This window comes from Numida meleagris, chromosome Z, assembly GCF_002078875.1.
Source record: "Numida meleagris isolate 19003 breed g44 Domestic line chromosome Z, NumMel1.0, whole genome shotgun sequence".
NCBI classification, from domain to species: Eukaryota; Metazoa; Chordata; class Aves; order Galliformes; family Numididae; genus Numida; species Numida meleagris.
The window spans coordinates 10,193,718-10,251,063 of record NC_034438.1 but is presented as its reverse complement, the minus strand read 5'-3'; the positions used below and the strand labels follow the sequence as shown (position 1 = coordinate 10,251,063).

General features: G+C 41.2%; 1 protein-coding gene across 2 annotated transcripts; it reads left to right on the top strand.

The window, feature by feature from the left end:
* On the top strand, nt 4,398–52,370 carry NPR3 (natriuretic peptide receptor 3). 2 transcript variants are annotated; one of them, XM_021380467.1, is made up of 8 exons: nt 4,398–5,336; nt 10,718–10,840; nt 15,719–15,885; nt 32,639–32,774; nt 37,088–37,182; nt 40,045–40,180; nt 41,935–42,022; nt 44,875–52,370. In XM_021380467.1, exons 1-8 carry the CDS (start codon nt 4,622–4,624, stop codon nt 44,984–44,986), a joined length of 1,572 nt encoding a protein of 523 aa, XP_021236142.1. In that variant the 5' UTR covers nt 4,398–4,621; the 3' UTR covers nt 44,987–52,370. The 2 variants fall into 2 exon arrangements, with proteins under 2 accessions (XP_021236142.1, XP_021236143.1); XM_021380468.1 differs by having other exon boundaries at nt 4,399–5,336; nt 41,938–42,022.

The following is a 57,346-nucleotide window of genomic DNA, read 5'->3' as shown; positions in this document are numbered from 1 at the left end:
ATGATTTTGTCTATTCCTCACTGAACTTGCAGTGCTTCTTCCTGCAGTCAACAGGCAATTATGTTCCTGAGACACTTGACAAGTGTCTTCAGGAACTGAAAAATGCTGTATACAACTTGTGACAACTTTAGCACTGCCATATAAATGAAATGTGATTTCTCTGTATTTTAAAATTCACATGAATCTTTCTCAGCAAGGCCTATATTTCATACACATTATACTTAGATACATTACTACAAAGGTGGACAGTTTATGGTTCTTATAGACTAGGGAAAGGGAACATGGAATATAATCGAATATAGTTCATGGAATTGAATATAATTCATGGAATACAATTCAGATATGCTGTCCTGGTGGCCTGCTATTGTAAAATAATTATTCTCACAGCTTCACAAGTGATCTATTCCCTACCTTCAGCTTTCTTTTACATAGAGTTTGTCAGGGCTGGTATATCCCTGCCATAGATTGATGGATTAACCTGAATAAGGAAGGAGAGAAGAAATGAGGTGTCTGAAAGTGTATCATACATGGGCCAACAACTCTAATTTAAGATCATTAGAGTTGTTTCTGCATGGAAGGGCAATGGTTCAGGGAATCTCTGAAGCCTTTGCTAAAATTACATGGGGCACAAAAATAAGACTGTTATAAGACACTTTCTGACTGTGATTTATACCATGTTAGTCTCAAGATACTAATTTTGGCCATGCAGAAATTGCTCTAGCTGCCACCAGTTTGTCAATAATCTAATGTTGATAAATCGGGGCATGTCTCTAACATACATAAAAGAAACATACACACATCTGTCATAGTTCTTCTTATCTCAGGCTGGAGCCTATTAAGACATTTCTAAGAGGAGGATTCTTCTGTAAGCCATGGCAACTCTCCTGAGCTTTGCTTTGAATGTTCTATCTCTTCAGAGATTTCCTGATTTGTTGTCTCTCACTGTATTATCTCACATTCAATATTAACTTGCAGATTTGAAGAAAAACAGCAAGTACTGATTGGGTTATATCAAGATATATATATATATTTGGCTGGGTTTAGCCCCATAATTTGTATGCTTTAGATGTGCCTGATTTCAAAATACTCCCTGTGAATGTGAGCAAAATTTATGTCCAGTTGTGGGGTGGGTTAAATGTTTTCACTCTAGAATCTGCTTTTGTGCAACTGAGCAGCACAAACCTCACATGGCTGAATTCCAGAGCATCTTTCAGTACCAGTGGGAAAGGAAAGGTACGTATAGCACTGTGTGAACACAGCAGATCCTCAAGCCTGGATTTCAGCACTGGTAGGGAAGACCAGAGGTGTGGTGGAGGTTATCACACTAGATCTTTCGTACATCACTGTTTGCCTTCCCAAATTCTGCTTTCCGCAGTCCTAAGACAACCTTCACCTGCCCACTTAACCTTACTTCGCGCTATGCAGTGGAAGCTCTTAAGATAGCAACAGTAACTAGTTCTGCAAAGTGTTGTTACTATACGCAAGCCTATGTTTTCTATGTGCAATGGTGTCATTTTGTAGTTCTTGCATACATATCTACCCAGACAGTTGTTTCAATTAAAAATTTCTGCTCATCTTGATTTGTCATGCTGCAACATTTTTACCTAAAGCTGGTGTGCATTTTTATGTAACCATACAAAAGTGAGACCACAAAATGCAAGAAGAGACACCCAGATTCTAAACATAGCAATAAGAAATCCATTATGGGTGTTCCAGATTCCTTGAAATAATGAGGCTAGGTTTCTAGGGAAAAAAAAAAACAAACAAACAAAAAAAAAAAAAACAAAGAATTTGAAAGTCTGAATGGCATGATATGCTTGCAGTACGGATTACTCTAAAATATTTCATCCTTTCAGCCTCTAGGGGGGACTATGTTTTCAGCGAACCTGTCCATGAAGAATTTTCTTAATCTTTAGCAGGCAGTTCAGACTGTTGCTAATGCTAGCTGGAGCAAGTCAAGTGATTCCTGATTTGTGTATGAGTTATTTCTGTGGGGAAAATAGCCTATGTCTGTAATGACCTTAGTCCTAAAGGACCGGTCTAAAGTCTCTGCTCTTGCAGCAGTCCTCGGGCATTCTGCCTGCTACTGATTCACAACTGCAGGATTTGTTCCTATTAAAAAAGCATTTATGTAGCTGAAAAAATGTTGGTGGAGAAAAGCTGGATTTATAGCTATGGAAAATACTGGAAGTGAACAAATGATGAGGTGGATTAAGTGACATTTTGAATTGGGATTAACAAGTAAATTCTCATTCATAACTGTCTGGCTCAGAAAAATAAATAAATCACCAGGATTCTTCCTTATAAATTGCTTAAGGTGACGGGAAACAGCTGAAACGTTTGTGACACTTCAGGCCTGCAGAAACATTGTGACTAAGGCCGAATGCAATTGCTCATACAAGGACCACATACTGTGGGCCACATCTTTTCCAAAAGCATCAAAACCAATTTACACTACCACTGCTAAATAGCACTGGCTCCGTGCCTTTCTTCCCCCGCCCCCGAGGCTGGCTGTGCTTCTCCCTGTCTTATTCATTCCCAGCAGTGCTTTACCTCACAAGGAGTAGCCGGAGTGAAGGGTGGCAGCCATGTGATTTATGGGCTTACTATCTCTTCCATCATGTTTACACAGCTTACACTCAAAGACGACAGCTAGGAGTTGTATGGAGCTCACACGTAAAATGAGAAAGATATTCTGCTGGGGGAAGGGGAATCAAAAGAGATCCTTCCAGATTTCGGTGCTGTAAACACATCTGTAGGTTCAGCATAAAGCAGTGACTACAAAGGTCAGCATTTCAAAATGTGTCTTAAGAAAATGTTTTTGCAAGCTTTGTGGTGTGGATGGCTGGCATGTTGTATACTGTAACATTCAGCTTAATCTCCAGTATGTTATATAGAGTCATTTACAACAAAAAATGCCTGACATAACTTACAGTACAGGAACACACAAAACGAGCTTCACCAGGGTGGATGTTTATGTAAATTTCAAGAACACTCTGATGTCCAATTCAGTAATCAAATAAAACTACACTAGAGGCACATTTCTCAGAAAAGCTACTCATCTTTGCATTTGTGAGATTTTTTATTTCACAAGTACTGTTAGATAAATGCTCCTAAAAAAGAAAAAAAAAAGATTTTTTGATAATTATTTCTGCATGCTGTGTTACCCTGTCTTTTTGTTACACTTCCCAGCTGTAGTTGCACAAGCACTTACACCTTTATTTTATTTCTAATTGAGGAACCTTCAAGGTGGTGGTCACCCCACTTTCCCATTCATGGACTGCACAGTGAAGGTAGCAACAACTGTAAGTTTACACACTGCCCTGAAAATGATCTCTGTGATGAACTAAATGAATCCTTCCTGTAAAGCGAAGAGCAGTTCACTCACCTTTCTAATGCAAACCTGGCACTCTCTGAGTAACCATAAAACATCAGACCGCACAGCCCTGCTCTGGGTTTGAGGATGCATACATAGAAAAATCCACAGAAAGACATCCTTCAGGATTTTGCTATTGAAAAGCATCGCATCCAAAAGCCTCCCTCACAAAACATTCGGCATGTTTCACACTGACACTGTTCCTTATTCCAAAACAGTAGTGTCCATTTCAAATGGACTGTAACAAAGCATTAAGTGTAGCAGCTTTATGAGCAGCAAAGAGAGGTGCACAGGGGTGCATTTAACATGCTCTAATCAGGTGGTTCCGTTAAGAGAATTTTAAAAGTAGGTTTTCTTTTTTTTCCCCCCAAGAAAATAATCTAAGCGCAACACTTGTCTTCTCTTCATTGGGGAAATCTCAACTCCTTGCGGCATGAAATCGTGCATCAGAGCCACCGTGGGTGGGAAGGGACAGAAAACCATGCCTGGGCACTCCAGCGGTACAGGGGTCTCAGAAAGACTCCAGTGGATTACAGCGTTGGCACCCTGTGGGGCTTTGATGACACGGGCATCTTTCAGGGCGAGGAGGTGCGAGCCCTGCGCAGCTCACCCCGCTTTGGGGTGCTGCCTGCACCCCCAGCGCCCGCGCTGCACTCCTCCCATCTCCGCACATCCCCCAGCACCGAACCGTGCCCCACTCCCAACCCACGGGGGGCTCAAACCCTCGCACAACCGAAAAGAATTAAAGCGCAGCGGGATCCTTTATTTCCCAGCCCCGGCTGCCGGAGCAGACACCTTTGCCATTCCCCTGGTGCTCGGCGCTCAGCCCCACGCTGCAGCTCCCCGCGGCCCGGCCCGTGGGCGAGGTGTGGGGCGCGGGGGGGCCGCCGGAGGGCGGGGGCGGGCGGGAGCGGCGGAGCCGGCTCCTCCCTGCGCACAAACCCGGCGGCGCGGCGCCGGGCGTGCGGAGAAGCCGCCGCCGCTCCCGCGTTACTTAAGCGGGGAGGGAGCGTGCCGCCAGCCCCGCGGGGGGGGCGGGAGGGGGGACCGAGGGAGAAAGGCAAACCCAAAGCATTCCGAGCTAAGCCGAGATGCGCCGTCCGTAACCCGCAGGCTAGGGCAGGTTGTTCGTTTGGCCAAACACCTGAGCAATAAAGCACGACCGAACAATTGAGAGCGGGAGGGCGGGCAGAGGGGGCAGCGCGAACTTTGCCGGAGTTGGGGTCTGCTGGGGGGGCGGGCGCGATGCCGCCCTGGCTGCTCGGCAGCCTCTGCTGCGTGCTGGCGGCGCGGGCGGCGCTGGGCGGCGGCCCCGCGGGCGCGGAGGCGGCGGCGGTGGAGGAGGAGGAGAAGCTGATCCGGGTGCTGGTGCTGTTGCCGCAGGACGACGCCTACCTCTTCTCGCTGGGGCGGGTGCGGCCGGCCATCGAGTACGCGGTGCGGAGCCTGCGGGAGAGCGGCTCCGGCCTGCCGCCCGGCTACGCCTTCCAGCTCACCTACGAGGACTCGGCGTGCGGCAACCGCGCCCTCTTCAGCCTGGTGGACATGGTGGCCCTGCAGCGCCAACGGCCCGACCTGCTGCTGGGGCCCGTCTGCGAGTACGCGGCGGCGCCGGTGGCGCGGCTGGCTGCGCACTGGGACGTGCCCATGCTGTCGGCGGGGGCGCTGGCCGCCGGCTTCGGGGCCAAGGGCGGCGAGTACTCTCACCTCACGCGCGTGGCCCCCGCCTACGCCAAGATGGGCGAGATGCTGCTGGCCCTTTTCCGTCACCACCAGTGGAGCCGCGCCACGCTGCTCTACAGCGACAGCAACCCCGAGCGCAGCTGCTACTTCGCCATGGAAGGCGTCCATATGGTCTTCCAGGATGAGGCCTTCCACATGGCTGTGCACAGCTTCGACGAGACCAGCCGCCACCTCGACATCGACGATGTCGTTCGCGCCCTGCAGGCTGGCGAGAGGGGTGAGTGGCAGCCGTGCGGGGCGGGATGTGGTTTAGTGGGCATGCTGGTGATGGGTTGGCGGTTGGACTGGGTGATCTAAGAGGTCTTTTCCAACCGTAGTGATTCTGTGACGGAGCCATGGGGCTGCCCAACGCCTCGCTCACGTGTTTGGTGGGGAGCAGGGCTGGAGGTGAGATGCTTGGAGCAGAAACTCGGGTAGGGATGTCCTCTGGGATTGGTGAGCCACGCACCAATGGGAAAAGGACCGCGTCAGCATCCCTGGGCCAGGTGTGCAGCAGCTCCCATCAGACTGGGACTGCCCTGAGCAGAGCTTTGCCTGAGGAAGTTCCTTAGGGCTTCAGCTCCTGCATCAGGGAGCGTGGACTGCCCTTGGGACTGCACTGAGATGGTGGTATGGCACAGGAAGAAAGTGGCTTTCTGCTGGTGGTCTGCGCTTGTCCACAGCTGAAATTGCCCCCATCTGCTCATGGATGCAGAGCAGTGAATCTGTTGCTTGTTCTTTGAGATTTTTTTTAACCATCTCTGTGCAAGTTGAAAGGCTGAGCAAAGGTAGCTTTTTCTTCACCCCGCTGTGTCCTGCCATGGGGGTCCTTTTCCCTCTCCCTCTGCTAGAAGCCCTGTGGAGAAGCTCATAAATAAAAAATTCATTTGGCATTAGTGGTCATTTTGAGGCACGTGTGAATGCTCAACCTGTGAGTGTGTGCAGTTATATTGCCACCAGCTGTTACCAAAACGTGTGCAGATAAATGGCTTGTAAAGCATGCTGGAAAGTCACCCGTGAGCTGGCTGAGCTGCCTTGGCATCATGAAGTAGTGAAAAGCTTGAAGTACTTCAGGATGTACAAGTTTGTAGTTAAGTGTATTTTAAGGTGAGACCTTATCGAGCACTGTGTGGATACAAGGGCTCATCCGAATGGGATCTTCAGTTAGAGGCTTTTACTAGACATATATATCCACAGTAAGCTATTGCTAAAATAAAAGAGGCGTCTTCCAGGACTGCTGGATCAAGCTAAAGAAAGTCCTCAGCTGTTTTTCCAGTAGAAGCATAGATATAAAAAAATACTTTGTGCTATATTTACATCTCCATTTGCATAATGTTAAAACAGTATCAAAACTGAGCAGATAAGGATGGTGCTGTGACTGGCTCAGCTCGTGTTACCACGCTGCATGCTGCAGGGCTTTGACTTAGCAGCCTGGTGTTAGTGGAGTGGTTACCCTGCTGTGAAGTCTTCAGTGCACTTGGGATGCTGTATAGGAGGTAGCTGAGATCTAGGGGTACATGGAGCTTTAACTCTTCTTTGTAGAAATGCTGGAGCAGGTGCTTGAAATTGATTTGTCCTAGGAAATGCCATTCAGGGAAATACACTGAATGGAGGGAAAGAAACGTGTGAGTGCTAGAGGTAACAGCTATGTGTGGAAAGGTGCCTTTTTTCTTTTAATCAGCCTAACTTGGGCGTATGTTTGGCTTTCCTAGCATAACAGTGTGACTATGACAGGAGAAAACAAGTGTTTGCCCTTAGCCAGAGGGAGCTCAGGATGCCTGAATGTGCTGTGGGGGTGTGACTGATGGCTAAGGGCAAACCCACTGTTTGAACCATCTTTACAGTCAAGGAAGAGTGGCTTAATTTCAGCTCAGACTTCAGTACTTTGTTGAACTGAGACTTCTGATGTAGCCTTATTCTGTAATTTGCAAAAGACTGAATCAGTGCAGCCCTCTGTGCTCCTTCTCTACACCTTTGTGCTGTGTTGGGGGAGAGGGGTCCCTCCATATCGCCTCATAATTTGTTTTCTAGTCTGTGCTGCTACCGAGGGATGCAGCAACTGAGGCCTTTCTGCCTCTGCTTGTGCACTCCTGTCTTCAAGGACTGACAGCACAGCTTGCCTTGCACGTTCCTTTGGGTCTGAGGGGTGGTCCTGCTGCTTACCGCATTTTCCAGGCTGTCTTGACACTTCAAAAGTTGTATATCTTGTGAAAGATACACTGTGTGCCTTGGCTTACTGGGTTAGGTCTTCATTTCTTCTTGGAACTCCTAAGAGGTCACTCTGCAGTGTAGCAGGACTGGTGGATGGTGTGACACTGTCCAAAGCATGTCATTTTTGTTTAGGTTTTAAGGGCTCCACTATCACACCAATTGTGATGCCATCCTGTGCTCTTACCCAGCATTCTCTCCCATCTTGGAGGTCACTGCTGGTGGTGATTGTAACTTGAATGATGGGGCTTTTCTGAGCAGTTGTTAAGCCAGTACAGATATGTGCTCCCAGACCCTCCCAGGGTTGAGAAAGAAGCTGTCCCCAGCTGGCCCATGGAGACCCAGGCCCTTCTCCTTACTGCTAGGGCAGGTCCCATGTGTTAGGTTGCAGCTGTCTGGTTGCTGGTATTGGATTCTTGTGAGCCCAGAGGCACACTTGGCCACCAACTTGTCTTGGTCAGCCCATGCTCCAGAGCCACTTCAAAAGATTTGGAGATGTATTTTTTCATCGTGATTTTCTTGCAATTATAAAAGTTAACTACTTGTCTTTATTGAATTAACAGTTAAAACTGTCTTGTAGGCTCAGTTCACTGAGCTGGTATTGTAGGCTCAGGTTAGCCACAATAGTCAAGAACACAATACTGTGCTTAGACATGTTCTAGATAAGCCCATAGTCTGAGGTAAGTGCTTGGCAAAGAGAGCACTCCTTTAACTGGAATTAAACTAAGTATTTGCAGGATTAGCCAATAAATACAGAATATTAGTATTAGAATTACTATCTTCTGTGTGTATTGTCCTGGAGGGAGAGCACTGTATCTGTGTGCACGTGCATATTTGTGTATGTACAATAGTAAGGTACAGAAGCCGATTAAATAAGCTTAATTTACATTTTTGGAAGATTGTGAGACTTGCCCATAGCTTATTTGCCTCAAAATCTTGAAATATGTTATCTTTGTTCTCCTGCTGGGTTAAAAATTACATCCAAATTGTTAATATCACTTCTTTTACATTCTTTTAGGGTTTACAAAGTATGACTTCACATAGTTTAAAGTAGTCCTTTTTCCCTCCTGCTTTTTTTTTTTTATTATTCCACCTGCTCAAAATCTTTCAGTGGTGATATGGAAATCTCTTTGTTTCCATCTACAAGTTACAGTTCTACGATAGATGTGAATTACATGGGCAAAGGCAGGGGAGAGTTGGGAGAGCAGCAAGGAAACATTACAAAAGGAAATCTCTCACCTATCCTGAAATTAGGAACAGCGAGACAAATTTGTTCCTGATGTGCGTCTGGAAAACATTTGGTCCAAATTTCACTGCAAGAAATTCTTTCTTCTTTTACTTCATGCTAATATAGCTCACAATAGTCATGAAATATGCCTTGCTCTGCTGCTCTGGAAATTGTTACGTTACTCGGCTGTGATCAGTAGGACAGAACTGTGCATGGTGTTGCTCTCCTGAAGTGTGGGAATATACCAAACGTGATTCACCCCAGTGGCGCTTCTGAAACTTTATGCCTGTGGTGGTATCCAACCAGAAAAGTGGAGAGAGAAGATTCACTGTCTGAGTAAAAAGACCAAATAGGCCAAGTCTTAACTTCTTACAATAGCAAACTCTTATAACCAGAAAAGCTGAGCATGATTCTGATTCAGATTTGTCATGGGAGTGAAAATATTTACGTTCATTATTGCAGTTTTTGAGCCCTGCCATGCCTGACAGCAGTCTTGGAAACATGCGTGTAGTCATCCTAACATCTTTCAATCTTAATATAGGATGTAGCCACAATGCACGCAATGACAAAACACTTTGCAGCACTCTCTTGTCAGTAACTTCATACTGGTAGTCCTGTAAATGCATGCAAAAGCTTATGTTGTAATGTGCTTAGTGCAAAAGATGTTTTTCTCCCAGTTGCTGACTTCCTGCTTTCTACCTGCAGGGGGATGGAGTGGCAAGGAGCATTGTTTCTCCTGACCAAGTGACTTCTCAGTCATCACTGTTTCTCTAAAGAGAAAAGTACATTAGAGATACAGAATCATAGAATCCTTAGAGTTGGAAGGGACCTTTAACGGTCATCTAGTCCTACTCCCCTGCTATGAAAAGGGTCATGCACAGCTAGATCAGGTTGCCCAAGGCCTTATCCAGCCTCACCTTGAAAGTCTTCAGGGATGGGGCATCCACCACATCTCTTGGCCATCCAGTGCCTCACCACCCTCACTCTAAAAGAGTTTTTCCTTATATCCAATAGATGACATCAGTGGCTTAAACATTAATGTGTGGAGGGACCTAGGACAGACCAGCCCACTGGAGTGGAGGTTGTTGGACAGTGCTGGGCTGGATGGACATCAGATCTCTGCTTCTACTTCCCGAGCCCCTGCTGCGAAATCTTTCAGGGTGGGACACTGTGGATTTGGCTTGTACGCTCTGGTTCTAGGCAGAGTTGCGTGAAGGTCTTTTTTTACTGCTGAAGATCGATGGCAGCTGTTTGAGTATTCAATAACTCCACGTGCTGTCTCTGTTCCTGGCCCCTGCCAGGCAGAAAGAGAGCTGGGGTGCAGGTCTGAGGGTCGATGGTGATGGGTGTTATCCCAGAGGTTTGTCACAGCTCTCATCCCACTGGGTTGTCACAGTGGTACAGTTCTTGCATGGAGCACACTTGTTGGTGCTTGTAGGCACCAAAGGCCCTGTTTAGCTTTTAGTCCATCATAAATGAGGCTTTGTGGCATTTAATCTCATATCCACATTTAGTCTTCAGAGCCTAAAAATCGCACTCGTTTAACAGGAACGTTAAGTGTCCCATCAAAGGTGGTTGACTAGGATTATCACGTAGTTGTTGAAGATTAAGTTGTGTCTTGGGCAGATTTGTGCCACAGTCCCTGGTAGCTGTCAAAAGATGGAGTGAAACAGCTGCAGAGATGTTGCCTCTCTACCGTTATCGTATAGCAACAAATTCTAGACTAGATACCTAAATTTTAGATAGCATGAGTGTAGGCACACCAAACAACTGAATAGAATTGAAATGATAATGTCATTGTGTCTTACTTAATCTTCAGATTGTCTTATGCGCACTTTGAATTAATAACTAAGGCTCATGGTTGCAATCAACTCTACAGATATATACAGTTCAAGAAATTTGAAGCCAGAACTTATGCTTCAGGATTAAGAAAATTAGATCATGTATGGCTCTACTTAATTATTTTCAGAGGAGATGCGAGTAAAAAGTCACTCTGTGTTTGATGGCTGTCCTCTGTCAGCAGTTGGGGTAATTTACTTTGTTTGCTCTTTGTGTTGTCATGTTTGTTGCAACACTGGGAGGACAGCTCAGGTCACTGTCTCTGGCAGCATTCATGCTAAAGAATCTGTTCCATAAAGTTCTTGAACTCTTTCTTATCTGTGTTTTCTGTTTCCTTTCACCAGTTGTAATCATGTGTGCCAGCGGTGACACAATCAGGAACATCATGTTAGCTGCTCATCGACAAGGAATGACCAATGGGGACTATGCTTTCTTCAATATTGAACTCTTCAACAGCTCATCATATGGTAATGTTTTTCCTGCCCAAGTATATTGCAAAGTCTTTTGTAAGCCTGGTAATATTTTTAGATTTGTTAGTCTCAAAATGCGCGGTACACCACCATTTCTCCTTGTCTTTGCAGTTACCTTCTACTTCTACTTCTACCTTCTACCTTCTACTGTGAGGCTATGGCATCACAGGAATTGCAACTGAATGGATTATAGGATACTAAAGAATGGTTTTAAACTAAAAGAAAGTAGATTTAGATAAGACATGGGGAAGAAATTCTTTACCCAGAGGATCATAAGGCCCTGGCACAGGCTGTCCAGAGAAGCTGTAAATGCCCCATCCCTGGAGATATTCAAGGCTGGGTTGGATGAGGCTTTGGGTAGCCTGGTGTCCTTTCCCTCAAGAGGGATTCAGAACTAGATGGTCATTACCATCCTTTCAAAACCCAAGCCTTTCTGTAATTCTATGAAATATGCTACAGGCATTATTTATTTGGTTATTTTTAGGGGAGACAACACCAAAAAGACACATTAGCAGCCAAATGTTGGCAACCCACACTGCAGTGTGCATTTTCAGCACTAAGTTGCTTGTGCCATCCCCAAGATGATTGCCAGATCTCAGAGCAGGGGCTCTTCTGGCTCCCTGGCGTGCCCCAGTCCATGTGGCCAGCTGAAAGGAGGCATGAGTGCTGACAATGGGAATGTGCAGCTGCAGGTCCAGGGTCTCCAGAAGTCACTTCTGAGCTAGATCTATACATTCTGTTTATTTTTGATCACAAACTGTATGTGCAAAACTGTCCAGCACTGTTGCGTTGAACAGAAAGCACTGGCAAGGAAAAGCACAGACTGTCCAAAAGTGCTAGGTTTGGGTTGATCACAGCAACTTACTTCATTCCAAATAAATACAATAAGATGTGTCAAGTTAAATTAACTGAAAAATTAAACGCATTTGCATTCTGAAATACATCCCTGTTCAGTTACATCTGTTATTATGGCAGAGCATGATAGAGACTAAACCCATTCTCAGCTGTCTCAGTTAAATGGAAGGTAATACTGGAAGAATGTGTCTGCTGACAGTTTTAAACAATGTCATATGGCTGAAGCTGAGGGACGTTTCTGTCTGGGAACTAGATTTTGTTGAAGTCTCGATGTGACTTTTGAACGGAGTAGCTGCTTCTGCTGGTGCAGAGAGAATACTTTTCCCCCTGCAGCCTGCCTTAGCTAATCCAGTACAATAATGAATTCATTTTGAAGTGAAAACCAGGTGGGAGTTGTGAAAGAAGGGAAACTTGTTTTCTTTCAATCCTTGAAAAGCTGATAAACAGGAAGAGAAAACAAACAAATTCACAAAAAGATGATATATTTTGTTTAATGAATAAGTCAATTGCAAGTTAAATTCTTTCACGTAAACTTCATTATCCGTCTATCACCTCTGAGATTATTTTAAAATAAACAGTGCTGCTTGTTGAAAAGCTCTATAATGAACACTTGTAACTGCTTAAATTCAGAGTTGTAGATATTTAAAGAAGCAAAGATAACACTACATGTGTCTTCTAAGTTAGCTAAAGAAGTGCCAAGTTTTGCCAGCTAATAAGGAAATTACTCCAATAACTAAAAGATAAAATTGCAGAGCAAGATCAAAGCCAGTGATTCAAGTCAAGGTGGTCTGCTGGCTGATTGAAATTCAGTGACTTCATCCCTTGTGTCATAAGTGAACCATTTGTCACTGCAGCTTCAGTCAGGGCCAGTCTAAAAAAGTGAAGGTTTACTCCTATCAACAGTCACAAAACTCTAAGTTTCAGGCCTTCTTTATACTGTGGGAGCTTTGCAGACTTGATTTCACCTGTGCCTAGAAACTACTGAACATATAATCTCTATGGCTGCTGCTAGTGAGTCTTACTGCTCTGCTACTGCTGAATTTCATCTCAGAGAGTAAAATTTCATTAGAAGTGATTCATCTGGCCCCAAATACAAGTCCGCATGTGAGCTGGGCTCCCTTTGGAGTCACAGGAGAAAGTCAGGCACCCCGAATGGTGATTCACCTCATCCTTAAGTGTCTGAAACGGCCTTGATGAATTGCGCCCTAAAACTGGTGATTTCCTTACCTTGGCTGAAGTGAGCAGAGTGACTGTCTGGGTTGTAGAGGTCCTTGTGGAGCAGGAGTTGCTCATGTAAGAGCAGCAGCTGCAGGAGGTGGGCTGCTGCATTCTGTAATGTGTTTTTCATTTCAGGATGGTGTTTACTAGGAGGCAATGTTGCAAAAGCCCCCAGATCAGGGATGTGCCCATTTGTCTCGGAGGTCTCAGCATCATCCTCCTTTGCATACAGTTAGTTCAGTCTACCTGTAGCTTTTCCAAGGGATAGATTATAAATATCTACCTCATGTCCGTGTTGTCAGAAATTTCCTGATGCTTCTACAGAATAATTCTTTTAATCAATTTTTCTGTTTCTTTGTGAATGTTTCCAAAGAGGAGCAAAATAACTGTTGGAAACTGACTTGAGGTGGTCATCTCACACAGGAAGGGAAATGTAGAGACATTTTCTGTGAATTCCTTGTTCCCAGTGCCAGGAGGTGCTGGAATTTTAAGAGGCACATGATTTAAGAGTGGATGTGAGAGACGATTGGCACTTTCCCTTTAAGCTCAGATGACCATATTGCAGTTTGTTGTTGCCCTCTGTTCTGAATATTTTTAATTTTTCCTAAGCACAGACGTATTTAATGCCAAGACAGCAATAATTGCAGATAAGTACTGTGGCAAGACTACATCCCACAAAACAATCCATGAAGGAATTTAAATATGGAAATTATTTTAGGAACTCTGTTATGCAAGTGTAGCTTCTTGTTCCCAGTGTCAGTATTTTTAAAAATAAATATGTATAATGTCCAAGGCAGAAATTTATTCACATTCCACCAGCACTATCATTTTTTTAATGTGATCCCACTCCTTTTAGTAGTCTGCCTTTGTAAGCACAAAGCCATAGCAAACCCCGCCATGTTACAGTCTCTATCATACTTTTTAAATGCTGCACCTCTGAAATGCAGGTACACAACTGGGGCAGAGGTTTTTCAGCTTTAAGGCTCCAGCAAGGTTTGTACCCCTTTTTGTATCCTCCCATTTCTTTCTTTTTTGAAAGTAGTAAAAAGGACTGGGTACAGGCAAGGAAGGAAGCAGTGCTGCCTCTCAGGGCAAGATCGTGCTGCAGGATGTTAGTTTCTGTCCAGTGTTTCCACCCAGTCTGACAAATGGAGTCCTGATATACATAATTTTGACCCTAAACCAAGGCAAGTTTCTCAAGTTTCTTCAGAGGAGAAGGAAAGAGCTGTAAAAAATAGCTGGTAAAAAAAAAAAATTACAGTTTGTTACCAGTCCTTAATGAGAGTATTTTTCAGGGCACAGCTGGGCTTGGGCCCCCTGCCCTGTGCTGTGTAATGGGAGCTGCCTTTGATCCAAAATCACCATGAGTAAAGAGTTTTACTCCTGAGAGGTGCAGGTCCTTCACTGCTTCCTCCATGCACTCTGAGGAGGGAAAGCAATTTTTTCATTGCCTTTATTGCCTGTTGTTTTTTTGTTTGTTTGTTTTTGTTTAATAAAACAAAATACTGGCAGCAGTACCTGGGATACTGGGGGAAGAACACAAGCTCAGTATTCACCTGCTTTAGGAGGACCTGATAGGTCTTGTAGATGAATTTGCTTTCCCACGGACACTCCTTTTAGGCAGTAGTGCCATATAAACATCACCAAGGGCTTGACACCTGCACTCAGTTGTTGCTATGCCATTAGCATCTTCTTTTTTTTTTAATTTATTTATTTTTAAGCACAAGGCTCCCCAAGCATTTACTTCTCTTGGTTCAAACAGCATCATGGTCCTCTAACCAAGCAGAGGAGCCACATCCACTCTCATCTCAAGGTCACGTGTGCTTCCAGGTCACCTTTGGGAGCTTAGTGTTAGTCTTCATCATTACTTATTTAGCCATTACAGGGAGTTTCTCACTGTTGTTCCAAAAATAAAAAGATTGTCTAGCTTTTAATTTTTTGTAAGTATTTAAAGGCACACTGCTTAGGGCTATCACTTTTATCTCTTTTATTGATTTTTTTTTTATGCAAAATAGCCCAGAATCTGATCCAGGGCAACCTTTTCACTGATCTCATGAAGCTTTAGATCAGGGTTTCAGAACCTTTTAGCATCAGCACTCATTAGACAGAAGGATTTTTCTGCTATGTAGCAGCTAGTCAACTGTCCTGCTTTTAAAATTCTGATTACTTTACTAGTATTCCGAGTTAAATTATTTCCCTTCTGTGACACAAAACATGTAAATGCAGCATGGACACAGAATCCCAATTATTTGTAAGTATTTCTTTTCCATTAAGAAAAATGCTGCACTGGCAGCCACTGCACACGTGGTTTTCTCCTTGACCGCAGTGGGAGAGCTGTCAGAGAAGTAGATACAGCATCTGCCTCCCATTCAGGGTGTTGATCATACTATTGACTTTACTGGTGCCTTTCTGACTGCACAGGACTGAATAGCGTTGCCAGTGAGGTGACATGAAATAAAAACTTTGTGGTCAAATCCGCCCTCACTTGTTGTAACTTAAATCTCTGTGTTCAAAATCTGGCTTGTTCTTTGCTCTGAGATGTCTTCTCATCATATTTAGACTTCAGCCCACCCTTTAAAAATAAGCAAGCACAGCATGGGAGTAAAGCTGTCTTTCCATTTGCACATTTACTTCCCATCAGCCATTCCTCACTGCGTGATTTCCAGCTCTTGGGGGAGGTTCAGTTTTCCCTTGTACTCTGCCATCTGCCTAAAGTGCGGGAAAGGGGACATTTGGATGGAAAAAGGAAGGTGGTCCTATAGTGGAACCTAATTTGGAGCTGAAAATATGTTTTTCCCTTAGGAAATGGCTCTTGGAGGAGAGGAGACAAGCATGACCTTGAAGCAAAGAAAGCATACTCATACCTCCAAACAATCACTCTGCTGAGGACTGTGAAGCCTGAGTTTGAGAAGTTTTCCCTAGAAGTGAAAAGTTCTGTTCAGAAGCAAGGTCTGCATGAGGATGACTATGTAAGTACGTGGTGACAGACTTCAGGTATTAGCATCTTTTTCAAGTAACACTCCCTCTTAAAGCAAAAGTAGCAGTGAGCCCTCCTCAGAACAGAAACACCTGTGTTCAGTTCTAACTGAACTATTATATATTCATTATGTTGTCTACATAATGTTTTTTTTTCTCTTTCTTCCCTGGGGATAAAGCAAGTAGCAGCTAGAATAGATGTGCTTAGGTTTGCACCCCATCGTCTATGGCCACTTCTGTGCTCATCCTAAACATTTCCTTGACAGTCTACCTTCCATGTGTTGGAGAGTAAATCTTCCAAATATGTTAAGAGATGAAGCTTGAAGAGAGTTTGACCAGTCTTCAGCTGTAGGAAATAAGGGCTGTAATACGAACAGTTCCTTAGGAATAATGGCTGTCAAGGGAAAAGCTTGAATCTCTTGCAGTTAAGAGTGTGAGACAGAACTTTTCTTGCTATGATATATGCCTACAAAGAGAGGAATAATGAACCCATGAAGACAAGTGAAATTTTGACTTCATAAACTAAAGCATTATATTATGCTGTTTTTCAAGCAAATTCAAATGTTGCTGAGAAGTAGACTATGAAATTAAGATTCTGCAGCAAGGCTGAATTTGCTTGATAGCTGTCATCTTGGCTAAAAGAAATGAGAGAAAGACATCCAGAGCATTCCTAAAAGAAGATTTGAGGGAATTTATGCTCTAAATTCAAGAAAGCAACACAAAACTCTCATTTGCTAGCTTCCACTTAGCTACCTACCTCAGCTCTTTAAGCACTGTGTCTCTCTCCCCTGTGGTGGTATCATCTTTCTAGTTCAAAGCAAAAATGTGGATTTACTTGATTGAAATGTATTGATTTAAATGTTATGTTGAGTCACATCAGTGGCTTGTATTGTAAAAATCAAGCTTTCAGAGTGTACGAAAATAATCTTTTGTTGGATTCTTTGCCTCACATTACTAGAGAAAACCCAGCTGGCAAGTTCAAGGTGCTGCTCACTGAAGAACCTGCTAAATGTGTTTTGAGCAATGCATGGAACTAATTTGTGCTATTCCTCCTTTTTCCCTCCACGTGCCTTTTTGCATATGTCACTTAGCAAGACATGTATCTTGAAAATCTGCCATTTGTTCTTGCTTGTGGTTGGTGAGAAATGCAAATTTGAATATTAAAGATCCAGTCACCCTTGAAGAGTGTCAGTTGGAATGTTTTCTGGCATTTCTAGTGCAAGCAGTGTGATGTTTTCCCATATGAAAGAAGACTTAAACTGCTGAGAGCTTAAGATGGTGTCTGCCCAGCTTGTGGATGACGGGCCGTGTTAGGGAAGATGATTTGGATCAGGGAGAGAGGAAGCTTTGCTGTTCTGTAGGATGGGAGCCCACTGCAAACCTCGTGCCAGTTGAGCATAGATGCTGAGTTAGGGACACTGGACAGATGTAAGCTGTGGTATGGTCAAACAGAATTGCATCCATTGTATCCCCAGTGCCAATGGGGAGAGATTTTGCAAGCTGTCTGTTGGGCAGACTCCTTCAACATTCTTCTACTTGCTGCTGGAAGTCCTTTTTCCTCAGGCCGTGGTTGCTTACGTAATCGGATGTCTGTGTTGGCCGTGCTCCTGGCAGTCCCAGGGCAGCTGCAGGGGTGCCTGGCTCCGCACTGCCTCAGCATCAACCTTCTGTCTAGCTTGGAGGGCCATCTCCCCATACATCCTCTTCCTGCTTGGGATCCAGAGCCTTTTGCCTTGTTCCAAGCATATCTGTTCCCAGAAAAATCAGCCTTTACCAAGCAGTCGCAAAGGGCTCCCACTGCTGACATTTCTACTCATCTGCCCACTCTTTCTTTACCGCTTGGCTTTCTGAACACTTCCCAGCCCATTCTCATTGGGACAGAGGGAGGATTTACAATCTATATACACACACTGCAGTTTCCTCTTGACTGAAATGGCAATTCGTGACTTGCAGGAAGCTCCTGGTGGAGGCTGTAGGGATTTGGGGCTTCCACCTAGGAGCTACCAATCTTGGCTATGGGGAAAAGAATTTAGGAAAAGCAGGGCAGAATATCTTGGTATTGGATGCTCAGTGTGTATAGATGACAGCAAACTCTCCCACACCTGCTTTTTCACAGCTTCCTAACATAGTGGGGGAAATATAACTTAAAAGCACTAGCCTTGGGTTGAATATAACAAAAACACTATGTGTTACATACGTGTGTGTATGTGAACTTTAATAAGATTTGTGATGCAAAACCGTTCATGGTGGATTTTGCCTTTTCCCAGTTTTAACAGTGAGAAAGGGGTGGCTCATATTCCCTTAACTGATTGTCTTGCTGCCATGTTCAGAGGGGAAACATTTCAAGGAGAAATAAAAAGCTAAACTGTGGGCCAGTTCCTTCCTCTCTGAAGGATATGTGTGTAGCGGACAGTGCCTCATTAACAGTACTGCTTTTGGCAACATGGGAGGAAAGCAGCAATGTTAGCCTCAAAGCATGCTGACCAGGGCTGTTTTCTCCAAGGGAAGCTCTCTGGGGGGAGGTCATTCAGCTGAATGGGCTGGGAAGTGACAGAGACAGATTTTCTCTGCTGGGTTCTGCTCCTAGAAACAAAACCTGTGGGGAAAGGCGGTCTGTGGTACAGTCTATCTCAAGTCCTATCAGTGGGTGTTGAAATACAATCCTCGTCCTTTTCTGCAAGCTGTGTCCCAAGAGGACAAATTCAGACAAATCTGGATTTGAAGCATTTAGTGTTTCTGCTTCTCTGTGTGGATTTTTGCAGTGTTATGGGAAAAGTGAGCCCTGGATCTATGGCCTGAATTATCTCATAGTGACCATAACAGAAACAAAAGTAGTTAGTGCTGCCATTTTGTCCTGGCTTCTTGCCAACGCTAATGCTAAAGGCATTATTATCTAGTAAAAAAGAATATCATAAAAATGGAAAATAACCAGATGACAGAAGGAAAGATAAGAGAGACAGAAAGGGCAAAGTCCTAAAACAGCTGTCAAACTGCTGGACTGCAGAACACATGTCACCCTTGTTTTTCGCCTAATACAACACACCCTTGGAGGAGTATCAGGTCAAAGAGTGTTGGTCATCCTCATCTCCAGCTGTGAAATCACACAGAAGTAAGTGAAAAAAAAAAATCAGGAAATATGTTCTGGATGCATCTTTTCCATGTCAGAAATTGCTGTTGTTTTTGCAGGGATGTTACGCTGTGATGGTAGGGAAAGTAAAAGAACCCCACATCTTTTGAGGGAGCAGGAAGGTGTGGAAAAGGCAATTTCTCTGTCAGGGAATCTCTGTTGTGTAGTAAGAAGTTTCCTTAAACACTTTTTAACAAAACAGCAATGAAATTTAAGGGATATGAAGAGGTCCTGAGAGGTCATCTTAGAATTATTTGGGTAGGCAGTAGTTGTAGAGGATAGGACTAAAAATGATAATATTCCCTGCCTGCGCTATCGTATTGCCTGATTTCAAGAAGCGCCATGTTGTTTGGTAGAAAGTCTGACCATTTCATTTACTGCTTACTTAGAGGCTGCCTTCTGTAAAATTATACCCAAAGTGGCATTCCTTCCAAAAATCTGTTCAGATACAGAATTCAGGTGTAGGGACAATAGAATTGCTTTAATGTTGTTACACTTACAGCATTTTAATCACTTCTAATGTTGATTTATTACTAAGATATTAACAGCAACATGTCCTGGGCTTTCTGAAGCAACTGAGACCATTGGGTTAACAGCAAAATATGGGACTATCTCTGTGTGCAGACCTGTAGCCTAGGTCAGGCAGCAATGGGCATTGCGTGCTTTTACTTGACAGAAGAACTTAAAACTGTCTTTGAATTGGTGTGTACATAACTCCCAACAGATATTCTAGTTAAAAATGTTTATGAATAAATAGCGTTTCAGTTAAAGTATATGCATAAGCCATTTTTATTAAATAATGCTGAACACATAATGAATTGGTAGTACGGTGCAGTTTGGAAGTTCTTAATGCATCTTCTGTTCTTGACTCAGGCATAGGATTCAATAAACGCTTTTTTTAAATCTAACCCAGTATTCTGAGCAGGGATGATTTTACAGCCTGGGATATTTGCTCTTCTGAGGTTACAGACCACCCATGGCTTGTTTTTTCTTCTCATTTAAAAGCTGAAAGTGCAACTAATTAAATATTTCTGCCGTATTAACTACATGACAGTATTGTTTGCTAGGTGAATGCGTGGGGTTTATCCTACCCACAGACCTTTTTGCAACACTGAAAATGGGCTGCAGGAGGAGGGAACTGGAGCCCAATTTGCGTGTAAATCTTACTGAAAGAATGAGCGCAGAGTGAGAGCAACATAGATTAATTAGATCAGTGAGATGCTACTACCTTTTTGAAAGGGCAAGTCTGTTATTTTTTTGGTTTTAGCCCTCTGAATTGAGAAATACTCAGCATCAGAACAACTGTTCAAGCTCCAATAGTTAACTACAAAAGCTACGTGGGAGGTAGCTGTGCTCATAAAGTTTATCATCCCATCCATAACATCCGTGCCAGACTCTTCCCCATGTGTATTCCTTACGTCAGCCTTTTAATTGGGATTGTATACCAGCTAAGATAAGTGTTGGGAGAAGCAAGCAATTCAGTCATGTCACTGAGAGAGATGGTAAAAATGTAACGTATTCAGCAGTGTATGTCCCACTTGTGTTTTTCAGACATAGCCAGGCAAGATTAATGACAGTCAGGCTTTTGTGTCTCTTCTGACTACACCAGAATGAGAGAGAGTTTGGGGGAGATTTTTTAAAACTCTGCCAGGGAATAATTTGTTCAAATGAATAGGTCTATTCAGCTGCTGGAGTGCTTTGCTAATTGTGTTCAAAAGAATAAAAGCAAACCACAAGCTGCTTTCAGCAGCCAGAAAAAAAATGGGTTCACATGCCAGCTTATTAACAAGATGATTTCTATTAGTAAAACATATTTAGGATTTTTGAGACCAGCTTTTCACCCTGTGAAATTAATGAGACTTTTTTCAATTTCCATGAGAGCAATGTTGATCTCTGAACTGCTTATTTCCATGAACATAGCAGGCACTTTTTTTGCTGAAGTTAATTGTTTCTCAGTAATATGAAAGATCACTGTCTTCCACATTGGAGTCTTAGGGAAAACTACAGTGTTATAGTATGTTATTTGCAGTTAACAGATGTCATAAAAGACAGGAAAAGAAAGAAATTATTCTTCTCTTCCAGTGGATTTCTGTTTAGATTTTCTAGTCTGCCTAAGCATATTTTTGAAGCTGTTCAAACTATGAATGAGATAAAATAAAACTGTAGGTATATCTGAAAATAGTAACATCTGAACTCTTTGGGAATGTAGACGTTTAGAATTGATCTTCATATATATGTTGTATATTTTCCATAGCCCCATGTTTTTACTTCGGTTTCACAGACATTCACATTCCACTTTACTAAACAGACACACAGAAATGTATGGGCAAGGCACTATTCCTTTGAAGTGCTTGCTAGAAATACACCTTATTTTCCACTAATAAAGTGTGAAAAATATGTCTCCCAGCAAAGTTCATAAACTGTTTTTGTTTATAAGGTGTCTGCATGCTATTTGCATTGCTAATGATCCAAATGCTTGTATGTCCCATTAAGGTCTTATTTAAATTTATGGGAATTTTGCTACTGATATTAAATAGCGCACAAGTTTGTCTCAGTGGTGTTTGAATGAAGGTGGGGAAAAAAAACTATGCCTCTTGCTTTGCGCAAAATGACACTTGGAAAATGAAAGACCTTTGCTAACTGATTTTTTTCATTCTTTTTGCATTATTTATTTTATTTTATTTTATATTTATATTTATATATATTTATTATTATTTTATATTATTTTATTTATTCTTTTTGAAGGTAGTGCCTTCTGCCTGCCCCTTTCCCTAAGTAACCTGTGAAAATCACACCGCATTGACAGCTTCCTTTTGAACTGTATTAAAAAAAAAAAAAATCAAAACCAACCACAGACTCATGTAAGCCGTGCATAAACTGTGTCCCATGTTGGGATCTATTGATAGCAAGCTGCAGTACAAAAGCAGGGTCCTGGGTGCGAAGCTGCCTGCTGTGTTCTAATGGGAGACACCTGCATGGCTCACCTCAAGCTACAGAAAAATATACAGGGCAAAGATTTCAGTATTTATTTCATTTATGAACCTTAAGAAAGGGGCAGTTCTTCAGCACCCAAATTGTGTATTCCTGTGTTAAGGGCTGCAGGGCAAAAGAGCTGCTGCCTCCCCAGAGGCAGATCCCATGCTGAGTTTGTTCAGTAAAACTTTCCTATGCTCATTTGGGCTACTGATACTGCAAAAGCCATCCCTAATAATAGAAGGGGTCTCTGTGACATTTAAGTGACAGTCTTCCAGGAGATTTCACAAAGGTGGAAAGCAGTAATGCCACATGTCTGTGAGCTCCTACTACGCTGGCATGCTCACTGCCAAGTGCTGGAAGCTTGTACCACCTGAGGGCAGCCCCAAGACAGACCCTATCCTCCAAGGCCACACATCTTTTAACTGGAGAGGGGGACATAGCAGCCCCCTTGCCTGAGTGCTGTCACCACATGGAGAGAGGAGTTAAGCAGCCAGCTGGACGCATTTTGTCAGGTATTCAGTATCTGAAAGAAAATAACAATAATAACTCATCTATTTTTAAAATATTTTGAATGGAAACAATAGCTGCCTGAGGGTTTGCATTAGTTCTGTGCCATTGAGATTTACAAGTCAGTATACGCAGTTACCTTGGTATTTAGTGGTAAATGATTTACTTCTCCACCAGCACCTGAGTTTGGGTCCAGGGCACGCATGCTCCAGGGTGCCCTGCAGACAGGTGGCTGGTGCCAGGCAGGGGAGGGCCAGAGTTCAGGCTCCTGCCAAGGAAGGTTGCAGTTGTGGATTTCTTTTGTGCCAGGAAAGCTGTTGCAGCCCTGGGGCTTTTAGATGAAAGGGGTAGGGGATTTGAAAGAGCTGGCTGCCTGTGGCTGTTTTTTTTCTAAAAACTCCTGTCTGTGTGCAGCAGGGAGTTTGTTACCTGCCTAGGTGAGAGTAATGGGGTCTTTTCTCACTGTCCTCCATCTTCTCAAGGAGGTGAAGGTCAAGGTCGAGCCACTGTGCTGATGCTTATGAATCCTATTTTTGTGTGCCTATTCCTCGCCCAGTACTGAACAAGGAGCTTGAATGCCGAATCTTAGCTCTGAGGGTACTTTTGAGCTAAGCGCCACTTTTGGCTGTGCCTAAATGGTCCGTGTTTATCCAGACCTTACAACAGTTTTTAAAGCAAATGCCATGCTGGATAGCTTTTGCTAATTTGCTGCAAAGCAGAAAAACCATTTTCCTTCCATAGCTCTGTAAGTAAATGTGATAAACTTATGTGGCTTTTTATCCTATTGAATTTTTACCAGCCCACCCTCATAGTATTTATTCACAAACTAACATACCACAGGTAAATTCAGTTTGAGCCTGAGTTTCCACAAAACTGATTTAGTGTTTTTGCCTGAGTTTTGTGTGAGAACTGACGTGATCTTGAGAGTTCCTAGTATAGAAAATAAAATACTTCTGTGATTTTTGTGGTTTGGTAATAAAGTTAGAAGTCCAAAACTCAAAACAATTGCACAAAGATAAACAGTTAACAAAAAAATGTCCTTCCTGTTTGTCCTAGCTCTGCATTTATTTAAACTAGTTAGCTTATTTTAGCAAGTGGAACTGATTTTTTTCAGATGAGTGGCTCTGTCATGCTGAAAACTGAAATATATTTCTGCTTTAAAAGCAAGCTAACTCGCTGGCATTTAAAACTTAATACCTAATGAAAGTACTGATGTGTTTTTTTGGTTACGAGTTGTTCGTCTGCACTTAAAATGTCTTATCTGTTGCATAAAATGCTAACTTAAAATGTAAGCATTCATTCCAACTGTAGAACAGGTTATCATCAGACTACCAGTGGGGTCCTTAAAATACTCTCTTCGTGACAAGCATGTTTTAATTTCTGTGTGTTCCTCTCTGTGCTGAGAAGAATAGCCTGTTTAATGACTCTCATGTTTTGCCACTGTGAGTAGAAGTACAGCTTCTGAATGTAGTTCTGTAACTGATCACCTGAACGGCTGTTTGTTACAAGGCAGGAAATCCTAAAAATGTTAAATTTTTAGAATGACAGTTATACCTTTTACAGTTTAAATCCCTTCAGCATCCAACCAGTGGTAATATAATTCCGTGTGCTAAAGATCCTTTGTGTTGATCATTTATGTTTAGAGATTTGTTGTGAATATGGTGGGATGTATTCGACCTTAGTTGCAGGAATCCATTAATACATATTCTGATTCTGCCTTAATAGGTAGCTTGGAGTCCTTGGAGAAAATTTTAATACATGAATATTGTATATGTAAAGTATACGTAAAGTAAAAAATCCCATTAAATGTTTATTCTGTAGGTAGTTCAGTTCTGGTACAAAGGCAGTGCTGCAAAACAGCTATAGCAGTTGTACTACTTTGAGACCAGCATTAAAACACAATATAGAATCCAAACTACAGATGGGTAAAGTGGCTGAAATCGACTTGCTGAAGAAATCAGTGAGCATGTTTGGCAGAGCCGGGAATAAAGCCCACAGGGGATTGCAGGGGGAAAGTCTGTCTCCAAAAGTGTTCCTGAACCCCAGACTGGGGCAATTCTCACTCATCTTCCCTGTGCTCTGGTCATGCTCCTGGAGGTCTGTGGAGAGTCCTGGGCTGGGTGATGTCATACTGCAGGGTTTGGTCCAAAGTTCATGTAAAGCAGCGAAAGTGAGAGCCCCTTTACGTGAGCTGACTGTGGGTAAGGCTCTATCTAATCTGCTGAGATGGAGATTCCCGTGCCTGTATTTAATGGAAAGAGCAGGTTTGGGTTACATCTGGAAAGCTCCCTGCATAGCCTGTTGGCACCAGTCACTAGGTGTTTAAAGCTGTTTCCTAGATGATGATACAAGACGTTTGCAAGCAATAAATAAGCAGACAATGGGCAACTCACACAAGCAGTGTGGTGGTGGGGCTTCTCCATGCACTTGCACATTGGCTGGGCTCGGTCGTGACAAAGTTTTACAGTGAGGCTCTCCTGCAGTCTGGCATTGAATAGGTCTCTGCTTCAATTCACGGCTGAAACAAAAGAAATTCACGGCTGAAACAAAAGAGCAGCTTGTGGCTGCTCTGGCTGGATGACAGTAAGTAAATCTCCCAGTTTTTCGAGAATGGGGTATTAAGCAAAACTAGGAAGAGAGCATAAAGAATGTAGAGGAGATAGAAGAGCAGAGCGATGGTTCTGTGATTAGTTTTCTTCCCCTTCCAAGAAAATAGACTTCACTGACAAAATCCCTTAACTCTCTGAAATTAGTTGCTTTTTTTTTTTTAAAGTAAATCCAAGACACTAGTTGTTAATTAATGAAAAGAAAATAAAAATAAATTTCTTTTATTTCAGCAGACATTTTGTTGAACAGAGGACCAGCTTCTGGTTTGCATCAGGCCTTGAAGTAGGTGGGAGTTTTACACTGTGTTTGTTGCAGGTGATATATCAGGGGAAGCATCCCCTTGTCTGGTGGAACAAGGGTTTGACACAGCAAGCTAGCCCCAGCTGGTGATCTGGGCAGGGAGAAAACCTAGGAGAGGTTTATTCCCCTTTCTCCTGCAATTGAGAGTAGATGCAATTGATGCAAGAATCAGTAGAAACTGGGATCTTTCTAAATATTTTATCTCTCAAATGGTAGAATCATAGGATCATAGAATGGGCTGGGTTGAAAAGGACCTCAAAGATCATCTAGTTTCAACCCCCCTGCTGTGGGCAGGGTCACCAACCACTAGACCAGGCTGCCCAGAGCCACATCCAGCCTGGCCTTGAATGCATCCAGGGACGGGGCATCCACAACCTCTCTGAGCAACCTGTTCCAGTGTGTCACCACCCTCTGTGTGGAAAAACATCATCCTAATATCTAACCTAAACCTCCCCTGTCTCAGTTTAAAACCATTCCCCCTTGTCCTATTGCTATCCACCCTCATGAACAATTGTTCCCCTCCTGTTTATACGCTCCCTTCAAGTACTGGAAGGCCACAATGAGGTCACTCTGGAGCCTTCTCTTCTCCAAGCTAAACAAGAATCTTTCTTCATAGGAGAGGTGCTCCAGCCCTCTGATCATCTTGGTGGCCCTCCTCTGGATTCGTTCCAAGAGCTCTGTGTCTTTCTTGATGCTTTCAGGCTCTTTCATGCTGGAGGTGGGCAGCAGATGTGCTACAGTGCTCGCTCTCAGGTATAACCACATTCCTGTTTCTTCCACCTGTGCCTTCTTTTTTACACTTGAGTTGAAAACTCCTGTAGTTTGCAGGGCCATGTCATGCAGTGTGCAGAACCATTAGAGAGAGGCTCACATCTCTGTCTCCAGTGCAGTCACCATCACCATTGTAGCAATACCAGTGAAGAGATGGAGAAGAGCAGGCAGCCTTCTTGGAAAAAGCCTTCTTCAGGTTGAAGGGAAGTGATGTTTTGTTCAACTGCCATGCTAATAATTTGTCAAGGCTGATATTTAACCTGTAATTTTAAAGCAGAATATGACCGTCGCTTTGCAGAATAGTAAAATAGCATGCACCTCTGTTGGATTTCTGCATGCACATTGTCTTCCTGTGAAAGCCTGAATTCATGCTCCTTTGGGAAATGCAATAGTGTTTGAATAAAATAAGCAGGATGATTTATTGCTGTATGACATCTCCTCACACTGGGGAATGCTCATCATCTTCTTCTGGGATGTGATATTAGATTCAACCCCAAATTATAAATCAGTCTAGGGAAAATAGTATTTGTCATTTTGAAAAACAAGTCCTAAGCTTTGGTATAATGACTTCTTGAGCACGTGCCAGCTTATGTATTTGTACAGAGTTGGTATCAGTAAATACAATGAGAGTTTGTCCTTGGTTACATCTGTGTTTGGCAGAACACTATATATTCTTTTCCAGTTGTGAATTAATATTGAGGAAATAGCATTCTCCAGAGAAGGCAGGTTTCCGTTATTTTTTCTCTTTTCCTTCCTGTTTCTTTGAACTGCTAAGGTCCTACTCAATCAGGGAACCAGACTGGTTGCCTGAGAGAATATGCCACCTTCTCAGTATGTAGGTATTTAAACATACAGTTCTGATTAAGTGTTTTGCAGCTTTATTGCTGAGCTGGTTTCACAGTGGCATGATTTCTGTGGGAACAAGTCAAGTTATGCATCTGTAGGCACCCTGATACATGCTGTTTATGACAGCAAGCCATGACTGAATCCTTTACTGTGTTTGGGAGTCCTTGAAATCCCAATCCAGGTGCTTAGGAGTTGTGGTAGACATAGACTGCATTTAGGAATATTTCAAGTTTCTGTTTCATTGTGGCATTAGGAAATCATGTGTGCTGTAGACTCACAGTATGGTGGTAACACTCAGGATCGTATTGCATTTGTGGCAGTAGGACTACTGCAAAGCTGAAAGTGGTTATAGCATTACGCCTTCAAATTGCATTTTCCATATTTGCAGGGAGCACTCAGATGTGAGGATATCATTCTGTCATCTTCAAATCCTTAGCCTACATATCACTTCTATCCAAAGGTCCTCATTCTGTTTAAGCAAGCAAAAAAAATCTATGGAAATGATTGTAGCAAACATATTTGATCTTTTTTACAAAAAAAATAATTCTTAAGACCAAATCACTTGTATTTGCTGATCACCTACTCTGTGGAGATCATGACCTTATTCTGGGTTTGTGCAGCTCAGTAGTATAGCAACTCATCAAGGTCTTGCTGGACATCCTGGGAACATAAAGGAATAATTATAACAGTAACAGCACCTGTGGCAATAGTGCATGATATTGGCAAATAGAAGTTCCTGTTCAAAAATGATATAAAGAGTGTGTTGCTGGACTGTGAGTCATTCAACAGAAGATGACCAGAATTAGACATCCAGAAATGGATGTAGAAAAGTTAACAACATGAGGGTTTCTTGAAAAAGCTCATAAAATAAGAATAGTAGTTACAATGGGCTTGTTGAAGAAGGATTAAAATGAGAAAATGGAGAAATGACTTAGAACTGCTAAGAGGGATACTGCTGAGATAGATTAAAGCAGAATGATAGCAGGAAAAAATCTACTTAAAATATAATGTGTATTTCTGTGCCACAGAAGTCCATAGTCATATGTAGGAGATGAAACAGCATGTCAGGAGAGTAGTGTGAAGTACATCATGGTGTACACATACCTGAAATATTCTACGTTTGTACTTTGTTGCCATATTTTTACTGTGTCACGCTATAAGTTTTTAGTATTATACAGTATTGGTAAAACACATGACGGTTTGCTTGCAGTATTCTTACTTCTGAGGTTAGATGAGTTTTAAGTGATTATAGCATCAGACCTGCATAACTTGATCAGTTAAACTTTCAGCCCTGTGTACTAACATGAAAGAGAGTGAATTATCAGTGGACTTTAAATGAGTATTAGATCACCTGAGCCTTAGCACAAGTTCTTAAACCCATGTCAAGTATGTAAATTGGTGAGATTTTTGCAGAAAGTCTGGGTATGTCCCATGCAGTTCCTGTGGAGCCCTCAGTGGTTCTGGCTGGGGCAGCAGTCCAACAGCTGGAAAATCCCTGTGAATGTTCTGGGAAGCAGATTCAGACATCATTTAGGGAACACTAGCTATTTGCTTTTGCAGTAGAGAGAAACTAATGATGATCCTCCCCACCTTGCTCTGAAGTGGTATAAATTACTCTAATTGCTGGGATTCAGAGCTTGGCAGTTCCAGATACAAGAGAATAACCTTACTTAACAGTCAGTGAGCAGGATATGGAAAATTGTAGGTCCTGCATAGCTGCAGCTTGGCTGTCTTCCATGTCGGTAGTGTTTTGCATTGCTGTGTATGTTGTTAACACCTTGGTATATATGAACGGTGTGGTCACACTATAGCTGCTTGGGGAACTATATAACTTCGAACTGTGTAAAATTTGTGTAATTTTTTTTATTTAAATTCTTTTCTTACAGAATACAGTTAATTACAGTAGAAATGATCTGCTCATTAGTTATATTTTACCGTGAATCAAGTGTGAATGTAACAAGGAATGTATCTTGGCAGGGGGCTTCCACTTATTTGTACTGCAGCCTCCAGAGAAGTTCAGTGTTGCTCGATGACACATATGGTGAGGTGGCTTTGCTGTGCAGTAGAGGTTAGACCCAGCGCTATTTTAATAGACCTGATGTTCAGATTACAACCACAGCATTTGAAGCTCAGCTTTAATTAAAATAAAAATTAAAATATTAAAAGCATAAACAAAAATGGAAAATCATAGAATCATAGAATCATAGAATTAGCTAGGTTGGAAAAGACCTACAAGATCACCTAGTCCAATCCTATCAAAAATATTTTTATTAGTGCTTAACTAAGAGAACTGATAATTATCTACAAGATTAGTAGATCTTTAATGTCTTTTATAATCTGTGTAGTTTCATCCTGAGGACTGCCTAATGTTGAACTACACATTATTAGTTAATATGGAGATCTTCAAGCAACCTGTGAAGACATCTCCACAATGACTTTACTTCACAGTTTGACACACATGGAGTGTAGAATTCCTCTAGCTGTTTTAACCCTTTTTCTCATGGTTGTATATTTCTTGCACCGAGGAAAGGATGGTTTTGAGCTGATTGTTTTTTTTTTTTTTTTTTTTTTTGTATTTGTTATTCCTGCCAGATATTCTGGAATCCAAATAAATGCAGGACAAAAAGTGTAAAAACTGTTGAGGGAAAATAGTCTGTGTAATCATTTCTGATGGCCAAAATTCAGATTAAATGTAAAACAAAAGACATGATTAAAAAAGAAAATGTAGAGTAATAAAGAAAAGCCTTCTTACCAGTGAGATACATGAGGTATGGTTACATTCAGAATTGCCGTTGTCCAAAAAGGAACTCCTGGAACTATGAGGCTTGGGACACTGCTCTAGTAAGTCAAAAGTGGTATCAGATGCACAATCTGGCACAGTCTTTGCCCTCTTTTTATTCTGAGGGATCTGTTGTAGACAATCTTAGTCAGAAGCGAACAGGACTACAAAATGGACCTGAATGAACTCTGGACAGATAGAAAAGGGAACAAATAAACAGCAAGCCCTTAAAAACTCTCTGTGGCTGTCACTCATCTCTGTAAGATTCTTCCTGTTTCAAGTATCATGTACACTGTAGGCTAAAGTACTCCTGCACATCCTGCAACTCTGTCTCCATGGAGGAGCATGGCAACTTCTAAATGATACAGTGAGGTGAAAGGGAAGAAAACCTTATGCCCTTCATGGTATCTGGTATGTCCTTTCAAGAATGGTGCTTGAAAATGTTACTGGAATAGTAAGAAAAGTAGCCAGCATGCCCAACGTACAGCTTTACTGGGGAGTGCTTTCTAGCTATAATTATTAAATAGTATTGTTTTAGGAAAAGATGTGAAATGACACGGGTTACCAGTTTCACCTTCTTTGATAATGAAAGGTAAAATGATGGGGTTTGTGCAGGAGGAGCTTTGAGGTGGAACAGATGATCTTCTGATGATTTTTCAGTGTGATTTTTCCTCTATAATATGAGGGTTTTTGAGCAAGAGGCAAAGCAGGTGGCTGCCGCAATAACTTCCCAAACTGCCAACTGAGATTTGCCAGCACTCATCTGGCAAGTCTGCAGTGTCTACAGGAGGATTTTCAGGCCAGTTGCATGGGTAGATTTCAGATTGAGCAAGTTAGCTGACAAAATGGATTTTGAAGGTTGCTGTGTTACACCGAGAGGCCTTTGCCATGGACAAAGGAGGCAACAAAATAGCTTTCCTTGAAAGTGATGCCAGCCACAAGCTGTAAATCAGCCAGCAGGGAGGTAAGGCAGCTAGAGGGACTCATTTCTCTCCCTAAGAGAATGAGTGTCAGAACAAGAAAGCCCATGTTTGATTATCTGCAGGCCCCTTGGACTCTGAGGCGGGTTTTTTGTTTTGTTTTTTAATCCTGAAATATTATCCCCCCACACTGGCAAAGCTTGTCCTTGTGTGCACTCTGTCCATCAGCTTTTGTTATTCCACCAGAAGCCTGATTTTCACCTTTTCTCTCCTCCTTTCTCCTCAGGTCAAAATAACTGCAGCTGCCATTTAGTCCTTGGCTTTCAGACTGAGCTAAGTTGTTCTGTGCCTTCTGTAGCACTGTTGGTTTTTTGCCTGTAGTTGTGGTGCATTTTCTTAATGAAACATAAGCCAGATTATCTAAAAGTTCAATTTTAAATGTCAGAGAAATGTAAACTTTTGTATTATCAGTAAATAATTCTGAAATTCTCCTTACTGTTGGCAACTGGTTTAAGAGTGAAGGAATGTCTTGCATGTAATTACATTACCAGGAGTTGGTTAGTTCAGCTCAGCCAATCAGCTATGTAATACTTTTTATCTGTGGAGCAGTTATTTACTTAACTGCCTACATGTTTTTATCTTTTAACTTTTTCAATGCCCAGCTAAAACTGTGGGAGTTCGACTACTTAGCAACTTTATTTAGCAACAACTTTATTTAGCAATGTTTTTGTTGTGTTTTTTTTTTTTCTGTCAATATGCTGCAGTGGAGGATAAGCTAAGTAATTTTTCTATCCAGGAGAACATTTACAGAAATGTGGTGTTCACTGGAAATGGCAGTAAGAGACCTCATAACGTGGTGTAATCTGTGCTTATGCCTTTGCTAGTTTTAGTACATCAGGAACTTTTCCATTGCAGTGAAACTATGAGTGAATGGGAACATTATTCTTCCAGCTGAAAAGATAAATCTTTCTGAATTATTTTACACCAAGCCAGTAGAATGCATTGATTGAGATGTGAATTGCTGCCTACAGAACAGAAATACCTGGGCTGCTCAAGCCACGTTTGTGTGCTAATAATAATTCATTGTTTCATCGCTGAAGCAGACCAGACTCTAGTGTACAAACCTGTAATGTTTCTGCAAGCATTCTGCTTTTAACTGTTGTTGTTTCTCACCAGGATGCAGACCAAAAGCTACGGATTGACATGTGGGAGACAGAGCTGCTTTGCCACACTGACATTTTATGTTAGAGATAGAAAGCAACATTTCATTCTGTTAACGGTGCTTAGTGGAAAAAAAATAAAAGGAAACTTCTGTTGACAGTTCCAGAGAATGCATTGCTGTAGAGGGTAAACAGTTTCCTGCATTGTTCATTTGCTAGTGGAGAGGTGCTCAGCTGAATGAGGGACAGAAATGGAAGTGATAATCATTAAACAAACAAATCCTCTAGTTGCACGCTCCAAAAAATTCATGGTAGAACATACTTCTCAATCCAGAGAGTTGCTAAGGACTCTGTGCAGGGGGAGAAGGGCATACTCAGTGCTGTGGGTTGAAGGCGGTCAGCACCTGAGAGAATCTCACATCGTCAGCCACAGAATTTATGTGGCTGGGCATGGCAACTGAGATCAGAAAATCTTCCCCCTACCTGTAGAGCTATTCAGACACAGTATTGAGCATGTTTTGAATGTTCAGAATAGCAGATAGTGGTTAACTGTTTTCAAAAACTGTTTTCACTGTCCTCCTCTTTTTTTCTCTGAGGGGCATTCCTTCATGTGTTTGCAGTTGGGGAAAAAAAAAAAAAAACTCCAAATGTGTTGTTTTAGTTAATTTGGATATTCTCTCCAGTTAATCAGTTTCATTGGGAAGACATGCTTTTTCACATGTCAATTACCATTGCTTCCTTTTTTTTCTTTAGGTGAACATGTTTGTGGAAGGATTCCACGACGCTATCCTTCTTTATGCTCTGGCTTTACAGGAAGTCCTGAAGTTTGGTTTCAGTAAGAAAGACGGGGAAAAAATTGTTCAGCAAACACGTAATAGAACATATGAAGGTAAGAATACATGTAGAAAGCCAGCTTTCACAGTGGAAAAAAAATCAAGTCTTTGTTGTGTGCAGAATAAGGACTAGTGTCTATCTCACTCTTAAGAAACAGGAAGATATCCATGTGAAACCAGAAAGATCTTTAAGACTAAGCTCACATTTTTTTACCAGTCTGAACTTTTTATGCACTGACCCTAGAGGTCTTATTCAGCTTCAGAACTACTAACAATTTAATGACCCTCACAGATGTTGTAAAGGAATACCAATAATTTTCTCAGGCTCTTTCTTTGTTTTTGAAAAGATTACAACTGCTCGCTTTACTCTTGTGCGTCTATTAGCTCTAAGATTGCCTCATTTTTTCCATTTGACCTTTTTTTTTTCATCTCAAAGCCTGGGAATGGATCAGGGCAAGCAGGTGCCAGGTTTTCTGTTGTTGTTGTTTCTTGCCAGGGCTCTTCTGGGCCCTGGAAGGATTTTTCCCTAGCCTCCTTTCAGGAGCTGTGCATGTTATCTCAGAGGCAGCAGCACTACTAATCCTGTAGGCTGAGATTCTGTGGTGCAACTGGCATATGAATGTTGTCCCATTAATGCAAAGCAATGTGAGGACTGTTGCCAAGTGAGGATCATAATAAATTGAGGGTTGAGTGTGACATTGTTGGATTCATCTGTCATATAATATTCTCATCCATCTCATTATATTCCAATATCACAAAATAGTCTTTTAGTGTATAGTTGGCAAGATTTCCTATGGAAATGCCTAAGAGAAAGAAACATTTCCCCTAGATAAGTAGTGAATGATTAAACATGTAAGAAAAACTTGGTAGCCAGATACTCTTAGAGTGCACTGGATATTATGGAAGAAGGCCAGAAGAACAGCAGCTCCAAAACTCTTTTCTGTTCTGAAGCTGTAATCTAACCAAAAGGGAGAATGGCCCCAGTGTGGTTTAAGGTAACACAAGATTTGCTTTAAATTATGGTGGTTGCAGTCACCCTAAAAAGAGCCCTGCATTAGCTGGAGATTTTGCTGAATGTGCCACTGCCTCCCTAAGTAGTTATGACTTCCCAAAACACACGATTTTAACAGATGGGATCTGGTGTCTGAGGACACGGTTCGTGGTTAGACTGTACTGTGCTCACGGTTTGGCTACACTGTGTGTGAGCAGATGCTCCAGCACAGCCTGTTTTCTTGCCAGCTTTTTTGCTCTGGGAAGCCACCAGCTGTTGTGGCCATATAATTATTTTATACTACCATGTGCTCCTTGCAGGTTATGTGTCTGATTCTTACACCTGACTTGTAAAACCCAACAGGGGGACATGTTCTCTTTCCCTGCTTCTGAAAACCAATTTGCTGTTTCTGGGTGACCTGTCAAAGCTATTCTGAAAAATGTAGCTGTCCAGGTGAGCTGAGAGGATTCAGTTGAAAAGGTCAAAATGCCATGTTATATTGCCATTTTCTCTCTGGCAGTACTTTACTGAGTATAATTTACAAGAACAAACATGCTTTTGAAAGAGATCTTCAACTTGTTGTCTTGCAAGCCATCCTTCATTCTACCATTAAGCTTCTCTCTGAAGTGAATTGCAGAGTGTGGGCCATCCACATGGATGTGGTGCGACACTTAAGGAGATTTGATCGTGTCAAGTTGATGGTTGGACTTGATGTTAAGCATCTTTTCCAACCTAAATGATTCTATAAATCTATATTCCCACCAGAGTCTACTGCAGGGCTGAAAGTTTGTAATTCACTTTTGCAGGCCTTGACAATCAGAACTCTGATTGCATTAAGGATACTAATTTAACTGCTGGCATCTAGATATCTAATTGCCTGGGCACTTCATTTTACAGCCTGCTCTTAGGTGACCCCCCAGAAAGCCAACAGGGTGACGGTGCCTTTTCCTGCAGCATACACTTCTGCCAGCTACATCTGCACAGGTGATATTGTGTGCTTACAAAAGGATATGGCTGAGCTGATCAAAGGGTTTCTTAGTGCTTGAATTGTTAGAGACACCCTGATACGACTGCAGGGAAGATTTTATGGAGAATATTTTCTTCTCCATTTAATATCCTCTGAAAAAGAAGCAAAATTGTCTATATGTAAGTATCTAACATAATGAAATAAAGAGAGCCTAGATAAAATTCTCCTACCTGGATTGAAACATAGTACTTCATTAATTAAAAATTCCTGAAAATATTTCTTAAGGAGGAACACTGCAGGAAATGTTAACATTTCATACTCTTTGATTCAGATGGAAAAGTAACATACAAGTGTTTCCCATTAAAAATCCCATAGGAATTCTAAGTTTCAACAAGTCCTAGTACCTAGTTCTAATAATCCAGTGTTGTCTTTCTTAATGCCTTCTGTGAGATCCAGAAAGCAGGCTGCTATTTAGGCAAGGATGTTGCAGCTCTTTTTTGGTTGCTTTAAGTTATTCTGTAGCCAAGTGGTTATACCCATTCCTGCAGTAATCAAATGTGCAGTTGTTCAGCTGCTGTATTGTTATACTCAAAAAAATACATGCATGATAGTAAATCTTTTGGTGAACACTGCATATTTTGAAAATCACAGTAGGCTGAAGTACTCCTGGCTCCTCAAAAGGGAAAAGATAAATAGAAGTGTGTTATATATCTAATATTGTTAGGTATGTTGAAAGGAATTTATACTCTACCTGATCTCTCTCTTCTGACTAACAGTAACTGAGAAGCTGATTCTCTACTGCTTTGTGCCTGGTTTAGTCATGTAATTGGTGTAGCACTGATGTAAACCGATGCCTGTTTAACTTGCACTTCTGTAAATGGCTGTATTTGGTGTCAGGCAGTGGTGGATCACATTTTAGAATATATAGGACGACAAAGCATATCAGCAAAGTCTTGCAGTGTCTTCATTATAGTTAGGCTGGAGCTTCATCAGAGCTAACTGGTATTTTTTGATGGGTTTCAAGAACCTGTTTGATTTATACAGAATCCTAGAGTGGCTGATGTCGTCAGGACCTCTGGATCCACCTGGCTCAACCCCAGCTCAAGCAGAGACCGCCAGAGCAGGTTGCTTAGGACCGTGTCGAGGTGGCTTTTGGAGCAGGCTCCATAACCTCTCTGGGCAACCTGTGTCAGTGCTCGGTCAGCTCTGTCCCCCCACACAGCAAGAAGGTTCGTCATGCTCGTCATAGGCAAGAGCATACACCAGAACAAGAGGATCAGACTGAATATAAGTAAATGTATTTTCATCATGACAGTTAAACATTCAGCAGGCTGTCCCAGTGATATTGTGCAGCCTCCATCCATGGAAGCTTTCAAAACCAGGTAGAGCCAAGCCATGAGCGGCCCATTCTGAATTGTTGTCTGACTCTGCTCTGAACCAAAGGTTGAACTAGAAGCCTCCTGAAGTTCATTCAAACCTGAGTTATCCTATGAGTCTGTGATTCCAAGTTTCCTAGAGTTTCCTGGAAAATGAGTAGTAGTTGAAGGCAGAGATGGTGCTTTAAGACTTACAAAATACATAATGGAAGTTTAATTTATTCCTCATTGTCAAAAACAAATACTTCAGTATTCATAAGGATTCAGACATGATTTCATGTGCAGAATTTTGAATGTGACTTCATCCTTTGAAGGGCTGCTTGGGACAGTGCCATGATCTGTCAGTTGGAGTAGCTTTAAAAGTCTGAATGCTGTTGAAGTCTGTAGAGCAAGACTGGCAGCTGGCCTGAGGGAATATCAGATCTTTCCCTCAGACTTGTAAAGGAAGGAAATGAACTGGGGGTCTAAACTATAAAACACAAACATATTGTGCAGGCAATCCTATGTAAACAAACACAGGATTTAATGCATACGTAATGCACACAATGCCTCCAGTCCTCACTCCTTTAGTATCCCATCAGGTGGAAACAACTCTGAACTGGCTCTATGGATGCAACAACTCCGTAAGTCTGTAGAACATAGGGCTATGTCCCTGAGTTCTCTGCCACACGTGAGCTGGCCTCTTCTTATAGAGGCATCGATAGATATTTCAGGGCTAGAATCTCTGTAATTAATCCACATTAAGTGTATTTGTGTACTTGCATGCTAGCTTTCTGGATTAGGTTTTTATCACGTATTCCCCAAGCAGGCTTACACATTTGATATTTAAAATGGAGAAATGTTAAGAATTCAGGAATGCAGACATCGAGATGAAATTACAATTTCTTTTGGAATGCCAACAAAAATGCTGGGAGACTGATGAGATTTCCTGTCATATCAGTCTGTAAAAACCTGTCCACTGTTTTCTTGTTTTCCTTGGAAAGGCTCGGTATTTTAACTAATTAATTTTCTAATTCCTCACATGCCATTCTTTAGGCATTGCAGGGCAGGTGTCCATTGATGCCAATGGGGACAGATACGGGGATTTCTCAGTGATTGCAATGACAGACCCAGAGGCCGGCACACAGGAGGTAAGAAAACAGCATGTCATCAGTTTACTTGGAGGGTATCTGTCTATTAAATGTTTACATTAAAATGGTGTTGCTTAACCATGTCAACCTGCAGCCCATATAATTTCTTTAAAAAAATTTATTGAAGTAATTATCCTAAACAATTTTTAAACTTTAAACTTCTTTGACAGTTCCACGTGTATTTCTTCACATTATGCTAGTCTTTAAAATTTAAAAGATGAAAACTGACATGCTAGCTAAGCCCTCATAAATTGTGAATATGAGAAATTATTGTTTAAAATAATTAAGTCCTTCTTCTCAAAAGGACCATTGGGCACAACATATTCCACTTGGGTTATTCCACTGGAGACAGCAGGAGCAGAAACAGAAGGGAAAAGCAGCCTATGCAAAGTAGCACCAGTTGCACACAGTGAACAGCATGGCTGGGTTGTTTATTAATGCACAGCCCTAACTCAAGTGGCAGTATACAGCTTCTGTTAGTTGTACTGTTAGTTGCAAAGTAAATGTCAGCATAAGTTTTACTGGTGTCCGCATCTTCACGAAGAGCCCAACAAGCTCAAAAGCGAAGCAGCATTCAAACTGTGGTGGACATTTCTCTGTGTGGAGTCTGGTGAAATTATTATTCTTGTCACCGCTGCAGCAACAACAAATTCAAGAAGCCTTTTTGCATGAGTAAGGATGTCTGATGAGTTTTCATGTGTAAAAATTATTGAAAAACTCCAGCAGTAAACTGCAGGCACTCCCAAGGTAGGAGTAATCATCATTAATTGAAGTTAGGAGGACAAATCAGTTGGGATAAGTTTGGTATGAACAACTTGTACCTTTTCTGTTTGTTCAGCCCATTAGCTCTTTATCCTGTTTATCAATTTAATCTCCTTCTCTTAGCCTTCCTTCTGTTGTTCTTTCACTTGCAGTTTGAATTGTCTTTTATTTCCTTCATGTTACCTTTGACTTTTTAACGTGTTGCTCATTTTAGTTTCTCTCCGCTTTATGGTGTATATACCTACAATTAGCCTGCTTTACATGTGATTACTTATTATTTGTATTTGCTACATTCATTTCTGTCTTCATCCCTCACTCTAGAAATATTGTTTCATTGATTCTTTGTTTTATTAATTTTGCCAATTTCTCCTATGCCAGTACGTGAACATTTATTTCTCAGCTGAGCTGAGCCAGATGAATCCCTGTTTGAGCAGAGCTGTTTTTCCAGGACCATTCAGAGTTTAAAGCTGAAAGGTCCTGGTGAAACAACAGATTACCTAGTCCAGTGGTGGCTTCACTACAGGCATGCAGGTTGTTAACCCTTGTATGGCGCCGTGTAGTTTGCATGTGGCTAGAGCTCACGCTGCAACAGGCACTCATTTTTTCATCTGGAAACTGTCTCCCAAACTCCCTCAACGCATGTTTCAGTGTTTAACCACTTTTACTTTTTAAAAATCTCTATCCTATTTTTGCTTTGAATCTGTTTGGTTTCTGTTCATAGCTATGTATTATTCTTAAGCCTTTCTGCATGCTTTCACGTTTTGTAAGTCCTGATGATAGAGGAGGACTCTCCCACTCCAATTTGACAAATTATACAGTCTCCCAGTTAAGTCTGTTGCCTGCAAACGCAACAGACTTTCTTACAAGTTTTTAACTCCAGATGAAATACTGGAAGAGAAATTAACTCCTTTATTTAGAGTGAAATCTACCTCTAAATACCTAACCAGGGCAAGTGCTATCTGTCTTTTAACTCTTTCTCTTCAAAGTAAAATAAAAGACTGGAGCAGGATATCAGTGTCTTTAATTCAAAAACCCTACTTCTAAAACCTAATTGTAGCTTTATAGGTATTTCTTATTCATAGTTGGACAAATACTTTTGATGTGTTTCTGCCGTCACTGCTGAATACTTCAGTGTTATTGTATTTGGACTCTTTCCTTCACTAGTGTGCACAGATTTTTGGAATTATTTTCAGATAAGTTAGCTACTACTAGCACAACTTAATCCTGCAACTTTGCAGTAGATCCAAAGCATGCTACTTTGAATTAAAGACGGAATTTATGCCTGGGGACAAGACTGAAATTCTAAAGTATCTTGATGAATTGGTCTGAAATAATAGCCCACGCTACCAGAATGATAAGCACAAAATGCCCTTCCTGTGTAAATATAGACCAGTGCAGAAATAGAAGGTACGGAATGACTGGCTCTGTAGAAGTTCTTCAGGAGATCTGAAGATTTAACTGAACGTGATCATGTATCTCCTGGACCTTGCAAAATAGATAAGTCCAGTACACAAAATACTTTAAATGACACTTTCTCTTGGTCGAGTGACAGTCCTGAGCATTCATTCTGGTATAGAGGAATTGAAAAAAGCCCAAGGAGAGCAGGAGGAATATTCAAAGAGTGAAAAAAAAACTTGTGTGAACTGGATTTATACAGAAAAAAAGACTGAGGGTGGAACAGGTAAGAGTCTATGAATATGTAAAGGGATATTTCAGAAAGAAAGAGTCTCTATGTTGACCGGCAATTGGATAAGTAGTAGTGGGTAGCTGCAACAAGGGAGATCTTGCTTACACGCAAGGAAAAATCACTGAGAGGAATGATAACTAAGTTCCAGAATACTTGCCTACAGAAATTGTCAAGTCTCCATCTTCAGAGGCTTTTAAGAGCAGGTTGGATAAACATATTTCAGGAATGCTCTTGTTCAGTTGATCCTGCCTTGGGGCAGAGCATGGACTGCATAACCTCCTGAAGACCTCTTCAGCCATGTCCTTTGTGATTCAGCATTCAGACACAGGAGCACAAGGAATTGGTGCAGCATTCCTTTTTGTTTTACGTCTCCAACACGATATGAAAATCTGTCATCTTTCTTTTTTGCATAGGTGATTGGAGACTACTATGGAAAGCAGGGGCGTTTTGAAATTCGATCAAATGTGAAATATCCTTGGAATTACGGCAGGCTGAGAGTAGATGAAAGCCGAGTTTTGGAGCACACAAACAATACACCATGTAAATCATGTAAGTTTAAGACTTAATGCTTCTGTGCAGCCATCAGAGGGAGGAATCCATGTAGTGAAGCAGCATAACGGGCCTTATTAAATTGCCTAGCATTGTTGTCCAAGTTGGACATCATGAGTGTGTCTCCCTGCTGACTCCTTGTGAAGCCAAGGTCTTGCAGCCTCAGACAGTATGTGTTCTGAATCACTTTCCTGAATTTAAACATGCTAGTAGTTGTATTGCCTGCATGAGGTGCAGCCCAAGGCCCTGAGGCTTTGCAACCTTCCAGGGGATAAAAGGTAAAATCTCTTTCAGCCATGAAGAAAGATATAACTGAAACCCTGAACAGAGAATAAACTTATCGATAATTAGCAGGTGGGGAGCTCAGTTCTGCCAGTGCTTGCTCTCCCAGTGCAGAATGATTTTCAACTCTATCTGAATGCTCTGTGAGGGGACAACTAGGCAGAGAAGAGGTAAAGTAGGTGGAGCCAAAAACTGTGAATCTGGAAGGCTGCGGTTTCCATGCACAAATAATATTAAGCACACATCCTGGTGTACAGAGACAAACCCCTCAAATGATCAGGGATAACTTAAGAGGAAGGAGCAGTTTAATTTCCTTAATATTTCTCTGTCTCAGAGGGTTGGAGCACCTCTCCTGTGAAGACAGGCTGAAGGAGCTTGGCTTGTTCAATCTGGAGAAGAGAAGGCTGCGGGGAGACCTCATTACAGACTTCCAGTATTTAAAGGGAAATTATAAACAAGAGGGAAATCTTGTTTAGATAGTGATAGTGATAGGACAAGGGGAAATACCTTTAAAGTGGAAGAGGGTAGATTTAGACTAGATATTAGGAAGGAATTCTCTACTATGAGGGTGAAACGCGTTGCCCTGAGAGTTTGTGGAAGCACCCACTCTGGAGGTGTTCAAGGCCAGGCTGAATGGGGCTTTGAGCAACCTAGTTTAGAGGGAGGTGTCCCTGCCTATAGCAGGAGGCTTGGAACAAGATGACTTTAAAGGTCTCTTCCAACCAAAACCATTCGATGATTCTATGACTGAGCACTTGGCAACCCTGCCAGTGGCAGGGGGCTGGGAACCTGATGATCTTTGAGGTCCCTTCCAACCCAAGCCATTCTATGATTCTGTGATTCTGTGTTCCATTCCAAAAATCCAGGTAGGCATGAAAGAAGGGAGCAGGCTGTATCCACATAAAAATGATGTTCTTTGCAGAATACTAGTCCCTACTTGGGCTCTCCTGTACCCACTGTGTCCCTGGCGCAAGAAGAAGCTTGAGTGGCTTTGACTTGAAAAGGCATAGATTCTTGGTACTGTGAAAAATCAGTCATTTTAATAAACTTGGCTGATGAGAGGTTATGATCCTAAACCAGATGAAATACAATTGTTTCTGTTATAATGGTTCAAGGCACATCCACTGCTGATTCCCATTGTGCTCATTGCTATAGTCCTGTCTTGTGTTATGATTCAGACCAAGCTGTCCAGACCAGTTTCTTAACAACATGTGTATAATCTCTATTTTTGACTTTTTTGACTTCATCTGACAGTGATCTTGGCTCCTTATTTAACTACAAGGAGAATAGGGACAAAAAATACAATGTCAGGAACTGGAGTAGAAGAGATTCCCCTTGGAGTCCTGAATTCTGAAGGCTTTACTCATTATCTGGTATTGGTCATTCATTTCCTAGTCATGTTTATTTTCCAATATGTGAATGCAAATAGTTCTCATTATGAACTCTGATTGTTTATTTTTCCCTTTTTCAAGCAGGTGGTCTAGGAGAATCAGCAGTTACAGGAATAGTCGTGGGTGCCTTACTTGGAGCAGGATTGCTAATGGCTTTTTACTTTTTCAGGTTAGTCCAATTCACTGAATGTTCCTTCAGCTCTTTGCTCATTATCCACAGCTTTTAGCTCCTGGAAGCACATCCCTGATGGGAGACAGAATGGCACCATTATCGTCTGTGGTAACATTCCCACCATAGTGAATACACTTTGCTTGTACTTTTGTTTGAATCCAAATAATTGACTCAGGGCCTCATCCTGTAACTGTTTACATCTCTGAGTAACTTTGCTCATGGAACTAGTTCCAGTTAGTTCTGTTCATTCACAGATACCTTATTAAATTACCTTGGCCTTGAAAGCCTTCTTTGATCAGCATTCCTTGGCAGAACAATTGTGCAGTCTGTGATCATGTAAGAGATTTATGTCACTTGCCTGGTACCATGCTTTATTTTTGAACATTGAGTGGAGTTGTAGTGGAAGCTAGAAAGAGATGTCTGGTTTGGTTTAAGAGAGCATTTGGAATTCAAAGCTGTGTGTTTAACTTAATAAGCTGAAGTCAGTGGAGGGTGATCAGTGTTTTATTCCTGTTTAGGTAAAATGACTCTTACATTGCTAGGCAGTAGATATAAAGTCTTGAGACTTGATCCTACGTTGCCAGACCAAATTATTCTTATACCAGTTCAGCATCTTATATATGGTATGTTTTATCCTTTTATGATATAAAGAGCAAATGCAAATAGGAGAATAGAATTAACCTCTGCACATAAGAATCAAACTTTTTTTAACAATGAAAAAACAACTTTATAAAAAACATGTTAACAAAATGAACAGGCAATACCTTTGTCAGTTTACTAGCACATTAATGGGGTTTCAAAAGATCTAAGAACCAGGATGAATACAACAAATACTTAACAATATTTGGTGCTTATATCATGTTTTGTTTGGGTCTGAAACAAGACAAGTTAACTGGGACTGATTAAAGACTGTTTGTCTTTAAAAAAAAAAAAAGAAAAGAAAAGAAAATACAACTGTATCTTTATATTCTAGTTCATCAGAGGCTCTTGCATCTTTTTATACATTCCCAATCCAAGCTGGTAATTTCAGGTTTTTTTGTTTGTTTGTTTGTTTTTTTAAGTATTGCTGATACCAGGAGGAATTGCTAGTTGAGTACAAGAAATGGGGCAAAAGGCATACCTAAGCAGATATAAAAATATACAAAGATCATTGTAGGAACAGGTCTTAAACTCTAAGTCATCTGACACTAAGATCTGAGTTGGAAATCCATGTGAAAAAAGATGGATCAACAGTCTTTGTATTTACAGTCAGAGGGGAGAAATGAGCACTTTTTTGGGTGCAGTTCTCGTCATCTTCATGTAAAAGCCAAAGCAGGTCAGCAGAATTCCTTCTCTCCATCAACTGAAGGAATCAGCGGGTACAATCTTAGATGAAGCTGTGCATTGCAGACATCTCCTTGGGTGAATTTACGCTGGCAATCCAATTTGTACCCATTCAGAAAAGGAGTAGAGGCAAACTTATAACTCCACTAATAGTATGCACTTAGGAAACGTAGCATATCAAGAAGTATGGGTCAGATTTTCAGTAAATGCATTTCTAGAAATTGTGTACCTGAAAATGATGTTTTACCTGAAGCTTATGTAGCTTTCAGACTGCATACGCACCTTCTGATTACATTGCTTTAATCATTTGGGTCTGTAATCAGTACAAATGGGCATGGAAACTCAGTTTTGAGCAAGTGTGCAAACTCCATTGAAAGATCTGGATTGTAGTTCTGATACCTGTTTGAAAGGATTTAAACTCAAGGAGCTGCATTTCTGAAACAAGGGCATGTCTGTGTGGATGAGCTGCTACTGAGTGTGTGCAGGCTCACCTGTGGAAGGCTGGCATAAATTAAGTAAAAAACATATTTTTTTCTGATTACTTTTAAGCCTATGGATACAGACATAGTTGTCTAGGGAACATGTAGGTACACAGCTTCTGCTGAGTCATATTATCCGAATTAAAACCTTGTTGTTTTGAGAATCCTTCCACCACCACATACCTTGCTTAGGCTTCTGCTACACATGCAAGTGGAACAGAGGATAGAATCGTGGCATTCAAGGATTTTGTCATGCATCTACTCAAGAAGTACTGTGTGCAGGTGGGGCTGAACTAATGCCCTTCTGGAGCATTGGTCTTGAGATTCAGTGGAAGCATAAATGCATGAAAAGTAAATGTGGTAGTCTTACGATTTGGCGAGAAGATTTGGGTACTAAAGGGGAAACTGAAAGGCAGCCAGAGGCAGTGTGACGTATAAATTAGTACAACAGGATCCATCAAAAGGCCCTGGAGGAAGGCATACAGTAAAAAGTGTGTCTATTCCATGAGCAATTGTATTTACATCTTAGCTACATGCTACATCCCTTTTCTTAATTCATCTTACTACCTCTTCTGATATTATAAACATAGTAGCTTTCTCTGTGGGAAATGGGAGGATTAGTTAGCTAACATACAGTTTCAGTAAGAAATGCAACTGAATAAAGAGTCAAATCCATTGTTTGAACTCTGCAGAAAGTGCCCCCTGTACACAGGAAAGAAGTTTGGCTTTGATCAGTGTAAGGCAGTGATGTGACACAGTTCACACGACATTTCACAAAAACTTCCTAATCACTTAAATCAGAATTTTTCAAAGAAGCAAATGTCTGTGTCTTGGTGCTTTGAGACTGCTGTGTGACAGTCATTCTTGAGCCTGGGTAAAATGTTTCAATGCAAACTGCTTTAATCTTTGACCAGGGTTTCACATTCTGTCACATTTCATTTTTCAACTGGAACCCAGCTGTCCCCTACAGGCATTCTTTATAAGGAAGGTCCTGTTATCCTATAGCTGGAGAAGGATTTCTCACTCTGTTCCTCTTCTTTCATGCAGAAAGAAATACAGAATAACTATTGAGAGACGAACTCAGCAGGAGGACTGTAACATGGGGAAACATCGGCAGTTACGCGAAGACTCCATTAGATCTCATTTTTCTGCTGCATAAAGAAGAAGAAAAATAATCCCATTCTTCCTGGGGAAAAAAAAAAGAATTAGGGGAATGGGCGCAACCAAAGACATGAGTGTAAAAAAGAAGAGGCTCTTGAGGAACTCACTCTTTTAAGCAGTAATTTTGTCTTAATTTTTTTCAGAAGCTCAGGAATGGTTTACTAATCACATGATGCCGCATGGCCTTTCATCTCATGAACAAAAATGATGCAGTTTGGTGTTACAGGATGTACTTAATATGTAAAGACAATATTTCTTAAGACATGTATTAAGAACGGCAGATATGTGTTTAATTGATGGGGATGCTGTATTGTTTCCCTTTTTTCAGCTCCTTCTGCCACCTTCCTTAGTTGCACCTCGCTCATGGGTATCAAATACAGATTCACAGACACAAATGCTAGTTTGCTGTCGAACTGAAAAGATGAAAAAGATGAAAAGATCAAAAGTACTGATTCTCCCTCTTATGTACCGGGAGTTTAGAAAAAACTCCAGTGAAGTATGTGGAGTTTCGCTGGTATGAAATAGTGAAAGAGAAGAGGCCTCCAGAGCAGATGGGCTAATTCTGCAGTCTTATATGTATTTTTATTGTGCTCTTTTCTTTCCACTCAATCACCTTTCGGAGCCCATGTGGAGCCTTTTCCTGTTCCCAATGAAGTCAATGGCAAAATCCCATTAACTTCAGTGAGCACAGGATTGCATCCAAAATATGTAAATACAAAGGAGTTTGTATAGCTGAGACAGTTCAAAAGAGGGTCTTTTTTGTGTGTAAAAATGACATTAATGCTACCATTTTAGTTTTAGGATATTTTTTATCTTGTATTTTTCTATTAAGATATCTATTTTTGCTTTGGTAGGCTTAAAACTTAAGGGGGATAATGTTTTGAAGACATATTTTTTATGATAGGAGTAACACGCAAGGAAAGTCAACAACAGTAAATGCATTTTAGAATCAATATTTAGGGGAGGAGAAGTGACTTTATGGAAAATAACAAACTTTTTAGCCCACTTTCTTCTCCAGGTGTATGTGTCCTGCGTACAGTTATTTAAACAATATAAATGCAGTTACCAGATCGCTTATGTGATGATAACTCTGATCCTGAAGATAATGAACTGTTTGTGTGTTAAACAGTCCCACATTAGTCAGTGACACTAACTTCACCTTTGTACAATTAAACACACAAACAACTATCTTCAGAATCAGGATTGTAAAACACTACTCTAGGACTGACTTTAATCCCACTGCCATTAGTATGCCTGGGAACTTTGCCATTGACTTTACTAGGAGCAAAACTGAATCTGTGATGAATTAGCTACTGACAGGTTATTTCACGTTAGACAGATGAGAGGTCTTTCTAGTCAAGAAACGGAAATGAACAGCACGTAATATAAATGATGAAGACGACCTGTAAAAATACTGTCTGTGAGAAAACCCAGCTATGACTATGATTGTAACGCATGAAATCTTCTGGCTTATCTTATTCTGATTTCATAAGCAGAATTTTTCTAGTCTCAGGAGTCATAGTCAGACTTTATACAATGGTTATTCTCAAAACTGGCACCAAAGCCTGTGTTCTACAAAACTTTTATACTATGAGAAGCCAGAGTGAAAATTCAAAGAAACCATTTTGATGTAGCTAGAAGTGAATGAAGAGCAAAAGCTGGCTCTGTTTTCTTTCTGCTGTCTTTTGTTGGTGGGGAAATACTCCATGGAATAATTCATTGGACTGTTTTTGCTATTTCTTTCATTGCACTATCTCTTAGCATACGCAGTGGTTATCACCTGCTTGCTGATCGTCAGGAGAGCTGCAGGATAAATGATGGCCATAAAATGGGTAGATTTCAGGATTTTAGGCGTCTTTAGGATTTACTGTAACAGTTATTATTCACGTGGTAGATTTATCTCATCCTGTTTTCCGATCAAGATCTGTATGACTTCTGCAAAGGAACGATATCCAAAGTAACACTGAGACTAGTGGACAGCTTTCTGAAGTAGACTCCTCGTCTCATGGGCATCAGAGAAGGGTGTCGGCTAGAACAGTATTCCAACTGTCATACAGTTGGAGAGAAAAAAGACTTCCTGATTAGTTTCTGGAAAAATTTAAAAATAATTGAGTTTATCTTGTCAGTGGGTGTGGTTTTGTTTGTTTGTTTGTTTGCAGTTTTTGGTTGATTGGTTGAGTTTTAAAAAAGAAACTAATTTCAGAGAGAACTTTAATCTACTTTTGTTTTGCAAGTAGGCCTTTCTTTATTTTTACTTTCTTTTGTCCTTTAGACTACTTTGCCATAGCAAAAAGGAAGGAAAATTTTTAAGCATGTAGAGAAAAAGGGTATGATTTGAAGGATAAACTTTTTTAGACATGGTAATTGCTATGAGTTATCTTGCCAGTTTGAACTGGCACCAAACTAGCCACTAGTTAGGGAGCAAAGCGGTGTTGATCTGCCTTTTTCCTGTGCTGTACACAGCCAGGTCTGAGCAGAAGATCAGAGCGATGAGATCTGTCTGAAGCAACACATTGTTGGGGCAACTTTTTTGTTTTGTGGCATCTCATTATAACTAAGCATTCTTTAAAAAGTAGAACAAAAGGTCACTCCTCAGTTAAAATGACAATTCCTCTTCCCAGATTTTTGTAGGATTTTTAATCACGGCTTCAGGAAGTTTCGTTCTGAGATGTCTGTTTGTGGGATGCTGATGGTGGCCTGGCCACAACTTTACATCCCAGCACCTCTCATTTTCTAAAGGCAAACCTTTCTTGCATGTTAGAGTATTTTAGATTAACAGGCATAATCTTTCTAATTTGGTGTACACCTGTGAATTTTTCCCACAGAACCATGGAGATCATGTAAGGTGTTTCACGTAAGTAAATTCCTCTATAGCATAAACAAACTTGCCCTTCATAGCTGCCCTCAGCAGGCCTCCTGCTAATCGTTCACAGGTCTTCCAGGAGCCACAGATCAAAAACTGCCTTGAGTTTACATTATTCATCAGGGTTTCTTTACTATCTAATGTCCTTTTCCTTTTTGGTTCATATGCATTAGCTCAATGCCACAATGTTTAGGCTTCAAACTCAGTAAGGAAATGTTTAATCAAAGTAATAATAATTGATTCTCAAAACAGTTTTCAAAACCCACATTTTTGGCTTCAACAAATTACCTGTGTTACAAATATACATTACAGAGCAGCACAAGGAGAGCCTTGACTCAGCCTAGCACTTCAGAACACGCATGAAATGTGCTCGACTGCAGCTTGTAAGTGCTTTACTCACTTGGGACCAAAGGGTACCGTACTGGCCATGGCCAAACCAAAGGGAATCTTGCCTTGTGCTTGAATTGGAGTGAGGTTGGCAACAGAGTCCATGTCTTTATTTTGAAATCTCACACCTATGACTATAATTGGTGAAATAGAACTGGTGGCTTCACATTTTTGGCAGTGGAAAATTCTGATAATTTGGTATTTCATTAAATTACCAAATATCAGGCAGCTTAATAGCTGATTCACCTCAAAATTCTTTTCTAGAGAATAAGATGGACAAATCCTCTGATGTCACTCCCTTACTTGAAGCACGTGTACTTCCACTGCAAGTTGGCTGTTGCAGCATGCTCTACAACAGAGAAAGATGAAGCAAAACTTTCAGTAGGACCTGTGATTTAGTATGCTGAGACCCACAGCTTTAGTGAGATGCCTAATGCTTTGGTGTGGACCTCAGGTAGTTTGGAAAGTTTTGCTTATGGACGGACATTTGTGTGCCCAGAGCTGTCTGTGACTGTCATCATAACCAGTTAATTCTCAGTTCCTTCTGTGATATGCTTCACTGAGAATATTCAACCAATGCTGAAAATTGCAATAGGAATACTGTGCATTTTGCAGGATTGTGGCCAGAATTCAGCTTATTAAGGAGTTGCATTCATTCATTTCTGAAAATAAATTTTATTGATCTATTTTCAGTTTGTTTTTAAGAAATGGTTAATTGCATTACTGAAAGTATTTTACAGGGTTTTAATGGACAATTATTAAGGTGTAATTAATACTTTGAAAGCAGAGGGAAGGATGGGAGCTAGACAAAATAAGAACATGCTCCATGACAACATGTTTTAGTGTGAAGTTGATCTCTCATTTTTTGTCTTGGAGATCCAATCACTCTCTCCTTAAGCAAAACAAAGAAAACCTTCCATTGATTCAAGGGAAGTAAACTCAGGCCCTCACTGAAGTGTCTTCAGGCTTTAAATTCAGCATCTTGAAGCAGTTCAGAGTGAATTTCTCAGCTTTGGAGTAGAACAGGCTGCATCAGCCTTAGCTGACCTTGGCTCCGGAGCGATTTTCACCTCATGAATGCCGTAATGCTCCTGGAAAGCTAAGAATAGACATCAAAGACAGGAAGCTAATAGTCCTGGTCGTAAATTTCTTTGGCAATTCAGTCCACCTTTTCCGGAGCTCAAGACAGTTCCACATCCTTCACTACCCTCCTCTGTGCTTCAGAGTAGCCATGTAGCCATTCTGTTTTTTTAAATAAAGCAGTTGAGGTTTTTTGCTCATTTTCTCCCATAGTGGAGTGAACACTGTTGAATTCCCTATTTTTTAATGCCCTTTTCTCCAGTTTCAGAAGTACTCTGAAAAGAGACAGCTATTTTCCATCACGTACTCAGACATTCTCCCAGTTCCTTGGGAGGTGGCTTTTCTGTAGTTTCGGCCCATGCTTGTTGACTTGCTGTTCAACTGCCTGCACACCTTGCGTTGGCCACGTCAGCCAGCTGCTACTGGAGATTTAGGGCCAGAATTGTCCAGTGTTGCCTGTCAAGTAAACAAGGCTGAAAAATTGGATTAGCTAAAAACTTTGTGGAGTTTAAGTGGAATTTTGAGGCTGGCATCCTTTTAAGAACATCCAAGGCTGGCACTGCAAATTGAAGTTAGTGATTCCTTGGCACCTGTTTGCTGCAGGACTGAGCTCACAGGAAGTGCAGTGATCCAGGTGTGAGCAGATGATGTCAGGTGTCATGAGCCACAATTTTTACCCTAGTTGTTGTTAAAAAATGACACCGAGCATACTGACCTGCCTGTGAGGCAAATGGAAGCAGATATGTTTCCTGTGGTACATTACTTTTTCTGTGGGTCAGGAACACGTCCTAGTAACTTCTGTCACAGCAGTGAATGATGAAGGGATTCATTCTGTGGCACATCTTTTTCAGGAGGCAGCGTTAGCCCTTTTTAGAAAGAAAGGAAAACAGAAGTTACTTTCTGGAATACATTTTGAAGACATGCTGGAAAAAGCTTTGCCTTCAGATGTGCTGTGCATACTCCCTTCCTCCCCACCTTTCTTTCTTGCTGCTGAAAGCACAAAAAGATTTGTGTGTGTGTGAAACCTTTCAAGTGGAAGAATGGAAGCATGTGCACTGTGCCCATCCCTGCTTAGAGACAGAAATGAATTCCAGCGGCTTCAGACCTGTATTTTTTCCATTCTCAGATACCTTTTAACATCCTAACTCTTGAGACTGATTAAAAATGATTGATGAAATTAAAACAAGTAGCTGTTTGTGAGAGACCTCAGACCTGGCTGTCTACGGGGTTCAGCAGGCGGTGCAGCAGACTTTGTTCATGTCTTTTCTCTTCTAGAGGATGACAGGAAGCCTAAGAACTTTGGCTTACCCCAGTGAAGCCTTAAGTCTGGCATTAGTGCATCTCTCCCCTTATCTCACCAATAAGAGAAGAAAGGATAAAGGTTAATATTGGAGTTTTTAAGAGGTCAAGGCTGGTTTTGATCAAGACAATAACGCTGCCATGGCTTTGAGGCTTTTTTGGGCTCATGTTTAGTTATGTCCAGTGTATCATTACATAGACTGTTTTATTATGCTATTACTTCTTCCAGAATTTACCTTTCAGGATGCCTCTTAACCAACATACATCGAACTTACAGCATACGGAACGAGCTTTCAAAAGGAGAGGCTTAGAGTTCACTCAAAATCTCTCACTAACCACTAACTTAATATTCTACATCAAAGGCAAAATATTCTTAATAATATGACACTGTTAAAATGTATGTTAAGCTATAATACTTCATAAAATCTTATGTGGACTCACTAGGTGTTACATTTTTGAAAGGTTAAAATCCAATCTGTGTGAACTGTTGCTTGGTGTTACTGTCACGCGAATGTTTCTAGAGGACACTTGAGCACGCAAAGAAATGTACCAAAAAGGGTGTTTTAAAATGATCTTGTTTTAATGGTTGCTTTTGTAATGTCAACTGATATGCACAAGGAACACACAGTTCTTTCCCCTCAAACTATGATCAGGTGTTTTGCTATTGTTATGCAAACCTTCAGCAGACATAACCAGCACGGCTATGCTGATTCATGGTTGTTGATGGTCTGGACTTCTCTTTCTCTGTGAAATTCATATGCAGTGTGACAGAAGAACAAGCCACACTAAAAAGTCAGTATCACGGCTCCTAATTCGTAGCCAGTTATCCTGGTGCTACATGAGGCGATAAACATGTCCTCTTTTATTTGGTATATCCCTCATGTAGTTTTGTGGCAGATGATGCAATGAATTCTGCAGTAAAGGTTGCAAAAGTTGAAAATATCTGTTCTGGATATAGGGAAAATACTCGGGAATTTATTATTCCCCTATGAAGATACCATTGACTGTACTGAGAGTGGGATCAAGCTCTTTTTGCACAGTGCACGGTCTTTATTGTTCAGTAGCTAATTTTTCGAGGCTCAGCAGAAGGATTATTCACCTTTTAAATCCTACGTAGCCCCAGTATCTAACATTTAAATGGGAATTAAGGGATGTGTAGGACCTGGCCAGGTTGTACCATGCCCATACACAGATACATGCAAGTAAAAACATTTTTGCTGTGCAGGTCTGAAAGTTCTGAGAAGACATAGATAGAAAGGCAGGATGAAAGCAATGGGTAGAATTTGCTGTGTTTCTTGTGCATAAGGTGTAATAATCACACACAAAAAAAGAGGACTCAGGATAGACACTGTGGACGTTAACTTTGTCCCCTATTTGGGGGTGATACTGTTCATTATTAATGTAAAAATACTGGACAACAGAGAAACCTATTATCAGTCTAGTAGAAAATGAATGGAAAGCTGCACAGTATATTGTACTGATGTAAGTAGAACTATCTGCATATAATGTGATTTTATTTATTGTTGTTTTTGTGTAGAGAAGAGTGAGTATTCATGACTGTGGATATAACCTTTGTTTATGTGTTTAATGTATTTTATTTCTTTTAAAACTTGGTCATTTAAAATATCTACATTCATTGGTGTCCTTTGACTTTTTATTATGTGTGTTTTCTTTTACACATTTTAAAAATGAGAGAATATCACATACCTAAATTGTAGCAAAATGTTTCCATTAAAGAAATAGGAATATGATATCATCTGTTTCCCTAGCGTCTTTTGTCACGTGTTCACTATATTTTTCAGTCTGTTTCACTGGTACCTTATCAAGTGAGCAGTGTTTTTTCTATCTTGCAGAAGAAGCAAAACATATACATTTTACCAACGTACAAGCTCATTTCTTTGCAGCAATCTTATCAAATTGGGGTTGTTTCATTCTGTTTCTCTACTGTGCTTTTAGATACATTCTTCAAATTACCCTGTTTTGTCTAGCTGCCTGCTTTCTGTAAGCGTGTGTCTGTTGTAGCAGTGTTGCCAAATTTAAGATTCATGCTTGAGACTATGCCAGACCTTTATAATCTAAACTAGCCGGGAAATGAGTATGAGGAAGAAATAATCTGATCACACTCATATCAAAACTGCAAGTACCAACAATTCGCTGGGGAGCTGATAAAGAGAAGGAAACATCCTCTGAGTTAACTATGGACTTAAAATCTTTCTGCAGCCCAGGAAAGCAGGAAGAGTGAAAACACAGGCTTGGAGAGGCCCATTCAATTAGTAGAGAATTTAACTACTTTCCTAGCTGCAATGCTTTTCACTGGTAAATGTCCAAATGTGTCATTAAATTTAATTAACTCAGTATTGCCAACAAGTAAACAAATATTACCAGTTTGTACAGCTGATTAAAGGTGCAAAGAGATTAACTTTCCTCAATTTGCATGAAATGTTATCTGCATATATTAAAACTAAGAATATTTTATATCTGCTTTGGGGTGCTGCGGAGACCTCACTGCAGCCTTTTGGTATTTGAAAGGAGCTTGTAATAGGGAGACCAACTTTTTACACAGTCGGATAGTGATAGTACAAATGGGAATGGCTTTAAACCCAAAGAGGGGAGATTTAGGTTAGATATTAGGAAGAAATTTTTTACTCAGAGGCACGGCACAGGCTGCCCAGAGCAGCTGTGGTGCCCCATCCTCGGAGCTGCTTAAGGCCAGGTTGGATGGGGCCTTGGGCAGCCTGAGCTGGTGGGGGGCAACCAGCCCACAGCAGGGGGATGGAACTGAGTGAGCTAAAGGCTAGGTCCCCTCCAACACAAGCCGTTCTGTGATTCTAAATGTGCCTCTCCAGAGATACTTGTCTAATTGTATGAAAGTTGTACAGCCACAGATAACTATTTCTCCTAGTTTTGCTTGATGGATTTTGTTTTTTTTAATGCTCTTCTATTTTTGTCCAGTTACAATCAAGGCTTGTCTGGAATTACCTAGGGATTTTTCAATATTAATTGATAATTGTATAAGTACTGTTTTGTGTTCCTGGTAACAGCAGTAATCATTAAAGGGGTTCTGTGATCTTTTGAGGAGTGCACATTTTGCACAGAATCAGATGTGGTCAGCTCCAAAAGTAATGCCTGATATTTTGTTATATTGGCCCAAGACAATCGGAGGCAGATGTTGCTAGTATGGCCATTGAGGCTGAATCCTCCCACCAATATCCCGTTACATTTTGTTGCTGTGTGACAGATGGCAGCAGAGGGGCAGTCTGACAAAATGGCATCTGACATGGAAGTGTGGTTGAAGCAAAGGTGTGACGTTGAATTCCTCCATAAGGAAAAAATTGTTCCCGTTAGCATTCACTGCTAACGTTTATGGAGACCAAATGGTGGATGTGAGCACAGTGAAGCGGTGAGTTACGCATTTCAGCAGTGACAACAGTGACCGTGGGTCACTTACGCTGGCGCAGATTTTTTATGAGTGCAGCATGTGGTGCTTGTTCTTGGCTGGCAAAAATGTGTGATTAATGGTGGTGACTATGTTGAAAAATAACATTTTGTAGCTGAGAATTTGCTCTATCAAAGTGTTATTGTGCTCTTTGTTGTAGTTTCCATGGAAAGAAACAGGAGGCATTACTTTTGGAGCAACCTAGATAGAATCATGTGATCATAGAATGGCCTGGTTGTTTTTAAGCTCCTTCTAAGTACTGGAAGGGCCCTATGAGGTCTCCCCAGAGTCTTCTCCAGGCTGAACAAACCCAGCACCCTCAGCCTTTCTGTGTAGGAGAGGTGCTCCAGCCCTCTGCACATCCTCATGGTCTTCCTCTGGACCCACTCCAACAGCTCCACATCTTTCCTGTGGTAGGGGCTCCAGGCCTGGGTGCAGTAATGCAGGTGTAGCTCCATGAGGGCTGAGAAAAGAGGAACAATTACCTCCCTCTCCCTGTTGGCCACCCATCTTAAGATGCAGCCCAATTGCCCTTCTGGGCTGTAAGCACACACTATTGTCTTTCTTCAAGCTTTCCATTCACCAGAATCCCTAAGACCTTCTCAGCAGGGCTGCTCTCAATGAGTTCTACATGACTCATCTCTAATGTCTTCTAGCAATTTAAGATTCTAGTCAGGATACACTAAAGATTATTCTTCTAATTAAAAAGATTATTTTACTGATGTTTAATTCTAAGTTGGCCAGAACAGAGACCAATAATGCTATGTGCTTCACTGCTGTTATATTCTAGGGATATGTCATCAAGGGAACACAGCAGGAGAAACTTTCAACATCTTGCCTTCACTGGTAGCAATGGAAAGAAATCAGCTTTGATAACATAAAGTTTTGAATCAGTCTTGAGAATTTGTTGTAAATTTATTGACTGAATTTATGTTCAGTATGGCCTTCAGGCTATTACTGCCTGCCCAGCACATTGTTATCTCCACCATGGTCAGACTTTCTTTTACTGACACTGAGATTTTTCTTTCTTTCTTTCTTTTTTTTATAGCTTCTCCTTCAAAATGAGTGCTTGATATGTGTCATTAATTGTGCGTATGTATAAATAAATCAGTATTTATGAAGCAGATCATGCTAATGTTTTAATTATCTTCTTGTCAGAGTATTAGCAACCCTGACAGAAGTTTCATGTGGTGAGAGTACTTGTGGCAAATGATCTTTAACGGTAGCAACTTTTGGATAGCATTCGCAATATTTTGTAACCTGGCTGGATGCATTTCTGTGGCTTTCTCAGGAAACTGTTTCTTGAAGAATATTTATCACATTTCTGAAAAACTCTGATGGCAGTTGACCCTAACTTGGTCTTGAAATTCAGCCAATGTTTTCTTGTCTTGAAAGAGCACTACCGATAAAAAGTAATTGTTCAACTGACAGAACCTCTTTTGTTGCCTCCTAGGAATAACCATCATTTACAGTCTCTAATGCCAAAAGGATCTCCCTGTGTACATATGCCACTCTTCATAAATTTTTCTGAGTCATCTTAGCACTGGTTTGATGTTTTTAGTCATCTGCCTCAGGAAAAAAAGTATTCTTATTTACCATTTTCTAAGTAATTACTCTGTCCACTACAGCAATTGGTTCTAGGTGTACACTGGTTTGTTATCAAGCTGTTGCTTCTTGACAATGTCATTCAACTTACACAATAAACTCTTGCTTTACATATATATAGCTTAGGTACTAGCTGATGTTGAAAATTGTCACTGTGAACTTACATTTGCTCAGGACATAAAGGGACAAAGGAAGACCAGATCCTTGGAAGCCCTGTTCATCTTACACCTACATTTCTGCAGTACTGGAGCAATTTCTCCATCCTGATCTATTCTAAGCTCTCACTGTGTGAAGAACAACTGAAGAACAACTACTACAGTGCTGCCTGTGAGACAGCAAGCCTCACAGCTAGTTATTTCTCCTGTCTCCCTTTTGGGGTCTAGCAGACTAACGGAACACTTAACTAAACCACAAAAAACACACAGCAGAAGCAGTCCTTGTGCCTTCTCCCTGCCTCTTGCCTAGAGTTAGAATAGTAGAGGCACGTCTGGGAAAAACCAGGGTCCTGGATTCGGATCAGGTGTATAACTGAATAACTGATGTTTTTCTAAGAGAGCAATGTTATTAATGAACCAATGAACTTGCTGAACTCTGTTGTTGTTGAATGAAAACCGAAAATGCCTCAGTAAAGGCATTTGAAAATAATTTTTGCCATAATCTAAATGTCTCTCTAGACAACCAGGCTACAGCAAGGACTTCTCAATTATTTCTCTTGCAACAGCAGAACAATTACTTTATTGTCATTTAGACTTAAAAGGGAAAGATTAAGAAGACACACCATCTACCACGGCTTAGAGGTCATTCTATCAGGAATGTGGATTACTGGATTTAAACAGCTCTTCAAACCAAACAGAAGAAAGATTTGATCAGGGATGTGTTACAACCATTGTAATTATTACTAATTAAAAGGACAGTAGGAACAGTGTGACTTATGTGTTCCGGCAAGTTGAAACAGACTGCGCTAGTGACTCTGAAATCTGAATTAGAAGAAAACTGCTCTCACACTGAAGTATTTCAGACAGTCCTGACAACGCTATCTCTGAACTTGCATGCATGCTTAAGATGCACCTGCTGAAGAGTGTTATCAGTAATGACTGAACTACTGCTTGAGCAGTCTTGAAGTGTGGAGTATGCTGGCTCTGCAGTATCTGTCTCCACGTGCAAACAACAGCTCTAAAGGAAGAATTCTCAGCCCCTGAGTGATTGAATTCTTTCATGCAAAATCCTTTGATAACAAGAGAAAGGTTCCCACTTGCTCCCATTTGATTACTGAGGGTTATGTGGGAAACCAGATCAGAAATAAGCAGGAAGAGGTGGAAGCCATAGTGCAATTAGAAAACTATGAGCTAATTACTATCACAGAAACATGGTGGGACAAATTGCACAATGAAATACTATGATCAAAGGCTACAAGCCTTTTAGAAGACAGGCAGAGCAAGAGGGATGGAGGAATTGCCCTTTATGTTACAAAGTGGATAGATTGTGAGGAGCTGCCTCTAAAAAAGACAGCCATAATCAGGTTGAGAACTTGGGGGTTAAAATTAGGGACCAGATCAATAAAGGGCAACTGGTTGTTGAGATATACTACTGGCTACCTGATCAAGGGGAGCCAGTTGATGAAGCCTTCTTGCTTCAGATACAAGAAGTATTGCATTCACAGGCTCTCATCCTGATGGAGAATTTCAACT

Excerpts from the sequence above, each read along its gene's own strand:
- NPR3 (XM_021380467.1), top strand. The coding sequence starts at position 4,622 with ATGCCGCCCTGGCTGCTCGGCAGCCTCTGCTGCGTGCTGGCGGCGCGG. Across the intron at positions 32,775-37,087 it reads ACGTAATAGAACATATGAAG|GCATTGCAGGGCAGGTGTCC; the intron begins GTAAGAATACAT and ends GCCATTCTTTAG. Across the intron at positions 42,023-44,874 it reads ATGGCTTTTTACTTTTTCAG|AAAGAAATACAGAATAACTA; the intron begins GTTAGTCCAATT and ends TCTTTCATGCAG.